The sequence below is a fragment of the Capricornis sumatraensis genome, chromosome 21 (assembly GCF_032405125.1).
Source record: "Capricornis sumatraensis isolate serow.1 chromosome 21, serow.2, whole genome shotgun sequence".
NCBI lineage: Eukaryota > Metazoa > Chordata > Mammalia > Artiodactyla > Bovidae > Capricornis > Capricornis sumatraensis.
The window spans coordinates 2802782-2863729 of record NC_091089.1 but is presented as its reverse complement, the minus strand read 5'-3'; the positions used below and the strand labels follow the sequence as shown (position 1 = coordinate 2863729).

Here is a 60948-nt window from a genome sequence, read left to right as displayed (position 1 = left end):
GGAAAACTCAGCAGTGGCCACAGGAATGGAAAAGGTCAGTTTTCATTCCAATCCCAAAGAAATGCAATGCCAAAGAATGCTTTAACTACCACACAATTGCACTCATCTCAGACGTCTCACAAGCTAGTAAAGTAATGATCAAAATTCTCCAAGCCAGGCTTCAATAATATGTGAACCATGCACTTCCAGATGTTCAAGCTGGTTTTAGAAAAGCCAGAGGAACCAGAAATCAAAATGCCAACATCCATTGAATCATCGAGAAAGCAAGAGAGTTCCAGAAAAACATCTGTTTTTGATTTATTGACTATGCCAAAGCTTTTGACTGTGTGGATCACAACAAACTGTGGAATATTCTGAAAGAGATGGGAATACCAGACCACCTGAGCTGCCTCTTGAGATATCTAAATGCAGGTCAGAAAGCAACAGTTAGAACAGGACATGGAACAACAGACTGGTTCCAAATAGGAAAAGGAGTATGTCAAGGCTGTATGTTGTCACCCTGCTTATTTAACTTCTATGCAGAGTACATCATGAGAAACGCTGGGCTGGGAGAAGCACAATCTGGAATTAAGATTGCCGGGAAGAATATCAATAACCTCAGATATGCAGATGACACCATCCTTGTGGCAGAAAGTGAAGAAGAACTAAAGAGCATCTTGATGGAAGTGAAAGAAGAGTGTGAAAAAGTTGGCTTAAAGCTCAACATTCAGAAAGCTAAGATCATGTCTTCTGGTTCCTTCACTTCATGGGAAATAGACGGGAAAACAGTAGAAACAGTGTCAGACTTTATTTTTTGGGGTTCCAAAATCATTGCAGATGGTGATTGCAGCCATGAAAATAAGAGACTTACTCTTGGAAGAAAATATGACCAACTTAGCATATTAAAAAGCAGAGACATTACTTTGCCAACAAAGGTCTGTCTAGTTAAGGCTATGGTTTTTCCAGTCATCATGTATGGTTTTGAGAGTTGGACTATAAAGAAAGCTGAGTGTCGAAGAATTGATGTTTTTGAACTGTGGTGTTGGAGAAGCCTCTTGAGAGTCCCTTGGACTGCAAGGAGATCCAATCAGTCCATCCTAAAGGAAATCATTCCTGAATATTCATTGGATGGACTGATGCTGAAGCTGAAACTTCAATACTTTGGCCACCTCATGCGAAGAGCCGACTCATTTGAAAAGACCCTGATGCTGGGAAAGATTGAGGGCAGGAGGAGAAGGGGACGACAGAGGATGAGATGGTTGGATGGCACCACCGACTGACTGGACATGGGTTTGGGTTAACTCTGGGAACTGGTGATGGACAGGGAGGCCTCGTGTGCTGTGTTTCATGGGGTTGCAAAGAGTCGGACATGACTGAGTAACTGAGCTGGAACTGGAACAAAGCAGAAATAGAATCACACACGTTGCAAACAAACTTAAAGTTACAAAGAGGGAAAGATGGAAGGGAGGGGTAAACTAAGAGACTGGGGTTGAAATATACAAACTAACCTGCCTAAATATATAGCTAGTAAGAATCTACTGTGTGAAGAAGGAAATGGAAATCCACTCTAGTACTCTTGCTGGAAAATCCCATGGACAGAGGAGCCTGGTAGGCTACAGTCCATGGGGTCACAAAGAGTTGGACACAACTGAATGACTTCATTAACTAACTAACTAAGAACCTACTGTATAGCACAGGAACCCTCCTCAATACTCTGCAATAATCTATATGGGAATATAATCTTAAAAAGAGTCAAAGTATGCGTATGCATCACTGATTCACTCTACTGTATAGCAGAGGCTTTATAACATTGGAAATCAATTGTATTATCATAAAAATTAATTTAAAAAGAGTAAGTGTAAAGCAATAATACAAAACAAAAGATAAGATTGTCCAAATCGGAGTATTTTATTTTCAGGATCTCAACATTTTGCATATGAAAGTATATAATTTATTTAATGATAGATTGTATTAGGCAGATATTTATTTTGCAAACTCTACAGTTACAGCTAAAAATTAATAAGGAACATTGGATTAAAAAAATGGTTCAGTTCAGTTGCTCAGTTGTATCTGATTCTTTGCAATTCCATGTTCTGAAGCATGCCGGGCCTCCCTGTCCATCACCAACTCCCAGAGTTTACTGAAACTAATGTCCATTGAATCAGTGATGCCATCCAACTAGCTCATCCTCTGTTGTCCCCTTCTCCTCCCGCCTTCAATCTTTCCCAGCATCAGGGTCTTTTCAAATGAGTCAGTTCTTTGCATCAGGTGTCCAAAATATTAGAGTTTCAACTTCAGCATCAGTCCTTCCAATGAATGTTCAGGACTGATCTTCTTTAGGATGGATTAGTTGGATCTCCTTGCAGTGCAAGGGACTCTCAAGAGTCTTCTCCAACACTATAGTTCAAAAGCATCAATTCTTCAGTGCTCAGATTTCTTTATAGTCTGGCTCTCACACCCATACATGACTACAGGAAAAACCATAGCTTTGACTAGATGGACCTTTGTTGGCAAAGTAATGTCTCTCCTTTTTAATATGATGTCTAAGTGATACATAAATACTAAAAGTATATTAAAATCACAAAATAATAAGAAAATCAATGAAAATATATATGTATAAGAGAAAATATATGTAAAAGAGGAACAAAACACAAACAGCAAGGCAGTAAATTTAAATTTAGTCATATTTATAAAACCACTATTAAAATGTATAGCAATCCAATCAATGTTCAGCATGGTGTTGATATTGTTCAGTGGCTAAGTCTCGTCTGACTCTGCAACCCCATGAACTGCAGCACATCAGGCTTCCCTGTCCTTCTCTATCTCCTGGAGTTCAAACTCATGTCGATTGAGTCAGTGACACCATCTCATCCTCCATCATCCCCTTCTCCTTTTGTCGGTGAGCTGGCTCTTCTCATGATGTGACCAGAGTATTGAAGCTTCAGCTTCAGCACCAATCCCCCCAGTGAATATTCAGGGTTTACTTCCTTTAGGATTAATCAGTTTGATTTCCTTCCTGTTCAAGGGACCCCAAAAAATCTTCTCCAACACCACAGTTGAAAGCAGCAATTCTTTGGCACTCAGTCTTCTTTATATCCTAACTCTCATATCCATATGTGATTACTGGAAAAACCATAGCTTTAACTATAAGGAGCTTTGTCAGCAAAGCGATGTCTTTGCTTTTTAATATCCACTCTAGTTTTGTCATAGCTTTTCTTCCAAGAAACAAACGCCTTTTGATTTCATGGCTGCTCACCGTCCACACTGATTTTGGTGCCCAAGAAAATAATATAGAGCATGGTGAGTATAGTTAAATAATTTTGCATATTTGAAAGTTGCTAAGAGAAATTTGTAAAAATTCACATCACAAGAAAAAAAATGCATAACTGTGGGTGGTGATGGATATTAACACTGATGGATATTAACATTATACATTGTGATGATCATTTAAAATATATTTATGTTGTTCAGCAGAAGTTAATATACTGCTATAAGTCAAGTATATCTCAACTAATCACTGAATTTTAACGGTTGTGCTTTATGTTATGTAAATTATGCCTCACCACTATTGCTAATTTAACCATCAAAGCCTAGTGAAAATAATAATGATGTTGTATTGTTAGGATCAAATATATCTATAAAACAAATTAATATGCATAAATATGTACCATGAACACTTATTCTGTTATGTGTCATGCTAAGTCATCAGTCTAAAGGTATTCATGTTGCAACATGCTATAACACCCTTTTTTGTGACCAAAAGTGAGGACTGTGACAGTGTCCTCTTTATGCTTTATGCTCTTCAAATACATCTGTTTTATTGACATACAGTGAACGTCATTCCTTAATCTTCTCAGAACTACATTGGACCAGGTGATTAGTTTCTGCAATGACATATGGGTAGAAGTCACGTGTTTATTATGTATAGAGGCTCTGAATAGTGTATTTGTTTCCTTATGTTCTGTCTGTCTTGTGTCTCAGGTTTCTGCATGCTGAAGATACAGTAGGAAACTTCAAAGAAGTAGGAAGAGTGGGACTCCTAGATGGAAACAACCAGAGTTTCTTCTTCACTGACTGCAAACTTGTGCTGTAATATGATTGCAGGATGTTTCTTTATTTTGTTACACTGGTATATTTGAGGTATTGTCTCAGAGTGTAGATTTGTTTTCAGGTGATGATGATATTGAATTGAACACAGAAACAGTCAATTCACTATCTGAGCTATAGGATTAGATTCACTATCCTAACTGTAGATTTAAGGATTAGATCAGTTTACTCACATGGGTGATGGGTGACAGACATTCATTTTTTTCCATCCTGTAAGTAAAACTTAGTTGAAACAAATCATCAGTGCAGTTCTCATTTGTAAATAAACATGACACTAAATGACATGGATACAACATCAATTCTAAAAGAGAGTACATAAGTCCAATTTATGAGGAGCATGCTGTAATAAAGAGAAGCAAATTTAAAATACAAAAAGGAAACCCAATTTTAGAAATACAAATAGTGTTTCAAATTGTCAAAGAATCTCTAAACAGAAAGAAAAAATGTGCTTATCAGCAGAGGTGGATATTGGCCTTGTAACCTCATTCCTGATAATTTTAGCTACATACCTGCCTGGAAGTAGTTGAAATAGAAAAAGCATTTTGTAGGAGGTTTTTTTTTTTCCTGTCTTAAATAATTGGGTGTAAATTTTTTTTAAAAAATTATTAACTGGAGGATAATTGCTTTACAGTGTTGCATTGGTTTTGCCGTACTACACAGTCATAGGTGTACATACATCCCCTCTGTCTTTAACCTCCCTCCCACACCCCACCCCATCCCCTACCAGGTTGTCACAGAGCTTCAGGTTGAGCTCCCTGTTTTATATATTTAGAAACTTCCCACTAGCTATCTGCTTTACATGTGGTGGTGTGTATGTCTCAATGTTAATCTTTCAATTTGTCCCACTCTCTCCTTCCCTCACAAGTTTGTTCTCTTTGTCTGCATCTATATTCCTGCCTTACAAATAGGTTTATCAGTATCATTTTTCTCAAACATAAATATGTATATATATATATAGTGTTAATATATGATACCTGTCTTTTTCTTTCTGACTTACTTCACTCTGCATAACAGGCTCTAGGCTATTTTTAAGGTGCCTTTCATTTTGAATCCACTAGATACCTACGCTGATGACCAACTAGATATCCTAACATGAATAAAACTACCCAGATTTTTGTCAGCAGATACAACATGCTTTAATTTCCCCCAAAGTTGATCTAGGAACAGTGTTCCACTTCTGAAAAGGGATCTAATCCTCTCCGCAGTGTATTGGAAAGGACAACAATATCACGTTTGTGTATTAGTAAGTGACACACTTTCCTAAAGATGAGAAAGATGAGATCTGAATGAATTATGAGAATAAAATTAAGGAAGGCAAACTTATAGCAATTACTAATGGTCTGAAATGCAATAAATTGAAAGTTTTAATTTTTTTTCCAGAAAGTACTATTGATACTAGATAATTGTCATTTTCCCATTATTGATACTAGATAATTGTCATTTTCCCACAATCGATACTAGATAATTAAGACCATCCCCATGGAAAAGAAATGCAAACAAGCAAAATGGTTGTCTGGGGAAGCCTTACAAATAGCTGTGAAAAGGAGAGAAGTGAAAAGCCAAGGAGAAAAGGAAAGATATAATCATCTGAGTGCAGAGTTCCAAAGAATAGCAAGAAGAGATAAGAAAGCCTTCTTCAGCGATCAATGCAAAGAAATAGAGGAAAACAACAGAATGGGAAAGACTAGAGATCTCTTCAAGAAAATTAGAGATACCAAGGGAACGTTTCATGCAAAGATGGGCTCGATAAAGGAAAGAAATGGTATGGACCTAACAGAAGCAGAAGATATTAAAAAGAGGTGGCAAGAATACACAGAAGAACTGTACAAAAAGGATCTTCATGACCTGGATAATCACGATGGTGTGATCACTCATCTAGAGCCAGACATCTTGGAATGTGAAGTTAAGTGGACCTTAGAAAGCATCACTACAAACAAAGCTAGTGGTGGTGATGGAATTCTAGTAGAGCTATTTCAAATCCTGAAAGATGATGCTGTGAAAGTGCTGCACTCAATATGCCAGCAAATTTGGAAAACTCAGCAGTGGCCACAGGAATGGAAAATGTCCGTTTTCATTCCAATCCCAAAGAAAGGCAATGCCAAGGAATGCTCAAACTACTGCACAATTGCACTCATCTCACATGCTGGTAAAGTAATGCTCAAAATTCTCCAAGCCAGGCTTCAGCAATTTGTGAACCGTGAACTTCCTGATGTTCAAGCTGGTTTTAGAAAAGGCAGAGGAACCAGAGATCAAATTGCCAACATCCACTGGATCATGGAAAAAGCAAGAGAGTTCCAGAAAAACATCTATTACTGCTTTATTGACTATGCCAAAGCCTTTGACTGTGTGGATCACAGTAAACTGTGGAAAATTCTGAGAGAGATGGTAATACCAGACCACCTGACCTGCCTCTTGAGAAATCTGTATGCAGGTCAGGAAGCATCAGTTAGAACTGGACATGGAACAACAGACTGGTTCCAAATAGGAAAAGGAGTACGTCAAGGCTGTATATTGTTACCCTGCTTATTTAACTTCTATGCAGAGTACATCATGAGAAACACTGGACTGGAAGAAACACAAGCTGGAATCAAGACTGCTGGGAGAAATATCAATAACCTCCGATATGCAGATGACACCATCCTTATGACAGAAAGTGAAGAGGAACTAAAAAGCCTCTTGATGAAAGCGAAAGAGAAGAGTGAAAAAGTTGGCTTAAAGCTCAACATTCAGAAAACGAAGATCACGGCATCTGGTTCCATCACTCCATGAGAAATAGATGGAGAAACAGTGGAAACAGTGTCAGGCTTTATTTTTTTGGGCTCCAAAATCACTGCAGATGGCGATTGCAGCCATGAAATTAAAAGACGCTTATGCCTTGGGAGAAAAGTTTTGACCAACCTAGATAGCATATTCAAAAGCAGAGACATTACCTTGCCAACTAAGGTCTGTCTAGTCAAGACTATGTTTTTTCCCGTAGTCATGTATGGATGTGAGAGTTGGACCGTGAAGAAAGCTGAGTGCTGAAGAATTGATGCTTTTGAACTGTGGTGTTGGAGAAGACTCTTGAGCGTCCCTTGGACTGCAAGGAGATCCAACCAGTCCATTCTGAAGGAGATCAGCCCTGGGATTTCTTTGGAAGGCATGAAGCTAAAGCTGAAGCTCCAGTACTTTGGCCACCTCATGCGAAGAGTTGACTCATTGGAAAAGACTCTGATGCTGGGAGGGATTCGGGGCAGGAGGAGAAGGGGATGACTGAGGATGAGATAGCTGGATGACATCACTGACTCGATGGACGTGAGTCTGAGTGAACTCCGGGAGTTCGTGATGGACAGGGAGGCCTGGCGTGCTGCGATTCATGGGGTCGCAAAGAGTCAGACACGACTGAGCGACTGAACTGAACTGAACTGAATTGTCATTTTTCCACCCACACAGAGGGGAACTTTTATTCCAAGAAGGAGCTTCAGAAGACAAATCATCTACAGAAAAAGTAGTCTTAAAACATAAACCCAGAAACATTTTTCTAGAAATTAAACTGATAGTCAAGAGAAAATGTCCCCCAACGTGGGCATGACTACTTCCTATATAAGAGCAGCTGATCTTTGAAGAAGACTCCAGAATGACAGTGACTTCCTCATTCAAACGAATTGTAAAAATTTACAGGGTTAAAACATCTATATTCTCATAGATAACTTCATGTAAATTCATGAAGGTAAGATGTTAGACGATTTTATTTAAAAGTAGTTCTGATTTGAGGTTTAAGATAAAAAGGATAAAACAGAAAAATATGAAATTCTGAGATCTTTATCTGAAAATTAGTTAGCAACTTAAATTAACCAATGTATTTCTTAACTTTTTAAATGATAAAATTAGAAATAAGTGAAATAGCAATAGTAATAATAGTATTTATAATAAAACTTTCACTTAAGGTAATTTTGAAAACTAATTCTAGTGTAAATAGAGAAATATGGGAGAACATTTGTGGACTCAGTTTTTTAAAAAGTCAAAGTATTAATGCAAAAACAATAGTCTGTGGAGCTGGAAGATGGGAATAGACATAGTAGATTTAATGAGATATGAAACACAGTTAGAAAACAAACATTAATAAAGTGTTATGGAAATTGTCACACAGTGGTGACTGCCTGATAACTGATTACATGATCTTGAAGTGAAGCAAGATAACTGTGTGTGTGTGCATTCCTAAAGTAAATAATCATAGAGTTTAAATAAAGTTACATTTATTAGATAAAATTACAGAAGAATTATATAGGAAGTATTTTATTTGGTCATAAGAGTAGATGACAATGGATCAGAGAATCACATAGGTTAAGAACAGAGTATATTAAAATATCATGAAAGTGAAAATCACTCAGTCATGTCTGACTCTTTGTGACCACATGGACAGTCCATAGAATTCTCCAGGCCAGAATACTAGAATGGGTAGCCTTTACCTTCTCCAGGGGATCTTCCCAACCCAGGTATCAAACCCAGGTCTCCTGCTGTGCAGGCAGATTCTTTACCAGCTGAGTCACAAGGGAAGCCTGAGAATACTGGAGTGGGTAGCCTATCCCTTCTCCATTGGATCTTCCCGACCTAGGAATCCAACCAGGGTCTCCTGCATTGCAGGTGGATTCTTTACCAACTGAGCTATCAGGGAACTCCAAATATCATGAAGAATGGGTCATATTTATGGACTGAGTTAAAGGTTAATTAGTATTTGTAATGCAGTGTACATTGGGTATTAATAGGGAACATTATTGGGCCCTATGATGTAACATGCTTTCCATGTGTAGCATAACTGATGGGTGAGGTACACAGTAGAGAACAATACGTTTACATGTATCTGTTCCCCCAGTAACAAGGACTGAGTTTAAGAAAGTCAGTTCTCATTGGAGTAGAAATGGGAGGGCTTAAAATGTTACGAATAAAAATTAGGCAAAAGTTTTAAGTGAAAAGCTTTGAATTGAAAGGAAATGGAATAAGTCAATAGGTACAGAAAAAGAAATTGATGAACCCAAAGGAAAACAATAGCAAGCCTGTGTCACATATAATTTCACTTTTAAAAGGGGTGAAATAATTTAATACTATTCATGTACAATCAGCTCTAAATAAAAATGCATACATCATTGTTTCTGGTGTCATTACTGCTGCTGCTCAGTCACTTCTGTCATGTCTGACTCTTTGTGACCCAATGGGCCATAGCCCGCCAGGCTCCTCTGTCCATGGAATTCTCTAGGCAAGAATACTGGAGTGGGTTGCCATCCCCTCCTCCACGGGATCGTCCTTGCCCACAAATCAAACCTACATCTCCTGTATCTCCTGCATTTCAAGCAAATTCTTTTACTGCTGAGATATCAGGGAAGCCCTCTGGTATCACTACATCCAAGTATAAGAAAATGGAGATTTTATTTCTCTAATTGATTTTAACTGCACATCAGTTCGTTGCTGAGGTTTCAAATCTCATTTCTTGGAAACTGAGCAAGGCAAAGGCAGAAATACTTGCATGGATTATGCAAATAGGTCCAGTTAACTGAAGGGAAATGTTCCTCAAAATCATTAATGAATTAACCATCTTGAATTTATCATATCTACAGATGGAGTACAAATTAAGAACAGAAAAATCAAATATCACTACAATGATGGAATTTATCCTCTTGGGGTTTTCTGATATTCTGTTTCCAATGGATTCTTTTGGGGATATTTTTAGTCCTCTATCTGACCATTCTGATGTGTAATAGTGTCATTGTACTGATAACAAGAATTGACCCTATTCTCCAGACTCCCATGTACTTTTTCCTCAACCACTTTTCCATTTTAGAAATCTGTTATGTAACTGCCACTATCTCAAGAATGCTCATGGACCTTCTGAACCAGAAAAGGCACATTTCTTTCATTGCCTGCACTACACAAATGTATTTGGTCCTTCTGTTTGGAGGTTTAGAGTGTCTCCTCCTGGCTGTGATGGCCTATGACAGCTACATGGCCATTTGTAACCCTCTTCACTATGGTCTGATCAAGAGCCCTCAGGTCTGTGTCCAGCTGGTCACTGCCTCCTGGGTCAGTGGAGTTCCTGTTGTAATTGGGCAAACATGGCCAGTTTTCTCTCTGCCCTTTTGTGGATCTACCACAATTAATCTTTTTTTTCTGTGACCTCCCCCCAGTATTCAAGCTTGCATGTGGGGACGCATTTGTGAATGAGATAGCAGTCTATGCAGTTGCAGTGGTGTTCATCATGGTTCCATTTCTGTTGACTGTAGTCTCCTATGGCAAGATCATCTCCAACATTCTGAAATCACCATCTACAAGAGGGAGGGCTAAAGCGTTCTCCACTTGCTCGTTTCACCTCACAGTGGTGGTCTTATTCTACGGCACAGCCTCTACCACCTATTTACAGCCCAAACCAAATCCATCTGAAGACACTGGGAAGCTGATCTCTCCTTTCTACACAGTTTGGATCTCAACGTTGAATCCCAATATATTTACTCTGAGGAACAAAGATATCACTGTAGCACTGAGAAAACTACTAAGTAAATTATCAACTTGACTCAAAGGCTTGAAATTACAGAAGCAATTTGTTTCTATGTTTCTCATGTAAATACATCAGAAAAAATCATCTAGTTTATTTCTATGTTCCTATAAACTGATAGTTAATATCATTACTGCCATCTCACATTATGTGAAAGAACCTTAGTTTCAAAGAGTTAAGGGTTTCCAGGTTATCAAAGCACAAATTATCTCCATGGCAATGATCTATTCTGAAGACCTATCTTTTCTCTCACTGGGAAAGACTGAGGTAAGACATTTCCTGAGCAATAAAATGATAGTTAAATGCGATGTAACAAATGATCATGGTCATGTCCTGTAAGAAATTTGCTTGAAACTTTCCATTCCTTCAGGCATATTCACTGTCCTTTTCTGTACTTACGATTGGATTTAGACGAGGAGAAAATAACAACTGCATCCAAGTTGGTGGGAGTAGGGGAATCCGAGTGTTTTCTTGCAGTTTCTCCTTCTTTCTCTGTTTTGTAACTGTCCATATCCCTTTCAGAGTACAAACCCTGAAAGGATCCTTTGTTACCTCAATGCTGACTGTTCTATAGTGACGTCATTTCCTCTGGCTTGTAGCTTCATGTTTTGCTTTTGTAGTGTCTCCTTAGTATTAGGAATATTAGGAATTTATAAACTGCATTGGGTTGAATGTTGATCCCTTTAAATATATGTCAGGTTACAACCTGCAAACCTGAGTCCAGCTCTAGCAGCCAGGGATTCAACCTGAAGGGAGGGACAGTGTCGGTGAGTAATGACGGAGCCTCTCAGTTTTCTTGGACTGCACATTTATTTCAAGTTTAAGATTTTCTTTTTATACTTTTATAAAAGCATTAGGTCAGAGGTTTGACATTTTCAGTTCCTCCTCATCCAGATTTATTATCTCCATAAATCATTGTTGCCCTTCAAACATAGTTCCTACTTCAGCGATTCTCTTGGAATCAGCTTTACCATCTATTATCTACTTCCTCTTATGTGTCCTATAGTTAACTTGTGATTACATTGTAACTCATGCTACATTCCTCAGTTTATTTCTTATCTTTCTAAATCCTGTTTACCCCTAACATCCTGAGCTCACTATCTCTTAAAAAGGCTTCTAGCTATTAGTATCTCTAAAATTTCTAACCTCTATAAGCTATAGTAAAATATGCTAACATTACAACATTCCTTAAATCTTTAACATAACTATTTTAATTATTTCGAAGCCCTAAATTCAGTAAACTCCTTTGCCATAAACATTCTCCTCACAAATAGGCTTGAGATATCAATCCCTCCCATGGCCTCAAGCTGCAGCCCATGTGTTCATCCTGGAACACTCTTTTGTAAAAGTCCTTAAACAAATGTCAATGATTAACTATATGAATTATTCTCTGAGCAATGCTGCAGAAGGCTTTGTGCCTTCTCATGCTCCTCTCAAGAACAATAATCACCTTAATATTCCTTTTCAGTCAACTCAGCCGAGGACAGGAAAAAACAAGTCAGAATCACAAGGCCTAACTCCTTCATCCTGGGTCCGTGCCTGTGGGACAAAGAGAGGGGGATTGGGGCCATGCCTCCATTTTGTCAGTAATGCCTAACACTGCTCCCAACACAAACCTGAACTTATTAGGAAACTAAAAGCCTTTGCAGATGTAATTCAGTTAAGGACTTTGAAATAAGATTATCTTAATTTATGGGAAGGGCATTATATCCTATGATCATTGTTCTTAGTTCTTATAAGGTGGGAAGAGAGAGTAAGTTAAAAATAGAGATACAGTGACACATAGAAGGATATCATGTGAAGATGGAGGCAGCAACCGGGAGTGATGCAGCCATGAAGCAATGCAGACCAGGGACCACCAGAAGCAGAAAGAGGGAAGGAGTGGCTATCCCTTCAGAGCCTGTGGAGGAGAACCCTGCCAGCACTGTGATTTGGGACACTGGCTTTTACAGATGTGAGAAAGTCAACTTTTGTTCCTTAAACCACTCAATTTGTGATAATTTGTTACAATAGATCTAGGAAAGTAATACACTGTGTAAGCAGTCTTTTTATTATGGCGTTTTAATTCTAGTCCTCTGGAATAAATTCTGTATCTTTTGGGAACAGTGATTTAAAAAAATATGTAGAATTTTTTTTTTTTTACTTTAAAAACTGTATCTATGAAGCCTCATAAAAATATTTGCCCAAGAATGATGGTTAATTGTGTTTGTTCAGGATGTTTATTAAAATCTTTTTTAGTACTGCAAAAAATAACACTAGCAAAGCCAAGGTAAGCTGTTCTTATTTGGAACATAGTAGACATGGGTGCCCGTTTCCCATGTGATGCTGCACAGTCTCTCAGGACAATGTTTTAGAGCCACGCCAGTGAGGAAATCCCAAGCTTTCCAGGCATGTAAGTAAGTACATAAATACATGTATAAAACATAACTCTATTTTTGTAAAACAAAGGGAGATAGCATCCATATATTCATATATCACTTCACATGTGCATCTTTCTAGGTGGTGTCTATATATGTCAGCAATATCTGGATGTGTATTAGAAGAGAGAAAGGACTACTTTACAGTGACAGGAGTTCAGATAATGTCTGACTTATTTATTTATTTATACTTTTTTGTAGTATGGATTTATTACAAAAAGAATAATATGCACATCGCAAAAATAATAAATTTTATTCAGAAAATAAAACTGACATGTGGAAAAAAATTACTGCATTTCTTCTTTTCTTATTGCCTCCCAACATTTTACAGAATATTTAGTATCTAACAGAGAAATTTAAATATCAGTCAAATAATATTTGATATTTGAAAGAAATAGCACATTTTTTATGAACTAAACAGAGCCAGAATATATAATGTTTGGTCATGTCATCAAAAAAGGACAAAAATGGCTGTAATAACAGTTACAAACAGAGATAAATTTAAAATTATGATACATATGTATATAGGATACATATGTACATAGGCACTTTTACATATCTATAATATATATTTTATATAATATAAACATATATATTTCAATATTCATTGGAAGGACTGATGCTGAAGCTGAAGCTCCAATACTTTGACCACCTGATGCAAACAGCCGACTCATTAGAAAAGACCCTGATGCTGGGAAATATTGAGGGCAGAAGAAGAGGGCATCAGAAGATGAAATGGTTGAATGGGATCATGGATGCAATGGACATGAACTTGGGCAAACTCTGGAAGATGGTGAGGGACAGGGAGGCGTGGAGTGCTGCAGTCCATAGGGTTACGAAGAGTCGGACATGGCTGAAAGACTGAACAGCAACAACAAATACATATTTATATATAGCTATAAGTACATCATGAGAAATGCTGGACTGGAAGAAACACAAGCTGGAATCAAGATTGCCGGGAGAAATATCAATAACCTCAGATATGTAGATGACACCACCCTTATGGCAGAAAGTGAAGAGGAACTAAAAAGCCTCTTGATGAAAGTGAAAGAGGAGAGTGAAAAAGTTCGCTTAAAGCTCAACATTCAGAAAACGAAGATCATGGCATCCGGTCCCACCACTTCATGGGAAATAGATGGGGAAACAGTGGAAACAGTGTCAGACTTTATTTTTTTGGGCTCCAAAATCACCACAGATGGTGACTGCAGCCATGAAATTAAAAGACGCTTACTCCTTGGAAGAAAAGTTATGACCAACCTAGATAGCATATTCAAAAGCAGAGACATTACTTTGCTGACTAAGGTCCGTCTAGTCAAGGCTATGGTTTTTCCTGTGGTCAAGTATGGATGTGAGAGTTGGACTGTGAAGAAGGCTGAGTGCTGAAGAATTGATGCTTTTGAACTGTGGTGTTGGAGAAGACTCTTGAGAGTCCCTTGGACTGCAAAGAGATCCAACCAGTCCATTCTAAAGGAGATCAACCCTGGGATTTCTTTGGAGGGAATGATGCTGAAGCTGAAACTCCAGTACTTTGGCCACATCATGCAAAGAGTTGACTCATTGGGAAAGACTCTGATGCTGGGAGGGATTGGGGGCAGTAGGAGAAGGGGACGACCAAGGATGAGATGGCTGGATGGCATCACTGACTCGATGGACATGAGTCTGAGTGAACTCCGGGAGATGGTGATGGACAGGGAGGCCTGGCGTGCTGTGATTCGTGGGGTCACAAAGAGTTGGACATGACTGAGCGACTGAACTGAACTGAACTGAACTGATACTATATAAAATAAAATTACTATAGAAAATAAAAATAAAAATTACTGATTTCACTCTTTTCACAGAGAGAACATCAAACACACCTTCACAGAATCAAGAAGCACATCTTACTTCAGTGATAACACTGGTTCTTTTTGATTTTTCTGTATTCCCAATGTCTCTGTATTCCCAGTGTTTCTCTTTGTAATATTTTCCTTTTTTATGTAATTATCCTGGTGAGAAGCAACAGCAATACTCTTATAATCAGAGTAGACCAGGCTCTCAGATTCCTATGTGTTTTTTCCTCAGTAACTTTTCCTTCCTGGAAATGTGTTATGTCACTCTTTCTAGAATATCCAATTTTGCCTGCACTACAAAGATGTATTTTATTTGTATTCTTGGCGACACAGAATACTTAGTCTTGACAGTTATGGCCCATGACTGCTATGTGGCCATCTGTAACTGCTGCAACTTCCTCTGGTTATAAACTGGGAGCTCTGTGTTCAGCTGATGATGCTTGGCTCTTGGATCAGTGATGTTACAGCCAGGATAAGGCAAACATGCCAGATTTCCCCTCTGTCATTTTTGGATCTAACTACAAGGTGGCCTGTGGTGATGTTTTTCTGAATGAGATGTCAGTCTCTACAGTTGTACCATTAGTGAATCATTTGTCATGACCCCTTTTCAGTTGATACTTGGCTCCTACAGTAAAATCACTTCTCCATCATATGTTGCCATCAGTAACGGGATGAGCCAAAGTTTTCTCCACCTGCTCACCTCACATCACGCGTGTGCACTAAGTTGCTTCAGTTGTGTCCGACTCTCTGCAACCCTGTGGGCCGCAGCCCAGCTGGCTCGTCTCTCCATGGGATTCTCCAGGCAAGAACACTGGCATGGGCTGCTGTGCCCTTCTCCAGGGGATCTTCCCTACCCAGGGATCGAACCTGCGTCTCTTATGTCTCCTGCTTTGACAGGTAGGTTCTTTACCATTAATGCCACCTGGGAAGCCCCATAGTTGTGCCTTTATTTTGTGGACCCAGAACCATTACATATTTATGACATGATTCCAAACATTTTTACAGGAAAGGTTTTTAATCTTCTTTCTGTACCATGTTACCCTGATATTTAATCCCATGATATATACTCTGAGGAATGAGGCTGTCACAACAGCCTTGAGAAAATGACTGCCTTATTGTTTAACATCTTATCCACTGCTTTGAGCTAGTGATCTTTTTCCCCACTTAGTTCTGCTCTTGTCTTAATCAGACATTATTTCCAATTTTGCTTCTTGTATTAATATTAAATTTATTACCTTCATGAACTTGCCATTTTATGCTTAACTTTCTGATATCAGGATTATCTCCCTAGTGTTTGCATTTATAAGAAATTAATTTTTTTGCTGATCTCATATGTAATGGACTAGTCTCTGTCAGCAAAAATTCACTGCTTATTTGATTTGTTGTTGTTGTTCAGTTGGTAAGTCATGTCTAACTCTGTGTCTTCATGGACTGTAGCATGCCAGGCTCCTCAGTCACTCACTGTCTCTCAGAATTTGCTCAGATTCATGTCCATTGAGTCAGTGACACTATTAATATCCAGCCATCTCATCCTCTGCTGTCTCCTCCATTTTGCCTTCATCTTTACTAGCATCAAGGTCTCTTACATTGAGTTGGCTCTCTGCATCAGGTGGCCAAATTACTAAAACAATATAGCATATTTTATCTACCAATTGGCTTCCCAGTATTTTTATCCAAAATTCATAATGTATTTTCTATTTTGTCTCCCTCTGTATTGTTATAACTAAAAAGCAAAAGATTTCAGCTAGCAAAGATTACTGCATATGGAAAGCTTTAGAGAATACTTGTTGAATGACTATAGAACATGGGCACACTTTAATAAGCAAAAGTTCATACTGCAGAAAATGTAGAAAAGATGGCCTTTTAATAAATTATATTAATTTAATTATATATAACGGTGCAAAAAAAAGAGAGTTGACACTCACTTCACAAAATTTATTTTAAATTGTATCCTCAGATAATTTGTAAACTTAAGTAAAAATGCATGTCTTTTCCAAGATAATGTTTATTAACTTCATGACATTGGTGCAAGAAAAGTGTTTTTTGATAAAATTATTAGATATAATGTAGACAAGCAGAGACATTACTTTGCCAACAAAGGTCCGTCTAGTCAAGGCTATGGTTTTTCCAGTGGTCATGTATGGATGTGAGAATTGGACTGTGAAGAAAGCTGAGCGCCAAAGAATTGATGCTTTTAAACTGTGGTGTTGGAGAAGACTCTTGAGAGTCCCTTGGACTGCAAGGAGATCCAACCAGTCCATTCTAAAGGAGATCAGTCCTGGGTGTTCATTGGAAAGACTCTGCTAAAGCTGAAACTCCAATACTTTGGCCACCTCATGCAAAGAGTTGACTCATTGGAAAAGACCCTGAAGCTGGGAAGGATTGGGGGCAGGAGAAGAAGGGGACGACAGAGGATGAGATGGCTGGATGGCATCACCGACTCGATGGACATGAGTTTGAGTAAACTCCGGGAGTTGGTGATGGACAGGGAGGCCTGGTGTGCTGCGATTCATGGGGTCACAAAGAGTCAGACACTACTGAGCGACTGAACTGAACTGAACTGAACTGAACTGAAACATTAATCAGTTGCACCTCCTCGACTAAGAAATACTGCTATTCAGAGTGAAAAATTTCAACATAAAATTTTTAAATATGCTATAGTTAAAGGAGTGCTCTAAATAAAAAGCATCAAAAATTCAGGAGAAAAATTGACAATAGACTCAAAGGTGCATTTCACAAGATAGAGTAATCTAAATGTCCAGAAAAAAAGAAGAAAATAACTCATTAGCAACCAGTAAATGCAGACTAAAACCGAATGAAATCTATGACACATTCATTACAAGGATGAAATAAACAAAAAGACTCACCCTATCACATACATAAAGGATGTGGAGTAATGAAAGCTCTCACCTGATGGTGGTGTGTGAATTGTACAGCGTATTAGCACACAGCCTGCCTTCATCAAGAAAAGCTTACCCTTAGCCACGTACCAGAAGAAATGTATGCACATGTATGCCAAGGGATGCATCTAAGAATGCTCATTTCACATCATTCATAACGTCAAATCTTTATCAAACTAGAATTGACTGTAATTGTGATAATTTCACACAGAGGAAAACCAAGGAGTTATAGAAATGAATAAAATGCAATTACATACAGCATGGATTAAGCATATTTTTAAGCAAACCAAATCATAATCATACTGTACATATACTTTTTGTTAAGGTAAAAAGCAGTATTTAGAACACCATTTATCATATGTATATGTATATAATTCCCTCTATTTCTTAAATTTTATTTAATGGGCATATTCTATCATGGAAAAAAGCATAATACTCTTTCTTACTTTTGGCTATGCTTCTATTTTTTTTTCTGAAACTAATTTAGAAAAATGAATTATCTTTTATAAAAAAGTAGTAATCAAGCAACAAAAATATGATTCAAGACTGATGATGCTACAGAATTTCTTTGAAAAATAAATCAACATCTTTATAAAAGGACATACTTAAAGCCAAGTTTAATTTTCCAACCTCTAAAACAATTAAAAACAAATAACTTTCATTTGTGGTTAAGAGGCACTGGGTCACAATAAGCCAGTCTACTTTTAAGCACTAGAAATTTTTGATAAATTATAGAACATATTTTAAAGATATATAACTGTGGGAGAAAAAAAAGAATAGATGACAATATAAAAATCAAGGCTCATTAAGTCATAAAATAGTCACACTTTTTCAAGCAAAAATTTGTTGCAATATCATGCTACTGCATATCTTAGTATGTGTGCAAGCTTACTGATTATTTCAAAGAGTGAGTACAATTGTGATATTGGTCAATTGGATATTCCTCTCCACACATACACAATGCATAGGAAAATGTGTCAGATTTTTAAACACTGTATCATTGTTCAGATTACAATTTACTTATTATTATTATTTTTTTTTTTACAAATGAAGCTGTTGTCTGTGTGTTGAAGAAATATTTTTCTTCTGTGAATTGTTAATTCATTTGCTTTACCCATTTAACAAATTTATACTTTGTGCTTTTCCTCTGTATTAAAGAAGGAGGCAAGATCATTTTATTTGAAATCAGTTGTAACAATTTTTTCCATTATATTAATTATATTTGATACTTATGGGGCTTGCTACTTTTTAGCGTCTAGAATCATTTATTTTTACACAGTATTTTTGTTTGTGTGTGTGTGTGTGTGTGTGTGTGTCCTGCATTCTAAATTTTAATGAGTTAAACTTTCCTTACTCCAAAACTATAAAACCCATTTCTTAGAATACTGTCATCATTTCACTCTAAAATATTCAAACTTGTGTATCATTTAGGGTTTATCCTGCTGTGGGATAGTTTTCAAAAATACATATACTGTCTTTTTCCCCTCTAAGGCTGCCCAGTTGTCTGAATAACAATTATTTTAAATGTCCACGCTTTACCAATTTGGTAGGCTATTTTTAGTCAATGACAAATTTTCATGTATATTTGAGCCTTTTCTGGAATTTCTATTCTATTCCAGCAGAAGGCTTCTTTATTTATGCATGATACTGCACTGAGCTGTGCTCAGTCGCTCAGCTGTGTCGGACTCGTTGTCAGACGCCATGGACAATAGCCTCTCCTGCCTTGGTAGGCAGATTCTTTACCACTGAGCCACCTGAGAAGCCTATGCATAGTACTGCACTCTGCGAATCATGAGGTCTTGTAACTCCTTCCCAGCACCAGCTGTTTCTTGGATGAGCCCCTGCAGGAGCTCAGCCTGGCTGGCCTCTCACTCCCTTTCTGTCCTTTATCACATCCGCTCCCCGTGAGAAGCCTGTCCCACCACCCACTACTCACGGGCCTTCCGTGATCTTTGCGTGAGGCTCCTGATACTTTTTTAATTAACCTTCCAAATCACTCGCACTGTCACATTACTATATATGTTCCCTCTCGTAAATGTTTTCTCTTCATAATCATAAACTTTAAGAAATCACTATTTACTAAATAATAGGAAACAATATCTAATTTTTTTGGTTATGAGAAACTGGCTTTAAGCCAAGATTTTTAAACACGTCCGAAGTCAGGGACAGCGGCCCAGAGTGCCAGGCTGCGACGGCGCAGGAACGGCCGGGAGGAGCCAGCCTGCATCCGAGGTCAGGGGCGGCGGCTGGAGAGGAGCTACCCTGTCCGAGGTCAGTGGCGGCCAGAAGGAGACACCCCATGTCCGAGGTCAGGGGCAGCTGGGAGAAGCCACTTCACGCCCGAGGCCAGGGGCGGTGACCCTGAGGAGCCACCCCAAGCCTGAGGCCAGGGGCGGCAGCTGGGAGGAGCCACCCACGCCAGAGGCCAGGGCCTGTGGCCAGAGGAGCAACCCGAGGGGCGGTGGCTGAGCAGGCACAGGAGGGCCTAGAGGAGCTATCTCACGTTGAAGGTCAGGAATGGGGGCGGTAAGGAGAAACCCCTTGTCCAAGGTAAGGAGCAGCGGCTGTGCTTTGCTGGAGCAGCCGTGAAGAGATACCCCATGTCCAAGGTAAGAGGAACCCAAGTAAGATGGTAGGTGTTGCAAGAAGGCATCAGAGGGCAGACACACTGAAACCATACTTACAGAAAACTAGTCAATCTAATCACACTAGGACCACAGCCTTGTCTAACTCAATGAAACCAAGCCATGCCTGCGGGGCAACCCAAGACGGGTGGGTCATGGTGGAGAGGTCTGACAGAATGTGGTCCACTGGAGAGGGAATGGCAAGCCACTTCAGTATTCTTGCCTTGAGAACCCCACAAACAGTATGCAAAGCTGCCCAATATGCTACTGGAGATCAGTGGAGAAATAACTCCAGAAAGAATGAAGGGATGGAGCCAAAGAAAAAACAATACCCAGTTGTGGATGTGGCTGGTGATAGAAGCAAGATCCGATGCTGTAAAGAGCAATATTGCATAGGAACCTGGAATGTCAGGTCCATGAATCAACGCAAATTGGAAGTGGTCAAACAAGAGATGGCAAGGGTGAACGTCGACATTCTAGGAATCAGTGAACTAAAATGGACTGGAATAGGTGAATTTAACTCAGATGACCATTATATTTACTACTGCGGGCAGGAATCCCTCAGAAGAAATGGAGTAGCCATCATGGTCAACAAAAGAATCCGAAATGCAGTATTTGGATGCAATCTCAAAAACAACAGAATGATCTCTGTTCATTTCCAAGGCAAACCATTCAATATCACAGTTATCCAAGTCTATGTCCAACCAGTAACACTGAAGAAACTGAAGTTGAACGGTTTTATGAAGACCTACAGGACCTTTTAGAACTAACACGCCAAAAAGATGTCCTTTTCATTATAGGGGACTGGAATGCAAAAGTAGGAAGTCAAGAAACACCTGGAGTAACAGGCAAATTTGGCCTTGGAATGTGGAATGAAGCAGGGCAAAGGCTCATAGAGTTTTGCCAAGAAAATGCACTGGTCGTAGCAAACACCCTCTTCCAACAACACAAGAGAAGACTCTACACATGGACATCACCAAAATCAGAGTCAACACCAAAATCAGATTGATTATATTCTATGCAGCCAAAGATGGAGAAGCTCTATACAGTCAACAAAAACAAGACCAGGAGCTGACTGTGGCTCAGATCATGAGCTCCTTATTACCAAATTGAGACTCAAATTGAAGAAAATAGGGAAAACCACTAGACCATTCATGTATGACCTAAATCAAATCCCTTATGATTATACAGTGGAAGTGAGAAATAGATTTAAGGGCCTAGATCTGATAGATAGAGTGACTGATGAACTATGGAATGAGGTTCGTGACATTGTACAGGAGACAGGGATCAAGACCATCCCCATTGAAAAGAAATGCAAACAAGCAAAATGGCTGTCTGGGGAGGCCTTACAAATACCTGTGAAAAGAGGAGAGGAGAAAGCAAAGGAGAAAAGGAAAGATATAAGCATCGGAATGCAGAGTTCCAAAGAATAGCAAGAAGAGATAAGAAAGCCTTCTTCAGCAATCAATGCAAAGAAATAGAGGAAAACAACAGAATGGGAAAGACTAGAGATCTCTTTAAGAAAATTAGAGATACTGCCGGGGTCCAGCCCCGGTGGATCCAGGGAATTCGAAGGGTGGACGGCGTTGGCGTGGAAAGACTTGTTTATTTATTAATATAAGATTAGATTAAGAAACTGTAGTGCAGTAGGAAGATTAAGTGGAGAAAGAGGGCTGAATAGCTTGGTTTACGCGGAAGACCAATAAAATTCCAGACAAGGAATTTGCACCATCTACGTTGGGCCACCGGTGCCCGCTTGAATATCTAAGGGTGCCTCGCCTTAAGCTCCCTTTCTCGCGGATCTTAATAACCAGGGCAAATAAGTAGACCTGGCGAGCCTCCGCGCCCCAGATGGAAATTCAGCCTGAAATTAAAGTAAAGAGCAGAGGGAAGAAAAGGGAGAGAAAAAGAGAGAGAGAGAGAGACACGGGGGGAGCCAGATTCCCAAGAAACCAGGCCGAGACTAGTCCGAGAAACTGGTCTGAGAATCTGGTCCGAGAATCTGGTCCCGTCCTTTATTGTTCAGAAGGCCTTTTATACTTTTGATAAAACATGGACATCAATGGGTAACACAAAGTTATGCAGCGTTAGCAGTCCAGACTCTTATCAAAACCAGGCTTTTCTCTCTGCATACCTAATTGTATACACAAGTCTTAGGTAATTTACATCATCTTCTAGCCAAAAGGGCCAATTAACATTTTACAGCCTTTTTTCTGATAAGGGTTTGTCAACCACAAGACTTATTTGTGTTGATTTTCCCAAGGTCTGGTGCCACTCTCAGAAAGCACTAAATAAAGTTACATTCTTACACAGCAAGGATACAGCAACTTATAACAAGTAGAGGGAGTACAGTGATTTACAGCAGAAGAGAAGCAATTAACTCAAAAGTCTAGTGTTGCTAACATCAAAACTACTATGTATCTTTTTCTACATCCTGCTTACATTAACATCCTTCCAGGTGCCTAAAAGATAAAGAATAAGGAGGTCTGGCAGCAATCCTTGAATCAACAGTGAAAACCCTCTACCAATATAATTTTTAACTCTTTAGAAAAGGCTCTGTATCTTTAAGATGCTTTTAAGCTTTGTGCCTCCCGCGGTTGGGGGGCTGTAAGCAATTCACAAGCTGTAAGAGGTCTGGGGAACCTGTTAGGCAGGCTAGAGAGCTATCAGAGGGGTTTAACTGAAACATCCCTTTCAAATGCAGAAGACTAAAACCCTGAATTGACTTTTTCCCAGAGAATACCAGAAAAGCAGAAAAGCAGAGCACAAAAGCCGGTAGATTTTTGTTGGGGTACATGCTTAGGAATTTCCAGAGGGGTCCCTGAAGTCTGAGCACGCCTTGCGTATGTCAGCTTCCTTCCTCATGACCTTGTCACGGGCGGGATTCCTCACACTGGCTCCCGGCAAGATACCAAGGGAACATTTCATGCAAAGATGGGCTTGATAAAGGACAGAAATGGTATGGACCTAACAGAAGCAGAAGATATTAAGAAGAGATGGCAAGAATACACAGAAGAACTGTACAAAGAAGAGCTTCACGACCCAGATAATCATGATGATGTGATCACTACTCTAGAGCCAGACATCTTGGAATGTGAAGTCAAGTGGGCCTTAGAAAGCATCACTACAAACAAAGCCAGTGGAGGTGATGGAATTCCAGTTGAGCTGTTTCAAATCCTGAATGATGATGCTGTGAAAGTCCTGCTCTCATTATGCCAGCAAATTTGGAAACCTCAGCAGTGGCCACAGGACTGGAAAAGATCAGTTTTCGTTCCAAAATCAAAGAAAGGCAATGCCAAAGAATGCTCAAACTACCGCACAATTGCACTCATCTCACACGCTGGTAAAGTAATGCTCAAAATTCTCCAAGCCAGGCTTCAGCAATTCGTGAACCGTGAACTTCCTGATGTTCAAGCTGGTTTTCAAAAAGGCAGAGGAACCAGAGATGAAATTGCCAACATCTGCTGGATCATGGAAAAAGTAAGAGAGTTTCACAAAAGCATCTATTTCTGCTTTCTTGACTATGCCAAAGCTTTAGACTGTGTGGATCACAATAAACTGTGGAAAATTCTACAAGAGATGGGAATACCAGACCACCTGACCTGCCTCTTGAGAAATCTGTATGCAGGTCAGGAAGCAACAGTTAGAACTGGACATTGAACAACAGACTGGTTCCAAATAGGAAAAGGAGTACGTCAAGGCTGTATATTGTCACCCTGCTTATTTAACTTCTATGCAGAGTACATCATGAGAAACGCTGGGCTGGAAGAAACAAACTGGAATCAAGATTGCCAGGAGAAATATCAATAACCTCAGATATACAGATGACACCGCCCTTATGGCAGAAAGTGAAGAGGAGCTAAAAAGCCTCTTGATGAAAGTGAAAAAGGAGAGCGAAAAAGTTGGCTTAAAGCTCAACATTCAGAAAACGAAGATCATGGCATCTGGTCCCATCACTTCATGGAAAATAGATGGGGAAACAGTGGAAACAGTGTCAGACTTTATTTTTTTGGGCTCCAGAATCACTGCAGATGGTGACTGCAGCCATGAAATGAAAAGACACTTATTTTTTGGAAGAAAAGTTATGACCAACCTAGATACTATATTCAAAAGCAGAGACGTTACTTTGCTAACTAAGGTCCATCTAGTCAAGGCTATGGTTTTTCCCGTAGTCATGTATGGATGTGAGAGTTGGACTGTGAAGAAGGCTGAGCGCCGAAGAATTGATGCTTTTGAACTATGGTGTTGGAGAAGACTCTTGAGAGTCCCTTGGACTGCAAGGAGATCCAACCAGTCCATTCTGAAGGAGATCAGCCCTGGGATTTCTTTGGAAGGAATGATGCTAAAGCTGAAGCTCCATTACTTTGGCCACCTCATGCAAAGAGTTGACTCATTGGAAAAGACTCTGATGCTGGGAGGGATTGGGGGCAGGAGGAGAAGGAGGCGACCGAGAATGAGATGGCTGGATGGCATCACGGACTCGATGGACGTGAGTCTGAGTGAATTCCGGGAGTTGGTGATGGACAGGGAGGCCTGGCGTGCTGCGATTCATGGGGTCGCAAAGAGTCGGACATGACTGAGCTGCTCAACTGAACTATATTGGAGAAATTTCTCTACATTTGAAACGTGTAACTCACAAACTTTTGCTTAGCATCTTTCCCATGATCTCAGCAGAGAAGGCAATGGCTCCCCACTCCAGTATTCTTGCCAGTAGAATCCCATGTACAGAGGAGCGTGGTAGGCTGCAGTCCATGGGTTCTCATAGAGTTGGACACGACCCAGCGACTTCGCTTTCACTTTTCACTTTCATGCATTGGAGAAGGAAATGGCAACCCACTCCAATGTTCTTGTCAGGAACGGCGGAGCCTGGTGAGCCCCGGTCTACGGGGTCTCACAGAGTCGGATACAACTGAAGTGACTTAGTAGCAGCAGCAGCAGCAGCAGCAGCAGCAGCAGCAGCAGCAGCAGCAGCAGCAAGATCTCAGCTGGACTTATTCCAGAGTCTCATTTTATTGTAACTAGAGTCTGAAAGTATTCACATCTTGAACATATAAAATAAATTTAGGAAAAATTGGTGGTAGGCTGCAAAAGAGAGGAAAAATTTTCTCCCACTATGATTAACCTTGGTTAAATTTTTAAATTTTGATGTATGTTTAATACATTCATCAGCTAAATCTCAGGTTGCTGAAGAAATCAATAACACACTAATTTTTCACATAAAATCTTTGCCATCAGAATATGTATTAAAACTATTACACAGATCTGTCCTCTAACTAGGAATCAAGGAACATATCATACAGAAACTCTGTATAATGTATTATAATAGTTAAGGTAAGAATTGGATGCGTGTCTGTTTTGGATCAACTCAAATAATAGTGTGTGAGTGTACGTGCTCAGTCATGTCTGACTCTAGCCCACCAGGCTCCTCTGTCCATGGAATTCTCCCGGCAAGGATTCTGGAGTGGGTTGCCATTTCCTACTGCAGGTGAATTTCCTGACCCAGGAATCAAACATGTGTCTCTTGCATCTCCTGCATTGGCCTCTTGCATCTACTGCATTGGAAGGCCAATTCTTTACCAACTATACCATCTGGGGAGCTCACAAATAATATTACTTAGCACCCTGTTCACATCTAAGGAATAAAATGCACTGTGTCCTCTTCCTGGGGAGGCTGAAGAAAAACATTTTCTGAGTAGAATGAGAGCTATCTGGGAAAATTAAAAAAAAATATAACAAGTCAGAAAATTCATGAAGTGATGATTTTAATTGGACATTTAAATGTGCCAGGTGGCAGAGATCCCTTGCGTAGAGATAACTGCTTTTAAAGAGCACTTTATGTTTAGAAAGAACAGAATATTTAAAAGCCAGTTGAATTACTTTGATAAAACAAGTAATTTCACTTATAGGAACTTAAATATTCTGACTTTCTCTAGTGAGAAAAATCAGCAATGTCTCAAGTAAGAAAGGTAAATATGAAAATAATTATAGTAAGGTTTAATTCTTATTTTAAATTTAAAATTAATAATTTACACGTTTTAATGTGTAAATTATAAATTCTAACATGGTAGCAAGTGTTTTGGCTTATTAAAGCAACTTACATATATTTCTAATTCTATTAAATAAAATTTGTAATTCAGTAATAATAATGAATAATGGTACTAGGTCACTTTGAAATGTCAAAAAATGTATTAATTAAAGTCTAGGTATAGATAGTATTAAAGAAAACTTCATTTGAGTCAACACATTGTAACAAAAAAGTTACATGTGTTTATTCAGTTTGATATTATAATAAGAGATTTAAAATGACATAGCACATGAAGGTACAACCATTGGGGAATTCAAAGAACAATTATTTTGAAGAAAGAAACTGATAGAATTCATAAAATAATAAAAATAGCTTTGTCCAACATTGTTTTAAAATTATTTTCAAGGATTATATTGCTAATTTTTATCAGATATACAAATATGCTTGAAATATACCTTGTTCTACTCTTGAAAAATTCAAACTCCAATCTTACCTATTTCATGTCATACAAGATTTGATCACTAAATGTCATATCTGTACAATTAAAAACTATATTTTATATAGCACTGGAAATAATTTTATTCAAGTAATGAGTGAAATTGCTCATACTAAATCTTTTTATTCATAAAATGATAAAGATTAAAATTCTATTCTTTTGTGTATTAATCTTTTCTCCCTTTTCAGATTGACAATTTTAAGTGTCTGTTCCTTTTCTCAATTCCAGAATCAAATAATGAACACTATATTAAGTAAACAAGCATTTTCTAGGTTCTATATTGTTCCCAAGTATGAAAATAGTCTCAGTCCTTCGATTCCAGATCATGTAATATCAGTGGGAAAATAAAAGGTAGATGAAAGGAATTAGCCAAATTGCAACACTATATGCTACAAAGTCGTGCGTGCTCTCCCTATTAGTTCTACAGAGTAGAGGTGATAATATTATTGAAATTATTGGCAGAAAATTCTTGGAGAATTCACATCTAAGAGTCAGGTGTTTTTATATCATTGTGATGATTGTTTTAATATCTTATTTCATTCCCTCATTAACCATGTGATACAAAGTCAAGGTAAATTAGAGAGCAGTTTTTCATAGTGGTAAAACAGTGAAATTTAGAAGAATAATATTTAGCTTTTAATAGCTAGCTTTCAAACAGATTTTCTATGAATGCCAAAACAACTTTAAGTTTCCTTACATGTATCAAATGACTTAATTCACACAGAAATCCTCTGTTGGTACAACTGTTAGTTTTACAGCCAAGTGATCTATGGCACAGGGAGTTTAAGCACTTTGCATTGTCACACAGCTGGCAGGTGAACCCATGACTTGATTGCAGGCCATCTTGTCAGGATTGTAGCTTTTGTCCATGACACTATATTTAGACTATGCTTGCATGGAAAAACTCAAAACATAAAGGATGGGGAAATGAGAAGCAGGGCTTGGAGTCATGTTGAGTCAAGTGATGCCTGGAATGTAATATTTAAGGAGGAAGTCACTTTAACAATGGTGCAATGCAGAGTCAGCCCCAAAACTGAGTGTGTGCTCTGAGATTCTGTACTAGAGGAGTCTCATTCCTTATTTAGGTAAGACCGTATTCTACTCCTGGCTCTAATGATAGGAAAAAAATGAAAAATGTAATCATCAACAAGTAACTCAATAACTCTACCAAAAACAATTTTTCTAGGGAGTGTGTTACAACCCTGGCAACTAAAGATTTAAGAACATTATACCATATTAATAATTATAATTATAGGACCATAACTTAAACATATTAAAAGTGATAGGTAATTTTATCAACAATATCATATTTAATTATATCAAATAAGAAAGCAAACAGAAAATTTAAACAGTTACTTAATATAACAGATGATAAATAATGGAGTTAGGATTCAAACAAGTATGATTTAAAAAATAGGCATTGATTTGCAATCACAGAACCAATGTGCAAATGATCAATATATCCGTCATTGCTAAATCTCAATATCCTAGCTCAAGAAAAGTGAGTTTAACATATATATGGAATTTAGAAAGATGGCAATGATGACCCTGTATGCAAGACAGCAAAAAAGACACAGATGTGTATAGTGGACTTTTGGGCTCAGAGGGAGAGGGAGAGGGTGGGATGATTCGGGAGAATGGCATTGAAACATGTATACTATCATGTAAGAATCGAATCGCCAGTCTATGTCTGATGCAGGATACAGCATGCTTGGGGCTGGTGCACGGGGATGACCCAGAGAGATGTTATGGGGAGGGAGGTGGGGGGGGGGGTTCATGTTTGGGAATGCGTGTACACCTGTGGTGGATTCATGTCAATGTATGGCAAAACCAATACAGTATTGTAAAGTAAAATAAAGTAAAAATAAAAATTAAAAAAAAAAGAAAGAAAAGTGAGTTTAGAAACTGTTATCTGAATTATTATTATTATTTTTCTTGAGGAACAACAAAGATGTCAGAGAGGCACACAGAGCACAGGGTAAAGCATGACAGGAAGTGTCGTGCACAGCTAGTGAACACAGTCCAGGTGACCCCTGTTTTCCCAGAGTGACCCTCTTAATTGCTTCTATCTGTATCTATTCCCACACAACTTTTCCAGAATAAAACCCTCTGATAGCCTCCACATAGTATCTTACTGAAATATATGTATTTTATTCCCCTATGCACAATAAAAAAATATTCTCTCATTTTTTCTTGGTAAACTGCCTAATAATGTGAATTGTATATAAGAAAGTATATGATCAAGATCATCAAATGATAGGAGAGAAATGAAGAGTTGAAATATGTAGCTGAAAATATATAAGGAAGAGAATTTCTGTTATATTAATAGTTCTACTGAAGTATGTAAAGAAAAGTTATAGAGAAATACAATAAAATTCCCCCAAAATGTAAATATTTAAGGGAGTTCTGTAGAAGTCCAGTGATTAAGACTCTGTACTTTCACTGCCATGAGCCTGAGGTTCAGTCTCTGGTTGGGGTACTAAGCTCCCACAAGCATGAGACACAGCCACAGAATAATGTAAGTATTTAAAACTGAGATCATGTGGCAACACTGTGGGTCTATCTTCGATGATTATCAATTTGTCCATTGCCTGTGCTGATCAGGGGATTTGGGGCTTCCCTGGTGGCTCAGCTGATAAACAATCCACCTGCAATGCGGGAGACCTGGGTTTGATCCCTGGGTGGGGAAGATCCCCTGCAGAAGGGAATGACAACCCACTCCAGTATTCTTGCCTAGGAAATCCTATGGGCAGTGAAGTCTGGTGGGCTACAGTCCATGGGATCAGAGAGTCAGACACGACTGAACGACTAACACTTTAACTTTTTGACTGTGGACTGTATTTGAAAAGAATGCCCTAAAAGATATTTCAAGGGAGAGTGTGTGGTGATAACACGTGGATTATAAACTGAGAAGGGAAAAATGCATAAATAATAAAATTCTTAAATTAGAAACAATTGCATTGATCATGGAAATCAATCTGGATATCCTGATACAATTTATAAAACAGGCACTGATCCCTGATGGTAAAAATAAAAAACAGATAATATATTTTTGCTTTTTCACAGATGGAACACCAAGGAAAAGCACCAGAAGGTAATCTCACCAAGTTGATGGAAGTTGATTTCCTGGACTTTGTTGGTGTTCCTCATCTCCAGAGGTTTTTATTTGGACGGTTCTTACTCATCTATATAATTATCTTGATGAGCAATGGCATCATATTTCTGATAACAAAACTAGACCCTAGTCTCCAGACCCCCATATATTTTTTCCTTGGCAATTTTTACCTTTTGGAAATCTGCTATGTGTCTGTTACACTCCCCAGAATGCTCACCAGTCTTTGGACACAAAGAAGAATGGATTTTTTTAGTTGCTTGTGCCACACAAATGTGCTTCATTCTTATACTTGGGGCCACCGAGTGCTTCCTTCTGGCTGACGGCCTAACCGCTATGCGGCCATTTGTAGCCCTCTGCACTATCCTCTAGTCAGGAACTTCAAGGTGTGTATCCAGCTAGTGGCTGGCTCCCGAATCAGTGGAATCCCAATCCAAATAGGCCAGACATGCCACATTTTCTCTCTGCCCTTTTGTGTTTCTAACCCCATCAACCATTTCTTCTGTGACATCCCTCCCATACTCAAGCTGGCCTGTGGGGACACTTTTCTGAATGAAATGTTGGTCTTCACAGTTGCTGTGGTGTTTGTTGTGGTTCCATTTCTGTTGATACTTGTCTCATGGCAAAATCGTCTCCACAATCCTTAAATTGCCATCAGCCACAAGTCGGGGCAAAGCCTTTTCCACCTGCTTATCTCATCTTATGGTTGTGGCATTATTCTTCAGATCAGGCCTTGTCACATATTTAAGACCCAAGACCCAAGGCTCCTACACAATTGTGACACCTGTGTTTAACCCCCTGATATAGGATGTCTAAGGAACAAGGATGTCATGATGGCACTGAGAAAATGGCCATGCAAATACCTTAGTTCATTGAAAAAATAAGTTGTATTTCAGAACTTGATGTCTTATATATTTGTTACAAATTTTAAATATTTATTTTAAACTCAATTTATCTGTCTATAAAGTCGTAGTTATTACCAAAATAAAAATTACTTGTAACACTGCAAAACCTTTCTGTCTCCAGTTATATAGTTGTGTATGGGTCAACAAATAGCAAATCATTCACTTGGGAATTCTGTAACCTCATTGTGAAATGTTCTCTTGTAGTAATAACTTTAGACAAGAATTGCTATAATAGATCCAGTTGTAATACAGACTCAGGTATATCACTTATTTGAAAGCACATTATTCAGTTCCATAGAATTGTCACAGAACTTTTTAAAACTAAGTTAGTAGTGGGCATTAATTAAAATGTTATGTATAGTTTGGCCTAGCAATTATTCTACAGAGAAATAATTTCTTGGAGTGAAAAGTACCTCTCATTGGGAATGTAGTTTAATAAATGATGTTGTACAATGATATTAGTAATTATTAGGCATCACTTATGTGTATATCAGATTAAATCCATAATATAATTTTTTGAGTTGAAAAAAGATATTATTGAAAACTTTACATATAATAAGATGGACTTGGAAAAAGTGATGGGAATATTCACAAGTCATGTTTTTTTAAATATATTTTCCTAGAGATGATAGTGGGGATAGGAAAGTTAGGGGAAAAGGGAAAGGATTTAAATTTTTGTAAAAGTAAGTATCTGCTATAAAAGCACAAGTACTGTACACCTTAAACTTTACATACATACACATATTAGAAATGGTCAATACAAAAATAATCATTGTTGTTAACTATGGAAATCACAGAGTAAATCATTCTATTTTCCCTTTGTTTTATTGAAATTATGCAGTTTATTACAATAAGCTTGTGCTATTCAGGTAATCAAAATAACAAAAATAAATTTGTATTCATTCTGGACAAGGAAAATCACAATTATTAGTTGTGTGCGCTATTTCTGTAGTTATATAATTTTCAAAATTCCATGTATGTATAATAATCCTTCATATAGACAGGCAACAGATCATTGCAGAAATATGACCTGTCACTGGTACTCAAAGTTAAAAAATATGATGAAGCTTGAACTGTTGCTTTTAAAGTTTATTCCCATAAAAATATATGTCAGTTTTGTTCACATTTATATGGAGCTGGCTATTTCCATATGGATAGGGAGATGAAGTACCACTTTCTCCTTGGGAGAAAACAGATGACATGTGACCAATTCTGATAATAAAGTGAAGAAGGAAAAACCAACTCTTCTTGAGAACAAAACAAACAGTGTATCACCAAGATTCTCAATACAGCCATCATAACCTAGCAAAATCTAATGGAAACAATTGAATACAGGGGAGGTTAAGAGAAAGAGAACTATAATAACAGCAACAACAAAATTCCAGGAAAATTTCTAGGCAGAAGTTGGATAAATCCTGAAACTATTGTATGTTGAAAAGATTGAGACAGAAATCCTTTCTTTTTTCTCTCCCTCCTGCCTAATTAAAAACAACAACAACAACAACTTTTTAGAGAGAAGAGCTAACTAATGGGGGAGGGGGGGCAACATTTAAAAATATTGATAGATCGAACAGATGTGACTGGATCTCTCTCCTTTTATAGAGAAGGGCAAAAAAGAGTGATATCTTGGAGCATTATGACTTCTTTGGGTACATACTGACGTTCCACAAGCTAAAAATGTCAGTGGACAGCTTCAGAAATTATTTTCTCTTTGGCTTGGCAACTAACAAACTATATCTAAACTAGTTACCACATTCAGTGGTAATAGCTTGCCAAAAATCTGTATCTGTATCACTTGTTTTTTAAACACAATGAATGTGAGCGAATACTACCACTGCTTTGTAAATAATAAATATCTTTATGAGTAAGATAATCCTCTGTTACTACTTTGCATTGTACTCTTTCCAGAATAAGTCACTTAATAATTCTGAGAAACTAAGTACACACAATTTTATTATTTAGAAACATGAAAACAGATATTCATTGATGTAGGTATACATGCGTGTCTGTGTGTGTACTTTAGGAGAATATTGCTCTTGTGGACTGAAGTCAACTGACAACGAAGGATGGAAAGGTCAATAAATAATATGTGCAGAATCTTTCCAAGATTAATAGCCTGATTCGGGGAAAGTGAAAAGTGAATATGTCTTCCTTGTGCATCTGGGTTGTATTAGTAGCTTGGATTCTTTGCTGGAAAAGAATATTCAGGGAATAATGGTAGACATCATCTCTTTCTTTCTTTCTTTTAAAGGTATCTGCATATTTATATAGGTATCATATGTATAATTGTTTCTTGGAATAGTGTTTTTCTATATGTAACCTTTATATCGAAAAACTATTTCTCTAGCTGTGACATGAAAGCATGTAAGCTTATTTCACTATCATATAATTATTACAGAGAACATATATGGAAATAGAATAATAGAATTGGAAGATAAAGAGAAGGTGAACATATGGTCTAAGGGAAGAGTTGGAAAAAATATAAATTATGAAACAAACTTTTAGAGAGATGATGTTGAAATTTCAAAAAGGAAGATGATTGAGCTTTGCCATAATAAACTTTATACACAAAAGATATACATATTTATATATGTACATTTATATTTTGTGTTTAAAGCATTTAAATAGATGATAGATACATAGATAAAAAGAGCTTGTATATGTGTATGCAATAACACAGATGTGAACTTTTCTAGGTGGATTCATTGAAGTAATTATATTTAGAATGATTAAGGTGGTCATATATGGCCTTCCCCAGTGGCTCAGCTGTAAAGAATCTGCCTGGAGTGCAGGAACTGAAGGAGACATGGGTTTGATCCCTGGATTGGGAAGATACCCTGGAGAAGGGCATGGCAACCCATTCCAGTATTCTTGCCAGGAGAATCCCATGGATAGAGGAGCCTGGCTGGTTTCAGTCCATAGGGTGGCACAATCAGACACAACTGAAGTGACTTAGCATGCACACACAAGGTTGTCACATATATATATTGTTGTTATTCAGTACTCAGTTGTGTCCGACTCTTTGTGAGCCCATGGACTGTAGCATGCCTGGCTTCCCTATCCTTCACCATCTTCCGGAGCTTGCTTCATTCAAACTCATGTCCATAGAATTGGTGATGCCATCCAACCATCTCATCCTCTGTCGTCCCCTTCTCCTCCTGCCCTCAATCTTTCCCAGCATCAGAGTCTTTTCTAATGAGTCAGCTCTTCTCATTAGCTAGCCAAAGTATTGGAGCTTTAGCTTCAGCATCAGTCCCTCCAATGAATATTCAGGACTGATTTCCTTTAGGATTGACTGGTTTGATCTTCTTACAGTCCAAGGTACTCTCAAGACTCTTCTCCAACACCACAGTTTAAAAGCATCAATTCTTCGGCACTCAGCCTTCCTTATAAAATGTGTCTTTGAGGGTCATTATTCTGTGACAACCAACATACTTGACAAGGCAGAGAATCAATTAATAACTGCCTCATATATTGGATTTCCATACTGAAAGTATGTGCAAACATTAGCAAACCAATGAATATCTTAGACCAAATAAAAAGAGGAAGAGCCTTGAGATAATCTCTGTCCTTTTCTTTCAAGTGAGGTCTCATTTAGAATTGTAAGTAAAATCAAATGACTAACAAAAAACTATCTACTCTCTTTCATTGTGACAAAGAATGGTAGATGACAGTGAAAAACATATTTGGAAAAAATAGTTAATGAATTAAAGAATGTTTCTAGAATCTTGAAAATCAATTGATGAGAATCTAGAAAGGAATGGAGATAGAAGAATATGTGTGCTACGGAAATTCAGTGCAAAATTTACTGTTCCATGTCAGCAAATAGTGGCAGGTGCTGTAAGCCAAGGATAAGAGCAAGTATTTATTCATGCATACATATCATGAGACACCAAGGCAGAATGAACTCTGCCTGAAGGTTTAAGAAGGCAGGGAAGTGTGAACGTTGTTGTAAGAGAATTTGTATTAATAATATTGTTAAAATAATTTCAATATTTAAATGAGTAGCTTTCATTCTATGGAAAACAGATGTTGGCAAATGCTTCCTTCTCCAAGATTTTTAAAGTTTCCGAAACGATTCCTTGAATCCAAGATATTATGTTCATTGCTTTGACATAATTAATGATAGTAGGCATCATTGCTATTTTATAGACAGAGAAATTGATACAAGAAGAACAGTTGAGATACTGAGAATGCACAGATTATAATAAATTCAAAACAAAAATCAGTTATCTTAATTATAGGACTGATACTGTTTCATTTCATTACAATTTGCTTATCTAAGAGTTAAGAGAAAGAATTACTATTGTTATTCAGTCTCAAGTCATGTCCAACTGTTTGTGACCCCATGGACTGTAGTATGCCAGGCTCCTTTGTCCTCCACTGTCTCCCAGAGTTTGTTCAAGTTCATGCTCATTAAGTCCATCATGCTATCTAATTATTTCATCCTCAGCCACTTCCTTTTCCTTTTGCCTTCAATCTTTCCCAGCATCAGGGTCTTTTCCAATGAGTTGGTTCTTTGCATCAGGTGGCCATATTGGAGCTTCAAATTTAGCATCAGTCCTTCTAATGAATATTGATTTCCCTTAGGACTGACTGGTTTGACCTTCTTGCATCCAAGAGACTTCTTTAGCATCACAGTTTGAAAGGGAAAGACTAGCACTCCCATAACTATTATATCTTCACTTTCTTTATCACCATCAGTAATGTATTTAATTTTTGACACATACAAAAAATAGATGAAGTAAGTTAAGATATTTACACTCATGTGTGCCATGTGTGTGTACTCAGTCACTCAGTCATGTCTGACTCCTGCTAACCCATTGGCTATATAGCCCACCAGGCTCCTCTGTCCATGGAAATTTTCATGCAAGAATATTGCAGTGAGTTGCCATATACTTCTCCAGGGGATCTTCCCAACCCAGGAATCGAACCTGCATCTCCTTCATTGGTAGGCAAATTCTATACCAATGCACCACCCAGGAATCCCCACAAGCCCTAAAAAAAAAAAAAAATCCAAATTTATAAATCAAATGTTATAATTAAACTGTTAACTCTTTTAAAGAGAAGTTAACCTGAAGAAACAAAATCTACAAAAGAAATTAAATCTATAAAGTGACATTATCATTAGATAAATAAATGATGTTGTCTTCAAGTATTAGTGATAATTTTTAGCTATAGAGACTGAGTATCCCTTGAGTTACACATTCGAAAGAGAGAAGGAGGTGTATAGTGAAGTGTTGATAAATTCTTTTTTCTTTCCTGTTAGGATATTTATGATGGATTAATTCTTGATTTTATCTGTACACTCTGGTTAATTTCATATACATTACTGAAAGATCAACTGGTAAAGATTAGTTATATTTATACTAATTTAAATACAGCAGAAGCAGAAGATATTAAGAAGAGGTGGCAAGAATACACAGAAGAACTGTATCAAAAAGATCATAACGACCCAGATAATCATGATGGTGTGATCACTCACCTAGAGCCCAACATCCTGGAATGTGAAGTCAAGTGGACCGTAGAAAGCATCACTACGAACAAAGCTAGGGGAGGTGATGGAATTCCAGTGGAGCTACTTCAAATCCTGAAAGATGATGCTGTGAAAGTGCTGCACTCAATATGCCAGCAAATTTGGAAAACTCAGCAGTGGCCACAGGACTGGAAAAGGTCAGTTTTCTTTCCAATCCCAAAGAAAGGCAATGCCAAAGAATGCTCAAACTACCACACAATTGCACTCATCTCACATGCTGGCAAAGTAATGCTCAAAATTCTCCAAGCCAGGCTTCAGCAATATGTGAACCATGTACTTCCAGATGTTCAAACTGGTTTTAGAAAAGGCAGAGGAACCAGAGATCAAATTGCCAACATCCACTGGATCATGGAAAAAGCAAGAAAGTTCCAGAAAAACATCTATTTCTGCTTTATTGACTATGCCAAAGCCTTTGACTGTGTGGATCACAATAAACTGTGGAAAACTCTGAAAGAGATGAGAATACCAGATCATCTGACCTGTCTCTTGAGAAACCTATATGCAGGTGATGAAGCAACAGTTAGAACTGGACATGGAACAACAGACTGGTTCCAAATAGGAAAAGGAGTACATCAAGGCTGTATATTGTCACTCTGCTTATTTAACGTCTATGCAGAGTACATCATGAGACACACTGGACTGGAAGAAGCACAAGCTGAAATCAAGACTGCTGGGAGAAATATCAATAACCTCATATACACAGACAACACCACCCTATGGCAGAGAGTGAAGAAGAGCTAAAAAGCCTCTTGATGTAAGTGAAGGAGGAGAGTGAAAAAGTTGGCTTAAAGCTCAACATTCAGGAAACGAAGATCATGGCATCTGGTCCTATCACTTCATGGGAAATAGATGGGGAGACAGCAGAAACAGTGTCAGACTTTATTTTATTTTGGGCTCCAAAATCATGGCAGATGGTGATTGCAGCCGTGAGATTAAAAGATGCTTACTCCTTGGAAGGAAAGTTATGACCAACCTAGATAGCATATTTAAAAGCAGAGGCATTACTTTGCCAACAAAGGTCCATCTAGTCAAGGCTATGGTTTTTCCTGTGGTCATGTATGGATGTGAAAGTTGGACTGTGAAGAAAGCTGAGCACCAAGGAATTGATGCTTTTGAACTGTGGTGTTGGAAAAGACTCTTGAGAGTCCCTTGGACTGCGAGAAGATCCAACCAGTCTATTCTAAAGGAGATCAGTCCTGGGAGTTCATTGGAGAGACTGATGCTAAAGCTGAAACTCCAATACTTTGGCCACCTCATGCAAAGAATTTACTCATTGGAAAAGATCCTAATGCTGGGAAGTATTGGGGGCAGGAGGAGAAGGGGATGACAGAGGATGAGATGGCTGGATGGCATCACTAACTCGATGGACATGGGTTTGGGTGGACTCCAGGAGTTGGTGATGGACAGGGAGGCCTGGCGTGCTGCAATTTTTGGGGTTGCAAAGAGTCGGACACGAGTGAGCAACTGAACTGAACTGAACTGAGCTATCGGCAAGCAGTGTCAGGCATTTTTAATGTATATATTACTATTTGTGATATTAAGTAATTGTGTATGAATCTTTGCTTGGAAAGTGAAAGTCGCCCAGTCGTGTCGTATTCTTTGCAACCCCAAAGACTGTACAGTCCATGGAATTCTCCAGGCCAGAATACTGGATTGGATTGCTCTTGGGGGGGTAACAGGCAGGAAGGCCAGGGGTCTCCAAATGGAGGAAATAGGGTGCAAGTGTCAGACATTTTTATTTCTCTTAAGCAGCAGGAGGAAACAAACTAGTGATATTTTTTTCCCTTCTCTATACAAATTTAATAGGAGGTTTCTCTTAAAATACTGTGTTGCCATAATGACACCTGATTTCACCTGAAGTTAACTATTCTCAAACCTTGAGTTAACCAATGCATTTTTCTTATGGAAATGTTTGTCTTAAGCTATGTTAATGTACTATGCATTTACCCCAGACTTTGTCTTCAAGCCAGTTCCGCCTAATGGCTCAGAACCTACTTGACAAACCAGTCTCAGATATTATTCCCTAATCTATGTAAATGAAACAATTTGTATGGTAATCTCCCCTTCTACAAGATTCAAGTCAATCGTTTTATGGCCCAGGATGAATCATCTGGTGCCAAGATTATCCCAAAATGCATCTTATTGTGTGTGAGGGGCCCGGTGCCATTCTGAGTTTTGAGACATTCCTTTCTTTCATTAACAGACTGCTAGTGACTATATAACTTCCAGCTGAAGACTAGCACGGGGGTACTCTTTCTGCCCCCTTCTTATGACTATGTTAGAAGCTTTCTCTATCTCTTTTATACTTTAATAAAACTTTATTACACAAAAGCTCTGAGCGAATCAAGCCTCATCTCTGGCCCTGGATTGAATTCTTCTCCTCTAGAGGCCAAGAATCCTGGTGTCTTTTTGTTCAGCAACACGATATTCCCAATGCAGGGATTGAACCCAGGTCTCCCACATTGCGGGCAGATTCTTTATCAGTTGAACGACAAGGGAAGCCCAGGAATACTCGAGTGGGTAGCCTATCCCTTCTCCAGGGTATCTTCCCAACTCTGGAATTGAACTGGGGTCTCCTGAATTGCAGGTGAATTGTTTAACAACTGAGCTATCAGGGAAGCTCCAAATTTTCATCTAAATTACTAATCTGTTCCTTTATATTAAGTGTAAAAAAATAATCCATACATAGACTTTTTTTTTCATTGCAACTTTCTTAATTCAAGTAAGTTCTAGCAAAGATTCTAAGTAGGAAATGCATTTTGGAAATTGGTATGAAGCACAGTTATGTCAGACTTTATTTTTGGGGGCCCCAAAATCACTGTATATGGGGATTGCAGCCATGAAATTAAAAGACACTTACTTCTTGGATGGAAAGTTATGACCAACCTAGATAGCATATTCAAAAGCAGAGATATTACTTTGCCAACAAAGGTCCGTCTAGTCAAGGCTATGGTTTTTCCAGTAGTCATGTATGGATGTGAGAGTTGGACTGTGAAGAAAGCTGAGCACCGAAGAATTGATGCTTTTGAACTGTGGTGTTGGAGAAGACTGTTGAGAGTGCCTTGGACTGCAAGGAGATCCAACTAGTCCATTCTAAGGAGACCAATCCTGGGTGTTCATTGGAAGGACTGATGTTGAAGCTCAACTGAACTGAACTGAACAATAATGAAAGCAGTATGACAGTGCTGTGTCAGATGTTTGATATTCAATTCTTATCACTCTTGGAAGAAGTGGGAACAAAAGATCCAGATATTCAGCTCCCTCTGGTTACACATGGAACAGTTCAGTTTAGTCGCTCAGTCGTGTCCGACTCTTTGCCGCTCCATGAATCGCAGCATGCCAGGCCTCCCTGTCCATCAGCAACTCCCAGAGTTCACTCAGACTCATGTCCATCGAGTCGGTGATGCCATCCAGCCATCTCATCCTTTGTTGTCCCCTTCTCCTCCTGCCCCCAATCCCTCCCAGCATCAGAGTCTTTTCCAATGAGTCAACTCTTCACATGAGGTGGCCCAAATACTGGAGCTTCAGCTTTAGCATCATTCCTTCCAAAGAACACCCAGGGCTGATCTCCTTTAGAATGGACTGGTTGGATCTCCTTGCAGTCCAAGGGACTCTCAAGAATCTTCTCTAATACCACAGTTCAAAAGCATCAATTCTTTGGCACTCAGCTTTCTTCACAGTCCAACTCTCACATCCATACATGACTACCAGAAAAAACATAGCCTTGACTAGATGGACCTTTGTTGGCAAAGTAATGTCTACGCTTTTGAATATGCTGTCTATGTTGGTCATAACTTCCTTCCAAGGAGTAAGCGTCTTTTAATTTCATGGCCACAGTCACCATCTGCCTTGATTTTGCAGCCCCCCAAAATAAAGTCTGTCACTGTATCCACTGTTTCCCCATCTATTTCCCATGAAGTGATGGGCCCGGATGCCATGATCTTCGTTTTCTGAATGTTGAGCTTTAAGCGAACTTTTTCACTCTCCTCTTTCACTTTCATCAAGAGGCTTTTTAGTTCCTCTTCACTTTCTGCCATAAGGGTGGTGTCGTCTGCATATCTGAGGTCATTAATATTTCTCCCAGCTATCTTGATTCAAGCTTGTGTTTCTTCCAGCCCAGCGTTTCTCATGATGTACTCTGCATAGAAGTTAAATAAGCAGAGTGACAATATACAGCCTTGACGTACTCCTTTTCCTATTTGGAACCAGTCTGTTGTTCCATGTCCAGTTCTAACTGTTGCTTCCTGACCTGCATACAGGTTTCTCAAGAGACAGATCAGGTTGTCTGGTATTCCTATCTCTTTCAGAATTTTCCACAGTTTATTGTGATCCACACAGTCAAAGGGTTTGGCATATTTAATAAAGCCTAAGGACTAATGGCATAGTCCACTGTACACATGGAACAGTTTTCTTAATTTATACTGAGAAAGTGGATGCAATGAAAGGTTTTCATTCTATTTTTAAATTATGATTCACAGACATATGACTTATAATTTAGTCTTGTGTTCATTCCTCATCACCTATGTAATAAAAATTCTCCCATGAGAAATGAGTGTGTTGCAAATAGAAATGACAGTACCAGCATATTTGAAAATAATTTACCAGTTATCAAGGCAAAGGTTTTTTTTCTACACATTTTAAACAAAATTCTAGCAGTTTAGTTATCTGAAAGTGTTAGAGTTGGGTAAATTTAAAATGGCTATGAAAAAGTGAATTTGCCCTAAAGAATAAAACACAATTAATTAATTTTCTTACATAAAATGTAGTCAAACTGGCTTCAGGCAGAAAGCCTCAAAATATGTAATAATAGCAAATGACAACATACTAAGTGGGAATAATTACACTATCAGTCATGTATCTTAGTCCATAGTTCATCAGGCGCTCTATCTATCAATCTAGTCCCTTAAATATATTTCTCACTTCCGCTATATAATCATAAGGGATTTGATTTAGGTCATACATGAATGGTCTAGTGGTTTTCCCTACTTTCTTCAATTTAAGTCTGAATTTGGCAATAAGGAGTTCATGATCTGAGCCACAGTCAGCTCCTGGTCTTGTTTTTGTTGACTGTATAGAGCTTCTCCATCTTTACCTGGAAAGAATATAATCAATCTGAGTTCGGTGTTGACCATCTGGTGATATCCATGTGTAGAGTCATCTCCTGTGTTGTTGGAAGAAGGTGTTTGCTATGACCAGTGTGATCTCTTGGCAAAACTCTATTAGCCTTTGCCCTGCTTCATTCTGTATTCCAAGACCAAATTTGCCTGTTACTCCAGGTGATTCTTGACTTCCTACTTTTGCATTCCAGTCCCCTATAATGAAAAGGACATCTTTTTTGGGTGTTAGTTCTAAAAGTCTTGTAGGTCTTCATAGAACCATTCAACTTCAGCTTCTTCAGCATTACTGGTTGGGGCATAGATGGATTACGGTGATATTGAATGGTTTACCTTGGAAACGAACAGAGATCATTCTGTCGTTTTTGAGATTGCATCCAAGTACTGCATTTTGGACTCTTTTGTTGATGATGATGGCTACTCCATTTCTTCTAAGGGATTACTGACCACAGTTGTAGATATAATGGTCATCTGAGTTAAATTCACCCATTCCAGTCCATTTTAGTTTGCTGATTCCTAGAATGTTGGTTTTCACTCTTGACATCTGCTGTTTAACCACTTCCAATTTGCGTTGATTCATGGACCTAACATTCCAGGTTCCTATGCAATATTGCTCTTTATAGCATCGGACCTTGCTTCTATCACCAGTCACATCCACAACTGGTATTTTTTTTGCTTTGGCTCCATCCCTTCATTCTTTGTGGAGTTATTTCTCCACTGATCTCCAGTAGCATATTGGGCACCTACTGACCTGGGGAGTTCCTCTTTCAGTATCCTATAATTTTGCCTTTTCATACTGTTCATGGGGTTCTCAAGGCAAGAATACTGAAGTGGTTTACCATTCCCTTCTCCAGTGGACCACATTCTGTCAGAAAAACATCTATTTCTGCTTTATTGACTATACCAAATCCTTTGACTGTGTGGATCATAATAAACTGTGGAAAATTCTGAAAGAGATTGAAATACCAGACCACCTGACCTGCCTCTTGAGAAATCTGTATGCAGGTCAGGAAGCAACAGTTAGAACTGGACATGGAACAACAGACTGGTTCCAAATAGGAAAAGGAGTACGTCAAGGCTGTATATTGTTACTCTGCTTATTTAACTTCTATGCAGAGTACATCATGAGAAACGTTGGGCTGGAAGAAGCATAAGCTGGAATCAAGATTGCTGGGAGAAATATCAATAACCTCAGATATGCAGACAACACCACCCTTATGGCAGAAAGTGAAGAGGAACTAAAAAGCCTCTTGATGAAAGTGAAAGAGGAGAGTGAAAAAGTTTGCTTAAAGCTCAACATTCAGAAAATGAAGATCATGGCATCTGGTCCCATCACTTCATGGCAAATAGGTGGGGAAACAGTGGAAACAATGTCAGACTTTATTCTTTTGGGCTCCAAAATCACAGCAGATGGTGACTGCAGCCATGAAATTAAAAGATGCTTACTCCTTGGAAGGAGCGGTATGACCAACCAAGACAGCATATTCAAAAGCGTAGACATTACTTTACCAACAAAGGTCCATCTAGTCAAGGCTATGTTTTTTCCGGTAGTCATGTATGGATGTGAGAGTTGGACTGTGAAGAAAGCTGAGCACTGAAGAATTGATGCTTTTGAACTGTGGTATTGGAGAAGACTCTTGAGAGTCCCTTGGATTGCAAGGAGAACCAACCAGTCCATTCTAAAGGAGATCAGCCCTGGGTGTTCTTTGGAAGGAATGATGCTAAAACTGAAACTCCAGTACTTTGGCCCCTCATGCGAAGAGTTAACTCGTTGGAAAAGACTCTGATGCTGGGAGGGATTGGGGGCAGGAGTAGAAGGGGACGACAGAGGATGAGATGGCTGGATGGCATCACCGACTCGATGGATGTGGGCTCGAGCGAAGTCTGGGAGTTGCTGATGGACAGGGTGGCCTGGTGTGCTACGATTCATGGGGTCACCAAGTCAGACACGACTGAGCGACTGAATTGAACTAAACTGAACACTATCAGCAAACATGGGAAGAGTGAAATTAAATCATATTTCTGTGGGCCCTCTGAGACAAACATTAAAAAGTGACCTTTCATATCTTCACAGTGTTTTCTTAAGTAATAGTTTTTTCAAAGCTGAAGTCACATCCTTATTCCTAAGACTGCATATCAAGGTGTTAAACACTGGCGTCACAGCAGTGTAAGAAACAGAGAGCATTTTGTCGGTTCCTGGGGAATGATTTGATTTGGAGCATAAATAGGTAATAGTCATGGAGCCCAAGAATAAAAGCACAATGGTGAGATGGGAAGAGCAGGTGGAGAATGCTTTGGACCAGCCTGTGGCTGAGCACAGCTTTCCGATGGCAGAAATGATTTTGACATCAGAGCCCAGTACTAGGAGGAAAGGAATCGTGGCAAACAGCACAGCAACCGCATAGACACACATTTCATTAAGCGCAGGGTCCCCACAGGCCAGGGTGATCAACGGGGGATGTCACAGAAGAAGCGGTCGATCCGGTGTGAAGCACAGAAGGGCAGTGAGGACACCTGGCATGTCTGTGCTGTCGGTACTGGAATCCCCCCACCTAGGCCCCAGCGGCCGACTGCAGGCCCCTCCAGTGATTCCTGAGCAGTGGGCAGTGCAGAGGCTGCACGTGGAGGCACAGGGCACTGGCCTCACCCCCAGGAGGAGCACCCCGGGGATCCTGGAGCAAGGAAGAGGCGCCTCTGATGGCGCAGCTCAGCTAAGAAACGCTTCTGTCTTGGGTCCAAAGGTTCACTAGAATCCTAGGGAGAGTGACAGATACATAACAGATTTCCAGTGACGAGAAATTTGCAAGGAAAATAATACATGGGTGTCTGGAGCACAGGGTCTACCTTCGTGATTATTATAATAAGACCATTTCCTGTTAAGATGAATATATCGATGAGAGAGAAAATTCCAACTGAAGTGCCTGGAGGTTCGGAAGATTCAAAAATCCCAGGAGAACAAATGCCACGGCTGAAGAGAAATTGCTTTCTGCTGTTTGGTTTCCTGGAAGCATCTGCATATATATATATATATATATATATATATATATATATATATATATATGTGTGTGTGTGTGTGTGTGTGTGTGTGTGTGTGTGTGTGTGTGTATACACACAATATAAAGTCCTCTATCTCTCTGAGTTGCAGTTTGCCAAGTGGTAAAATGTGTACACTGCACTTTCAAAACTCACTAATTTGAGTCCTAGAAAAGCATCTAAATTTGATATTAAGACATAGTTTAAAGAAGTTCATTCTTTCACAAAAAATAATCCATCAGAAAAGAGGAATATCAGGAATTAGGTCTGCTGATCAGTTCAGTTCAGTTCAGTCACTCAGTCATGTCCGACTCTCTGCGACCCCATGAATCGCAGCATGCCAGGCCTCCCTGTCCATCACCAACTCCAGACTTCACTCAGACTCACGTCCATCGAGTCAGTGATGCCATCCAGCCATCTCATCCTCTGTCGTCCCCTTTTCCTCCTGCCACCAATCCCTCCCAGCATCAGAGTCATTTCCAATGAGTCAATTCCTCGCATGAGGTGGCCAAAGTACTGGAGTTTCAGCTTTAGCATCATTCCTTCCAAAGAACACCCAGGGCTGATCTCCTTCAGAATGGACTGGTTGGATCTCCTTGAAGTCCAAGGGACTCTCAAGAGTCTTCTCCAATGATGGCTGTATTTTCCTGTTTCTGATAATGACATAATCGATGCTATGTTTTGTTATTCTTTGTGAGACGAATATATAGCAAGAAATCTGACAATTTTATTTAGAATGACGTTTCCAAATTGCAAATAGAACTGCCATATGACCCAGCAATCCCACTGCTGGGCATGCACACTGAGGAAACCAGAACTGAAAGAGACACATGTACCCCAATGTTCATCGCAGCACTGTTTATAATAGCCAGGACATGGAAACAACCTAGATGTCCATCAGCAGATGAATGGATAAGAAAGCTGTGGTACATATACACAATGGAGTATTACTCAGCCATTAAAAAGAATACATTTGAATCAGTTCTAATGAGATGGATGAAACTAGAGCTGACTATAAAGAGTGAAGTAAGCCAGAAAGAAAAACACCAATACAGTATACTAACACATATATATGGAATTTAGAAAGATGGTAATGATAACCCTGTATGCGAGACAGCAAAAGAGATACAGATGTATAGAATGGACTTTGGACTCTGAGGGAGAGGGAGAGGGTGGGATGATTTGGGAGAATGGCACTGAAACATGTATACTATCATGCAAGAAACGAATTGCCAGTCTATGTTCGATACAGGATACAGGATGCTTGGGGCTGGTGCACGGGGATGATCCAGAGAGATGATATAGGGTGGAAGGTGGGAGGGGAGTTCAGGATTGGGAACTCATGTACACCCGTGGTGGATTCATGTCAATGTATGGCAAAACCAATACAGTATTGTAAAGTAAAAATAAATATTAAAAAAAAATAGAATGACCTTTCCATCAATTCTCCTTTCTTGTGTTATTTCTTTTACATTAATTGCATTTATTTATATTTTGATTTAAGCCATCCAAATATTTTTGAATCATCATGCAACTATAATTAAAAAATAAGCCAGAAAAAGTGATTTGGGGGATGATCTTTGTGATTTTTTTGTGTTATAATAGTTGGTATAGTCAGTTTATTTCAATTGAAAGAGTCATAAGAACTCAGCCAAAGAGGTTTTTATCAAATTTCAAACACTGATTTTGCATTTGAGTGGTAATTCCTACAATTGACAGCCATGCTTTCAATACATTTCAGCTTAAAAATGTTATATAATTTGACTAAGATCAAAGCAAATAAAAGGTATTATTAAGACTGAATTTTAAGCATGTACAACTCAAAATCCAAGTTACTTTTACTGCAACAGATACTTTCAGGGGAACATAGAATGTATCATTTATATATACTTCTCCTTCCTGGGAATTAACATATATAAGTAACCCGATAAGTATTTGATTTATTAATGGATAGCAATATCCAATATTAATTAAATTACTATGGGGCTTCCCTATAGCCTCCACTAAAGATTGGTATGGGATACACTATTCTCATTACTGTGTTTTGTGTTCACCTCTCTCTCTGCACTTTGAAGTCTTGTTTTAATTCTTTTCCAATATTGTAACAATATCCTTCTTCCATATTTTTCTTAAGTATTTGGGGAAAAACAAATCAGAGAAAAGTAAAAATAACAATCGAAAAACAAACTGGAAATTAGCAATCTACAACTGAGTACTAATTTGCTTGACTAAGATTTGAGACAAGTTCTTAACAAGATGCAATGATAAGTAACTTTTGAAATTTCCACACATATTGTGAATATTAAATAGAAATTGCATGACAAAACCTTTTTAAACGCAGAGAAGTTATTAAGCAATTTCTATCCAATTTCTAATTCCCTCCTTAAATATTATAGTAGCATAAAATCTTTCCTTCATATAGAAATACTGAGGATTTTCTCCATGAATTTGGAATGTTTTCCAGGTGGTGTCAGGGATACCATTCATGCATGGCTTTATTATAATACTGAAAAATATTATGTGTTCATCTATGACAGCAAAAGATACTGATCACACACTGTGTTGGACTCATATTATTTCTGTTCTAATAACCTAAAACACTGAGAATGGAGTTACAAAGAAAAAGTGTACAAACCAAACAGTTGGTGACTACAAATTCCATTCTAAGTCCACTATTTATTTCAGACTTTGATTAACAGTTTCTACTTGTGTTAAATGATTTTATGTTTACTTTCCAAAACAGTTTAATTGAAATTACAGTGTTCTGCAATACAAAGGGGTTTCCCACATGGCATTAGTGGTAAACAATCCGCCTGCCAGCGCAGGAGATGCAGGAGTCGCAGATTCGATCCCTGGGTCTGGAAGACCGCCTGGAGGAGGAGATAGCAACCCTCTCCAGCATTCTTGCCTGGAAAATTCAATGGACAGAGGAGCCTGATGGGCTACAATCTAGGAGATTGCAAAGAGTCAGACACAATTGAGCACGCATTCACACATGCAATACAGAGATGGTGGTATTATCCACCACATCTACTATAAGGCTCTGCACATTTTATCTTGTCAGGTGACACTTAAGCAATAAAACGATTATGAGCTGGATGAAATCCAAGCAACACAAAGACAGAAAAGGAAGAAGAAGATCAGAGAAAGGGAAGGGGAGAGAGGGGGAAGGAGGAAAGAAAAAGGGAAGAAGGAAGGGAAGGGGAGGCGGAGGGAAAGAAAGAAGGGAGGGAGAGAGAGATGGAGAAGCCACAACCTATGAATTATTCTCAGTATTTTCATAACAAAATATTCACCTTAGTGAATCCCTGGTGGCTCAGCAATAAAGAATCCACCTGTAATGCAGGAGACATGGGTCCAATCTCTGGGTCAGGAAGATCCCTTGGAGAAGGAAATGGCAACCTGCTCCAGTATTCTTGCCTGGGAAATCTCTTGGATGGAGGAGCCTGGTGGGCTGCAGTCCATGGGGATTGCAAGAGTCAGACAGGACAGTGACTAAACCACCACCAGTGTTTTCAGTCTATGCCTAATACTGGAGATGAGCTTAGTATTGTGGTTTGATTGTATACTTATATCCCTTCACCATAGGTAGAGATAGGCAGTGTCACGTCACTACTCTAAAATTAATTCTACTCAAACTTCTCTTTCGCAGAAGTCCTTCCAAGTGAACAGTAATTGAGGCTTTTTGTTTGTTTGTTTGTTTTTCCTTTCAGTTGGCTTCTTTTCTTAGGGACACAGGCCAGTTTCTCTTTTACTTAGCTAATGACCTCAGGGCTCTAACTCCCTCTGAATGAGGACAAAGACAGTTATATTTGTAGTCTGATTGTGTAGTATTTGTTTAATCAGAAAAGTATAACATCAATGATTTTTCTTTTAATGCCCTAAAATGTTAGATTCCTTTTCAAGAGGACTTTCCTGTTGGCTCAGATGGTAAAGAGTCTGCCTGCAGTGCAGGAGACCTGGGTTTGACCCCTGGGTCAGGTAGATCCCCTTGAGAAGGGAATGGTTACCGACAACTCCAATATTCTTGTGGGAAAATTCCATGGACAGAGGAGCCTGGCAGGCTACAGTACATGAGAACAAAGAGTTGGACACAACTGAGCAACTAATACTTTTCAAAATAGTGTTTCTTCGCAAATAATACTGCATTTCATTGATGGTAGTATGCAAACACTTTTAAAACATTTAAAAAGAAGCTAATTACTGCCTTCTTCAGTAAGTTTTCCTACATTTAAAATTTTCTTCAAAACTACCTCAACTATTTTAATAACTTTTGTTACATTAAAATTAACAATTCATTTCAAAATTATTTTAGTCATTTATCTCACTAATTTTCTTTTTTTTCAATACTTTTATTTATTTATTTTTTAAAAAAATTTTTATTTTTACTTTATTTTACTTTACAATACTGTATTGGTTTTGCCATACATTGACTTGAATCCACCACGGGTGTACATGCGTTCCCAAACATGAACCCCCCTCCCACCTCCCTCCCCATAACATCTCTCTGGGTCATCCCTGTGCACCAGCCCCAAGCATGCTGTATCCTGCGTCGGACATAGACTGGCGATTCGATTCTTACATGATAGTATACATGTTTCAATGCCATTCTCCCGAATCATCCCACCCTCTCCCTCTCCCTCGGAGTCCAAAAGTCCGCTATACACATCTGTGTCTTTTTGGTTGTCTTGCATACAGGGTCGTCATTGCCATCTTTCTAAATTCCATATATATGTGTTAGTATACTGTATTGGTGTTTTTCTTTCTGGCTTACTTCACTCTGTATAATCGGCTCCAGTTTCATCCATCTCATTAGAACTGATTCAAATGTATTCTTTTTAACAGCTGTATCTCACTAATTTTCTAACAGAATAATGAAGATGTTGCCTGAAATATAGTCTAGCTTGCCAAATTTAATATATTATCTTAATAACCTGTAAATATTTGGGCTTTATAAACTTTAATATTTAAGATGTGATTAGCTAAGAAAACCAATCTAAAATGTAAAGAACACTTTTGATGTAAGAGTTCATGGTTACCTTCCTGGATTGGAATGAAGTTATTTCTTTCTTTGATATAGAGTATTTTAAATGTTCTATTGATATTCAGCTTTAAACAATTTGAATGTTTGCAAATGTCTTTCTAAATCATTTTTTTCCCTCCAAAGCAAATAGTGCTCTTTAAGTAGAAATAGATTTCTTTCAGCCTTGGGAATTAGTTCTCTCCTGTATCAATGTATAATTGAACCAGCTCATACTAGCCATTCAAATATTTTGGAAAGCAACCAAAAATACCTCTGGCCATAGCATTCCTTTTCAGTGATGTCTTACTCTATTCTGTAGTGCTTGAAGTAACAAGGCAACTGACTTCAGGATTCTTGCCTGCAGAATCCCATGGACAGAGGAACCTGGCGGCCTACAGTCGACTGGGTCACAAAGAGTCGGACATGACTGAAGCTACTTAGTATGCAAGCACATAAATATCCTGGTGGAATTAGGACATCTAATGTTGATGGAGCAATGGAATCTAAGACATTAAAAAAATTTTCCAACACAAATATGACTAACTGATTTTTGACAAAGGTTCAAAATCATTCAATATATTTAAGAAAAAATAAATTGTCTTTAAAAAGTTATTAAAGCATTGCACATGCAAATCCAAAGAAGCAAACAACCATCACCACCACAACAAAAAAACCCCTGAACGTCTATATAAACCATAAAACCTTATTTAAAAATTAACTCAAAATTGATCAAATGAGGGAGAGAAATGGTGATGCCATCCACCCATCTCATCCTCTGTTGCTCCCTTTCCCTCTTGCTCTCAGTCTTTTGTAAACATGCACACATACACACACAAACACACAGAGATGGAAACAGTTTCCAGAAACTGGATGTAGGATTCCTGGGGCTGTGTGTGCGTGTGTGTGTGCTCAGTTGCTTCAGTTGTGTCTGATTCTTTGTGATCCTCAGGCTGCCCCAATTGGTTTGCTGTAGTTTCTCATTAAATTTAACAATGAATATTTTAAAATTAATATAAATTAACAGATACAGACATAGATTAGATATCTAGATACAGATATAAATATCCCACGGCTTCCCAGGTGGCGCTAGTGGTAAAGAATCCGTCTGCCAATACAGGAGACCTAAAAGTTGCAGGTTCAATCCCTGGGTCGGAAAGACCCCCTTATAGTTTGTGAGTTTTGAGGAGTCAGTCCATTTCGTCTTATTGGCAATTTTATAGGCACAGAGTTATTAAAAGCATCTTTACTAACCCTTTAATAATATCTATAGATTTCAATGTGCCAACTCTCATTCTTTGTGTTTAATATATGTGATATGTCTTTTTTCATTGTCTATTTTTAAAAATCATATCTACTTTATAAAATTTACAAAGTATCAGCTTTTTACTTGATTTCCTTTCTCTACTTTTTTTTTTTTTTAGTTTTGATGACTTCTACTCTTTTTGTTTTTTCTTCCTTTTGTTTGATTTGGATTTATTTTACTATGACTTTTAGAATTTTTTGTGGTGAAAATTTAATTTATTGACTTAAGATATTATTTTAATGTTCTAAGTGTTCAGTACTATAATATTTTATTTAAGTACTGCTTTGGCTGCATCTCATGGATTGTGATCTGTTACATTTATACAAAGTAAAAATGTAGATCAATAAGAGGAAGACCTCCATATACTTGAAAAGTTACATAGCATATAACCCTTCAATAGTGATAGCTTTCAATGCATGGACAAAATATTTATAGAATGTATCATTCTCTCGTCTCGTTATTCTTTATACAAGTCTGTTTATTCCTCCTTACATGTGTGCATGCTTAGTCGTCTCCGCGACACTTTGGACTGCGGCCCACTGGGCTCCTGCTTTCAGCTTGTACACCTGAAAATAATAAGTGTGTGTTCCCCTTCCCCTTCCTCCCCTTTCTGTACCTGGTTAGTGTGAATGCAGAGATGGAAAATTCATGTTGAACATGATCTAATTGTCCTAAGTCTTTTAGATTTCTTACTTTTGAATTTTTAATGACAAAGACAATTCTCTTCAGGACATTATTCACTTAAATATTATTCAGAATATCTTTATTTTTATTTTATAGCATCAGTAATATGTAATCATAACTTTCTGATTTTACAATGCTACCATTTCTTAATAATCACAAAATACAGGAGAGGAGGTAGAAATATTTAAGGAATAATATGGATAGATATGATTTTGGTTGTCATACCAAACTCCTCCAGTGTCAGTCAGACACAAAGGTTTAGTTTAATTAAGAAGTGACATGGGGAATAAGTTGATCCCAAGTGTAAAGAATATTTTCTATTTAAAGAGCACTATTTTTTATGACAAGGAATATATTATAGACTGTGGTTAGCCTCTGTTCCAAATAAATGTAAATTGCCTAACTGCCAAAACAAAAAAGGTCTGACTTTTTTTCTGTATTTTAACTCTATCTATAAAGGTAAGCATTGCATTTAGCTTTAATTCAAACAGGTAAGCATGAATCATTTTTTCCAATAGCAAATTTAGCTTTACAAATATCTATGTATATTTAGCATCAGCAAAAAAGGCATTCACTTCAGAAGAATTAAAAATAGATCCTTTCTTCTTACTGTTAATTAACTGAGAAAACCCTGATTCAGATAATCTTTTTACTTCTGATTCTCATCATTATATTACCAAGTGAGAAATCACAGAGTACTGTGTAATACACATGTGTGCTCAGTCGCTTCAGTCTTCCGACTCTTTGGGAACCTATGGACTGTAGTCCACCAGGCTCCTCTGTCCTTGGCTTTCTCCAGGCAAGAGTACCGGAGTGGGCTGTCATGCCCTTCTCCAGGAGATCTTTCTACCCCAGGGATCGAACTCACGTCTCTCATCTCTTACATTCCAGGCAGATTCTTTACCACTGAACCATAGGAAATGTCTTGAATTATATTTGGCCAATATATCAAAGATTACAACCTCATTATCATCAGTCATCTTAAGTATTAAGATTTATAAGTGATTACTACATAGTAAGCATATATTTAAGTAGTTTGCATGTAGTGTTAAATCAGGATATATCACAAAAAAATTAAAAATTATTTAACTAAGTTGTATGATAGTAAAAGGAGTTATTAAAATGTGTTCTCATCTAATACCAAGGGAATCATTTGTTTCTTAAAATTAAATTCTATGCAAATGAATGAGAAAATATTAAAGTAATATTGTCATGTTTTCCTTTTTATCCTAAAGGAAGCAGGCTTCTGAACTGCATTCACCAATTTTAGGTTTTCATTTCCTATCTCAAACTGATTTCATCAGCATTAAATGCATTGTGATATAGCTGATTTACATAATATCATAATAAATCCCTACATCAAGGAAAATTGTGATTTCAGTGGAAATACCAGAGCAATAAACATTAATTATTTGAACAAAAACAAAAGTGGCTCTATTTAGATGAATTATATAGTGATTTTTCTCTTTGAGTTGTATAAAGAGAAGCATTGACAGTTTTCAGAAGTCAGAGAAACCAACAAATATGTCACAATATTTGAGGAAATCTTTGAACCTGAGACTGAGTTTAGAATATAAGTACAGTTTGTATAGAATTTGAATAATTATAATATTTCTTACTTTAGAAATGGTTTTATACTGACAGTTCTATTTACTATTCATAAAAAGTTTCCATTTGACAAATAAAAAGTTGAGATGAAAAACATTTTAATAAATGTGGGACACTCCATTCTTGCTATTAAGTTTTGCTTTCTTACTTTTTCTGGCTTTTCTTTGACATCTTAGTTTCAATATGCTTTTCAAATGTACTGTCCTACCTGAACAGCAAGGAATAATTTACAAAGGGGATCAAAAAATGAGAGAAAATCTTACATACATAAACAGCAGATACAATAAAAAAAATAAAGCAGATGGCAATTTCTGTGGGCAATGGATGCACCTAACAAATGTAGGTGCATGCTGCTTGCTAAAAGGATTGATGATTCATTCAACAAGCAATTTTAATCAGTATCCAAGTACTACACTCTACATTGATTTAAGTATGTGAATAAAATTTGGTAAAGGTGTTCAGACAAGGTATTGAAAAAAGGAGGCATGATTGTGTAGACTCATATATGATGCATCTGTCAGCCACTAGCTTCTGACAATTTAAAAGACTCATTCATAGCATTTTTGCATTTCTACCAATCACATTTTTATTGAGAGAATTGTATAAGAATGGAAAAATTTGAATATCTTTAGTACCATAATGTGTAGTTTAAGATATTGTAGATGGTACATATATAAATAGTGTATGGCTTCCCTGATGGCTCAGACGATTAAGAATCTGCCTGCCATGCAGAAGACCTGGGTTGGACCCCTGGGTAGGGAAAATCCCCTGGAGAAGGGAATGGTAACCCACCCAGTATTCTTGCTTTTGTATGGACTATTGGTTCTACCCCATGTTTGTCTACATTTTTGCAGCAGAAATCTTGACTTTTGTCCTCACTTAATACCCTTAGAATATGTAGTTAGTTGTGTATCTTATTTTCAGTGACTTATTTTCTATTGGCTTTCAAATAAGTTAACCGAAAGTGTTAGTTACTCAGTCGTGTCCGACTCTTTGTGACCCCATGGACTGTAGCCCACCAGGCTCCTCTGTTTGCGGGATTCTCCAGGCCAGAATACTGGAGTGGGTAGCCATTTCCTTCTCCAGAGGATCTTCCTGACCCAGGGATCAAACTGGGGTCTCCTGCATTGTAGGTAAATTCTTTAACATCTGAGCCACCAGGGTATGGCTAAATAAGTTAACACATAATATGAAAAATACATGTATCACATGTTGAAAACAATGAAGCAATTTACTACTTCTGCAAGAATGAGTGAAAAGAGTATAATTTCTAAATACACACACATACATGCCCCACAAAAAGTATGCTTGATCTCTAACAGGAAAGAGAGGAAGGAGAGATTTACATTTTCAGTGGGAATCCATGTTTATACTTTGGAAGTGAAGTGAAGTGAAGTGAAGTGAAGTGAAAGTCTCTAGTTGTGTCTGGCTCTTTGTGACCCCATGGACTATACAGTCCATGGAATTCTCCAGGCCAGAATACTGGAGTGGGTAGCTTTTTCCTTCTCCAGGGGATCTTCCCAACCTAGGGATCAAACCCAGGTCTCCCGCATTGTGGGCAGATGCTTTACCAGCTGAGCCACAAGGGAAGCCTAAGAATACTGGAGTGGGTAGCCTATACCTTCTCCAGCGGATCTTCCCAACCCAGGGATCAAACCGGGGTTTCCTGCATTGCAGGCAGATTCTTTGCCAGCTGAGCTATCAGGGAAGCCCAAAATAACCTCTGCTTGAACATGGACTTGAACCCTGGACCCTTAGACTGATGCTATACTGACTGAGCTATCCAGTTCTTATACCTTGGGGGAAATTCCAAAGAAGCAATCAAATTGATTCATCTTTAATGTATTCTAGAAGTTAATGAATCACATTTAGTGGAAGAAATGTACTATGCGTTGCCCAAAAAGATCTATAGAAAAAACAAAAGAAGCTAGTAATATAGTTAAAATAATGAGAAAAATGCAACAAAGATGGGAAATCTCAACCTACCTCATTCACATACATGACTAATACAAACATGCAAAAATGAAAGAATGAAAAAGTTGAATGGGATTATCAGTAAAACAGCAATTGTTGAGAATGTGGGTAATTTAGGAAGATCTCACAGATGATTCATGGGTGGTGTCTCTTTCATGCAGTAAATGAGTGAGAGGTGAACATTCTAGCTAGAACTGCTTTCGTGAACATAAACCTGGATGTACTTGCCTCTTACGTCTCGAGTGTTCCTGGGCCAAAAGAACACCTTAAAATTCCTTTTCTCTCAACTAAGAAATCTGAATAGAACTTATCACTACTGATTTACGGACTTTACACTGAAATACACATGTTTGAAAACTAGTAACATCACGTAATATTATATAGTCAGCTCACCAATTTTATTTATAAGAAAAAAATGAAGTATGTAGAATGCCAGTGTCAAACAAGACTTTGGAAATACCACAGGAAAATCAACACTTTAAAAATTAACTATGTTCAACCCTAAAACTATATTAAGTGACTTACAATTATTTCACCATGCAATCAAATTAACTTTCAATTGATAATAATTAAACACAGAATTGAGAGGTGAAGAGAAAAACACAGGCTGAAAAAGCAAAATCACTATGTAAATGAATTTAACTCGAATTTTTGCATTTTGAACATTCAGATGAAGAGCAAAATTATAATTACATATCTTCAGAAAAAGTGATAATTCATGGCAGAAAATAAAGATTAAATGGATAGCTTTTCTTACAAATTGATTTAATAATGATGAAAAATTCACAACCTGTTAGACACCTAGCAATTAAAGGTTTGTTTTCTAATGGAATTGGAAAAAATGAATGGTGTATCATCTCTTATATATATAAGGAAACAAAAGCCAAAGAAAGTGAAATAACAGTACCTTTGATTGAATCATTCCCACAGATGAAATATGAAGAGATGGAAGTGGAAGACAACATGTCCACAGTGATACAATTTGTACTCCTGGGGTTTTCTGACCTTCTGAATCTTCAAGGGCTATTATTTGGGGTGTTCTCCATCATTTACATCATTATCTTTATTGGAAACAGTCTTATAATAATAATAACTACGCTTGATGCTGCACTGCACAAACCCATGTATTTCTTCCTGGCAACCTTTTCCTCCTTGGAAATCTGTTACGTGTCCGTCACTCTCCCTAGGATTCTGGTGAACCTTTGGACTCAGGACAGGACCATTTCTGTGCTGGACTGTGTTGCCCAAATGTGCTTCTTCCTTATCCTCGGAGCCACTGAGTGCTTCCTCCTGGTGGTGATGGCCTATGACTGCTGTGTGGCCATCTGTGACCCTCTGCACTATCCCCTGATCATGACCCCAAAGGTGTGCCTCCAGCTGGCTGTGGGCTCCTGGGTTAGTGGAATCGCAGTGCAGATAGGGCAAGTGCGCCAGATCTTCCCTATGCATTTCTGTCATTCGAACGAGATTAACCACTTCTTCTGTGACATTCCCCCCATTCTGAAGCTGGCCTGCGGAGACACTTTTGCACGTGAGCTCTCAGTCTATGCAGTAGCTCTGTTTGTTGCTATACCTTTTATGTTGATCCTTGCCTCTTACAGCAAAATCATTTCCACCGTTCTGAGGTTGCCAACGGCCAGAGGACAGGCTAAAACCTTCTCCACATGCTCTTTTCACCTGTTGGTTGTGGTGTTGTTCTTCGGATCTGCTGCCATTGCCTACTCAAGACCAAAATCCAGTCATTCTGCAGGAACTGACTGTTCTCTCTGTTCCACACCATAGTGACTCCGATGTTCAATCCCATGATATACAGCCTTCAGAACAAGGATGTGATTGAAGCACTGAGAAAATTATTACTTAAAAAATAATGTGATGATTTTAATTATAAATGTTCTAACTGTTTGCTAAACAGTTAACAGAGAAACATTTTCAGCTTCTATCTTCCTCTTTTAAGGAGTTAGCCACTTCTATTCTCAGATGCACTTATGAATAACTTTAGAAAACGAATCCACAATTTACGGGGCTTGGATATATACCAGATAAATAAGTCGTCAATCCTCCATGCCTAAGGAATAATCCTGTCTCATGAATCACATAGTAATTTACATATTAAAAAAGCTAAAACAAAATTGAATCAGTTAAGTTTTTTGGCTTAAGTATACTGGAAAATATATATTTATTTATCTAAATAATTATCTCTATTTCCACACTTGTATTTGATTGCATTCTTTGATTCTACAGGACAGAAAATGACTACTAGCAGTTAAAAATTGGATGTTTGAAGGAAGGATTGAATGAGTGAATGGGTAAATGATATTGCTAGTGCCAACATCAGACTGCTAGCAAAAAAATCTAGATTTTTCAGAGAACCAATAATATTGGGAGCATATTTGCTTATCCACTATAAACTCACGTGAAATTACTGCAATCATAAAACCAAAAGAACAGCATTCATAGACTTTGTTCTCTTCCTAAGTGCATGATAAAAGAGTACCTTCCTACTCATCTTAGCTGGTTTACTTTGCACATATTTGCATGTTCTACTTAGCAAATTTGATCCAAAATAATTTGATTTGCATTATTTCATTCTTTACATAACAGCATTCTAACAGCTAAATCTATGTCAATTTGAATTTTTTTATTTGAATTTTTATTTTTACTTTATTTTACTTTACAGTACTGTATTGGTTTTGCCATACATTGACATGAATCCACCACGGGTGTACATGCGATCCCAAACATGAACCCCCCTCCCACCTCCCTCCCCACAACATCCCTCTGGGTCATCCCCGTGCACCAGCCCCAAGCATGCTGTATCCTGCATCGGACATAGACTGGTGATTCGATTTTTACATGATAGTATACATGTTTCAATGCCATTCTCCCAAATCATCCCACCCTCTCCCTCTCCCTCTGAGTCCAAAAGTCCGCTATACACATCTGTGTCTTTTTTGAATTTTTAAAAGAAAATATATATGGACGTAAAAGTGAAGAAAAGTTTTAGACGTTATTTTCAGAATTGCCCACAGTCTGTACAATTGCATTATATTAGTGTGTCTGGACTAACTTCCCATGTCTTTATCTCCTCCTTTAGTGTTGAAAACTTTAAATCATTGACTGATATAATCAAGGAAAGTGAACATATCTCACTAGGATTATTAATGCCCATCTTCCCAATTCCATCCTCAAATCAGCAACATTAAGAGATGGTTTGTTGTAGCTGTCCCTGAGAACTTCTGCTACAGTTCTTTTGGCAATTATTCCACCTAGTTTTCATTTTAATTATAACCTAACTGGCTTTATCCTGGGATGTACTATCATATGGTGTATCAGAGAATAATTTGTGGAAGTTAATGGTTCAATCAAATGAAGATCACATAAGCCAGTCATGCTATTTCATTGGGAGATTGTGATAGATATCTCTCTAGGTGAGATGAATTAGAATCCCTGGAAACAGGTACACTACATTAGTTGACAAAATGGACTTTATAGATATGATTAATATCATAAATCATTGAGATGGGGAGATTATTCAGGTAGAACCAATCTGATCACATTAGCCTTAAAAACAAGAAGAGAAAGAAAAGCAATATTCAAAAAATAGATTATCACAGATGGAACAGAGAAAAGGAAGGCTCATTTTGTCAATGCTGGCTCCAAAGTCTGTTGGGACAAAGAGCAAGGATAGTCCTGATCTCTAGAAAGTGAGCATGGCATTTGACCAGTTGCCAGCAAGGAATCAGTCCTCTGTCTGACAACCTCAAGGAAGAAAGTTCTGCCAATAATTTAATTGAAAAAGAAAGATGGAATACTCACTAGAGAATAAAAAACGAATGTGGTCCTCCCAATACTTTTGACCTATCATCTACAGACCTCCAAGATAATAAATTTTAAGGCACTCAGTTTGTGGTAATTTACTAAAACTGCAAGAGACAACTAATACACAGAAGATAATGATATTTACAGGAAATAATATAAGAGATGGTATAGTACTGCTCAGGATATACAAAGTCAAAACTTCAATCTCATAACCAATTTAACTGTGCTATGAGGATTTGAAATATTCAATTTCTCAGCCTCCATTCCAGCTGAGTGTGAAGCAATGACTCAATTTTTGTTAATAACATGAAGATAGGTGTCAACAAGTGTTCAGTCTTTTGTTTCCACTACTTTCATCCTTAGTGTTAGTCACTTAGTCATGCCCAACTCTTTGCGACCCCATGGACTGCAGCCCACCAGGCTCCTCTGTCCATGGGATTTTCCAGGCAAGGATACTGGAGTGGGTTGCCATTTCCTTCTCCATCTTTCATCCTTGGAAGGGTGCAGAAGTCATATCTAAGAATGGGAAAGCAGGAAAGCATAAGGAACCTGACACTCCAATGTCTTTATTTTAAAATATAAGACTAGTCAGACCACCCCACCAGAAGGGCTCTGTGAAGCAAATAAATGTGTTTTATCTCACAGGCTTAAATAAAATTCTAAAGGAGAATATATCTGCATACATATCAATGTTTCACAATATTTGGTGGTAGTAGGTAGTACTTCTTTTGTGTGTTCATCTGGTGAAAAGCTGAAATGTTTCTCAGGAATGTAGATTTTGGTGCTTTTTTATTTTTATTTTTTAATTGGAGGATAATTGCTTTACAATGTTGTATTGTTTTCTGCCACACAACAAGGTGGATCAACCCTAAGGATACATGTGTCTCCTTTCTCTTGAACCTCCCTCCCATTCTGCACCCCATCCCACCTCTCTAGGTTGTCTGGAGTACTGGGCTGAGCTGTGTTATACAGCAACTTCCCATTAGACCTGCTTTGCACATGGTAATGTAAATGTTTCAGTGCTACTCTCTGTTTTCTCCACCCTCTGCTTCCCCAGCTGTGTTCACAAGTCTGTTCTCCATGTCTGCTTCTCTAATCCTACCCTGCAAATAGATTAATCAGTACGAATTTTCTAGAGTCCATTTTATTTGCATTAACATCAATATTTATTTTTCTCTTTCTGACTTCCTTCACTCTATATAGCACACTCTAGATTCATCCACCTAATTAGAACTGACACAAACTCACTACTTTCTATGACTGAGCAATATTCTGTTATATGTATGTACCACTACTTCTTTATCCATTCATCTGTCAGTGCACATCTAGGTTGCTCCAAAGTCCTGGCTATTGTACATAGTGCTGCATATCTCTGAATTATGGTTTTCTCAGGGTGTATACCCAGGAGTAGGATCTCTGGGTCTTATGGAAGTTTTCATGGGGATGATTTTGATCACTGCCTCCTTTACAACATAACAGACCTCCGTTTATAGTTCTTTAGGCACTCTGTCTATCAGATCTAGTCCCTTGATTTGATTTGGAACTTCCACTGTATAATCATAAAGGATTTGATTTAGGTCATACCTGAATGGCCTTGTGGTTTCCTCCTTCTTCTTTCTGTCTGAAGAAACAGACTTTCTTCAGTTTAAGTCTGAATTTTGCAATAAAGAGTTCATGATTTGAGCCACAGTCAGCTCCCAATCTTGTTTCTGATGACTATATAGAGCTTCTCCATCTTTGGCTGAAAAGAATATAATCAATCTGATTTTGGTATTGACCATCTGGTGATGTCCACGTGTAGAGTTCTCTCTTGTGTTGTTGGAAGAAGGTGTTTGCTATGACCACTGCATTCTTTTGGCAAAACTCTGTTAGACTTTGCCCTGTTTCATTTTGTATTCAATGGCCAAACTTACCTGTTACTCCAGGTATCTCCTGAC

At 38.2% G+C, this 60948-nt stretch overlaps 1 protein-coding gene and 2 pseudogenes across 1 annotated transcript; all 3 read left to right on the top strand.

Annotated features, from left to right (window-relative positions):
* Nucleotides 1-9653: 9653 nt before the first annotated feature.
* On the top strand, nt 9654-10627 carry LOC138097663 (olfactory receptor 10AG1-like; annotated as a pseudogene).
* Nucleotides 10628-29966: 19339 nt separating this feature from the next.
* On the top strand, nt 29967-30896 carry LOC138097728 (olfactory receptor 10AG1-like; annotated as a pseudogene).
* A 25226-nt stretch (nt 30897-56122) lies between these two features.
* Nucleotides 56123-56974, top strand: LOC138097608 (olfactory receptor 10AG1-like). Its single transcript, XM_068993878.1, has one exon. The coding sequence runs from the start codon at nt 56123-56125 to the stop codon at nt 56972-56974; it is 852 nt and encodes a 283-aa protein (XP_068849979.1).
* The last annotated feature ends 3974 nt before the right edge of the window (nt 56975-60948 follow it).

Coding starts and splice junctions, on each gene's coding strand:
- LOC138097608 (XM_068993878.1), top strand. CDS start 56,123: ATGAAATATGAAGAGATGGAAGTGGAAGACAACATGTCCACAGTGATA.